The 69,374-nt window shown below is 39.9% G+C and overlaps 2 protein-coding genes across 2 annotated transcripts; both read right to left on the bottom strand.

The window, feature by feature from the left end:
- Positions 1-39,231: 39,231 nt before the first annotated feature.
- Positions 39,232-52,955, bottom strand: LOC137586127 (uncharacterized). Its single transcript, XM_068302132.1, has 4 exons — positions 50,322-52,955; positions 50,126-50,230; positions 49,854-50,067; positions 39,232-39,434 (listed from the first exon to the last, which is right to left on the bottom strand). Exons 1-4 carry the CDS (start codon positions 52,953-52,955, stop codon positions 39,232-39,234), a joined length of 3,156 nt encoding a protein of 1,051 aa, XP_068158233.1.
- A 659-nt stretch (positions 52,956-53,614) lies between these two features.
- Positions 53,615-55,054, bottom strand: LOC137586125 (uncharacterized). The gene has a single exon (XM_068302131.1). It carries the CDS (start codon positions 55,052-55,054, stop codon positions 53,615-53,617), a length of 1,440 nt encoding a protein of 479 aa, XP_068158232.1.
- Positions 55,055-69,374: the final 14,320 nt, after the last annotated feature.

The following is a 69,374-nucleotide window of genomic DNA, read 5'->3' as shown; positions in this document are numbered from 1 at the left end:
ATGTCGGGTTAGTTAACTGGATGCATAAAAAACAAAATAAAATGCCATTTGGTGTACCAATGATGTGGTACAATCCAGGAGAACATGACCCAAAAAATTGTTATGCTTGTGCCAATAATGTGGCTGGACTTAACAAAAGAAAGGCGAAAAACAAAGTCTACGTGTCCGTTCCGAGTGTGCAACTGCCCCTGGATCATTCCGAAAATATTCCAGTACCAAAATATTCAGGCACAGACAATGTTAGTCTTTACCCCGATGCGACTGTATTTGATGATTATTCCGAGTATATCCCCGAACCATCAGTATCAAATCACCCAGTTCTTATAACACAAAGCAAGTTGGATGAAATGGTTGCAAAATTAGAGCTAACGCAGAGAAAATCAGAAATGTTAGCATCTTTTTTAAAATCCCATAACTTGTTAGCAACGGGTACAAGAGTCACAGCCTATCGAAATCGCAAGGAACACTTCAAAAAGTTTTTTACGGTGAACCAAGAAAATACTTTGGCTTATTGTCACGATATTTTGCCTCTCATGAATGAAATGGGTGTTCAGTACAGGCCAAACGATTGGAGACTATTCATTGATAGTTCAAAATTTAGTTTGAAAGCCGTATTGCTTGAAAAAAACAATTCAAAGCCATCGATCCCCATTGCATATGGAACTGACACTAAAGAGACGTTTGAAAAAATGAAATGGATTTTAGAATTGGTGGAGTACAAAAAACACAATTGGCGAGTGTGTTGCGACTTGAAAGTCGTTGCCATGCTAACCGGACTCCAAGGCGGCTACACTAAACACATGTGTTTTTTATGCGATTGGGACACTCGGTTCAAGGGCGATCAGTACAAAAATAAAAATTGGAAACTAAGAGCTGAAAGTGAGAAAAAGGATGCCAACAGAATTCATAAAGAACTTGTATCTCCAGAAAAAATAATTTTCCCTCCACTTCACATCAAACTCGGAATTGTCAAAAATTTCTTGATGGTTGTCGGTAGAAGAGACGCTGTATTTTGCTGTTTACGACAAATCTTTCCAAAGATTAGTGATGCAAAATTAAAAAATGGTAAGTCATTTTTTTATATCTACACGAATACTTTTGACTTATATCAAATGTTTTAGGCGTTTTGAATGGACCTGATATTCGGAGATTGGTAAAGTCTGAAGATTTCAACAAAGTTTTAGCTGGCGACGAGTTCATTGCGTGGACATCGATAAAGGAGACCATCGTTGGGCTTTTAGGCAAAAATCGTTCGCCTAATTGTGACGAGTCCGTGAAAAGAATGCTTAATTCATTTTCGAAAATTGGAGTCCACATGTCGCTGAAAATTCACTTTCTTCACCACCATTTGGACCAATTTAGTCGACAGCTATCGACTGAATCAGATGAACAGGGAGAGCGGTACCATCAAATTGCCTTGCCATTTGAATTAAGGTATCAGGGAAAACGAGCTCCAGATGCTATACTGGCAGAAATATGTTGGTGGACTAAGCAAATATTTCAATTCGAAGAAGATCAAAGTCAGAATGAAGAAGTGCAGGAAGATGAACGCGACGGAATGAGTTCTCCACTGACGAATCGGATTACTTTGATCTTGATAAAGAAATTGAACCACAACCAAAAAGAACTCGTTTCTAATTTGGCAGATTTCAAAGTTTATTTGTTGTTGTAAATTAATCTTGATACTATTCTCACAAAAAAATAGTTATAAATTAAAAATACTTCCAAAATATTATTATTTTCACAAAAAAATAGCAATAAATTAAAAATACGTCCATAATTACTTTAAAAAAGGGCTTAATTGTAATTTTTTCTAGAACTGTAGCTGAAAAAGTCATTTTGTGTTATATAACATTTATAAAATTAATTTATTTAACCATTAACAATATTTCTACAATAAATAAGGATGATTTAGGTCGAATGAATGAAGAAGAAATCGATATATAAGTCATATTTACCTCATATGACAAACTAAAAAATACCCCCAAAATGAAAAATTTCAACTCGCTATAAAAAAAAAAAAACGAGCTAACTTTGAAAAACCCAAATAGGGTTTTGCTATTCAATACATGTACTTTCAGAAAAAAAAGGTCCGGTGCGGTTTGATTTTTGGTGTTGCACAGTGTTATTATTCTAAATTGCAAGTGGTGGGGAAAAAAAATTTCAACTCAGTTTAGGGTATTTCGTGTCTCGACCCTGGCCTAGTATAAACTATTTGAGTAATCACCCGAGTTAGCCGAATATCGTAAGTTGAGTGGCTCATATGGCTCGAACCACGACCGTCAACAGGGAAAAAAACCCAATTGACGCTGACAACTTTACACTACCATGTAGTAAGGAGACGTGCCCAGACTTGCATCTACAGCAGTTTCTAACGCACAACTTATATGACTCAAACGGGCATCCTAATCTTTTTTATCGGGGTTCACATATGACCGAATGGCTGAGATTACCCAACGATTGACACGCTCCGAAGCATTTGCTTGAGGTGAGTGAACCTCAGTTGAAGTTTGTGAAATCTTATAATCAGTTAATAACTCGTTTACTTTGTGTTTTTGAAGCTTTTTATGACGGCGATGTCAGTATGACTCCTTTCCATTCGATTGATATCTATTGATTTTGGTGTCATCTGACCAAGTCACCCATCTTCCAATCATCCACACTCCAATTCCTGTGTTCTTTGCTGAAGTTAAGCCGTGCTGCAACATTCTTCGCTGAGAACTCAGTGTTATGCTGCTTAATAGCAGCTGCTAGGCCAATCCTGCGAAGTGATTGGCGTGCTGTCCACTCACTAACTTCTTTATTCAATGAAACTGATCCTTGTTTTAGAGTTGTCTACGGTTGGTTGATCATTATCGGTTCCATAGCTCGAGGATCTCTATCGGTGATCCGGGTCACATGGCCAAAATTGTAAAGGAATGGCTCGAAAATCAAAGTTTTCTGAAGATGCAGTGGCCGGCTCAAAGCCAAGATCTAAATCCGATCGAAAATCGTGGGTTCTGCTAAAGAAGCAACTGTCGTGCGACGAAAATCCGCCCAGGACAATGAGCGAGCCTTGGAGTCGACTCCAAGCTGAATGGAGCACTCTATCGCACGGATTGATAGAAAAATTGGTGGAGAGTATGCCCAGGAGCAATAATAGCGTGATTAAAGGCAAAGGCTTTTTGACTAGTATTAAAAAAATTCCTTAACCTATAAGTTTTGTTATACGAGCAAAAGTGAATACATGCTCATTTTTAAGTTTTTTCAGGATTATTTGAGCTAAAGAAAGGATAATAAAAAAAAAATTCTTGTTTTTCGTTTTATATATTATTAATGAATTTTTGTTGAATATTTGGGATCGATTAATTCATTTATGTGGGTTTTACAGCCACTCACAGTCACAGTATCAAAACCTTTATCCACATGTGCTCGCCACTGTATCTATATATTAAGACTATTAAATGGTGAACCGAATGGTACGACGAAAGATGAACTACTAACTAAAACACTGATTAGTGTGGCCAGACACATTGTTTCCAAACTAATAGATACGATAATAATCCCAAATTATCAACAATCTTAAATGTTTTAATTGCAAGGAAACTCTGAATGATGCTAACTTTTCCCAATGTGCTCATCTACTGACTAAATTGTATTCGCAAATAAAACTAACCCCAACGGTCATAGGATTTTGGCTCAATATATGTATATAGTATCAGTGTTTAAAAATTGTAGAGCTATTAGAACTAGCACAGGAATGTGAAAACATGGCCTACAAATGTTACAGATGCACTGTTCGTGGAGGGGCGGAAGGATCCAAATAAATACAAGTAGTTGGCGGGTGCCAATTTCTTCTGGATATGGTGAGCGAGTGGTGAATTAAAGACGCGCGAAAACTTCGGTTAAATAAACTTATGCTTTATTAAATATTCACAGGGAGCCCGACACACACGAAAATGGTTCGGGTTGAACAAAATGACAAATCGTAAAAGCAAAAGAACGGGTGTTCGGGTGAAGAGCTCGATTCAGAATCAATATGGCGATTTACAGGAGAACCCTTCGTCACCCTCCTCAGTATGACCGAATTCGGTTTTGGGAAAAACCCTACCCCTCACTCTCTGCTGTTCACCCGGTGGCGTGAACATACCGCCCCCCTTGCAACAAGTTGCAATTGCCTCGCTGGACATGTCTAAGGATGGGGGATGGCAGCGTTCTGGATCGCCAAGACACGGGTGGAGATGGAGGGGGAACTTTGGATGCAGATGGAGTAGGCGGCACGATGGCTGAAGACCTTTGGATAGAAGCCCGAATGAAAGGCGGGTGCTTTTCGGGTCTTTGCTCCTTGGGTTGGATGTACGCGACAGAGCTGTCGATGTGCAAGAGCGTGTGGTGTTGCTTGCCACATCGATGGCATCCTGCTGTGCTCCTGCAGGAAGCATTGGAATGCTCATGAGCCAAACAGTTCGGGCAGTATCCGTTGCTTAAGACTACCCATAGCCTGTCGTCAGCTCGTAGTCCTCGAAACTGTCGGCACTGACAGAGCGCGTGTACCCCTTGACAAACGCGGCACCTGAAGCAATTGGAACTGCGTTCTAAATCGGATGGTGCTGCTGTCCTTAGAGACATTTTCGGGCTGCTGGAGGAGGTGGACCGAGACCGTCTGGATTTTCCAGTAACGGATCCACAGAGAACCCATCCGAACATCGTCTCGATCCCCACGAAAGAATCACCAACATTCTTGATGATTCGTTCCCCAAGGATAGTGGGAAGGAGCTCGGCTCCAAGCACCAAATCCACAGGAGCTCTTTGGTGAAACTGCGGATCAGCGAGCGGAAGGTCAAGCGAATCCTGCTTCACCTTATTCGGGACGGCGCGGGACGGAAGTGCTTCAGCTACACTAGGCAGCACCACGGCGACTGCTTGGAACTGTCGCAGCGGTTCGTCAGGAGGAGAAATCTGTAGGCGGCACACTTTGTCGCCGCTACCAGCATCGCATTGCCCAATGCCGCGAATGCTAGTTGATACCTTGCAGCTTGGAGGATTAATCAATTCAAACATTCTTTGGGAAATAAAGGACGCTTCGGATCCCATATCAATCAAAGCGCGGATTTGAAACTGCTTGCCACGATGATGAATAGTTACCCTTGCAGTACCCAGGAGGCCAGTGTTGCGAGTGGAGGCGAAGTAACTTCCCACGTTTACAGGAGGGCTGCTGGAAGAATCGGAGGACGCAGGATTCGGAATTATACAAGCATCAGGTGCTGAGCTCTCTTGCACTTGAGCGGAAAAGGCCTGAGCTCGTGCCGTAGGTTTTCGGCTTACGGATGGAAAGGTCTGACCGCTAGAGTTTGGTTGAAGGACATCTGTGGCCTCTAGTACACGGTGGCGATCAGTTAGGAATCGATTCAGGTCGTCCCAGGATGAGACGGCGGTCTTATTTGGAACGGACTGTTCCCACAACAGAAGGGTGGATTTGGGCATTTTGCTCGTACAGATTGCTATGAGAAGGATATCCCAATTGTCTGTACAAGCCCCGGAAAGCTCAAGACCGGTTAAGCAACCTTGAATTGACGTCTGCAGTTCTCTCAACGCTTTGCCAGACTCTTGTGTTACAGCTGGGATCTGTAGAAGCTGCTTGGCTTGGCTCATAATCAATAATCGATTATTTTCGTATCGCGCAGTGAGGTTATCCCACGCGGACTGGAACCCTTCATTGGTCAAGGGTGACCTAGAAACAATGGCTCTGGCTTCACCGCGAGTTTTGCAACTTAAGTGGTAAAGTTTCTCCACTTGTGTTAGGCTTGGATTATGGATAAAAATCGCGGTAAACAAATCACGGAATGTAGGCCAAGCCAGGCTGTCTCCGTTGAAGATTTCGACATCGCACGGGGGAACTGTGTGGCTTTGGTGGGTGGAATCGACGGAGAGCGTGACTGGTGGGGAAGCCATTTTCGCGGACAACTGCTCGATTCGCTCTCCAAACAAAGTCCCGCCTCGCACATATACCATATAACAATATTCATGTTTAGCTTTAATTGTAGCTATGTGCTTCGGACTATCTTCGTTCTTTTGAGCCGTCAAGGCTTTATAGCATCGTGAAAACTCTGCCTCGACTTTTGTCCAAAGTGACTTAAGCTGGTCTAAGTGTATTTTAACGGAGACGAGTGGCACGTCGTCAGCTAAAGCCTGGGACTCGCGAGTCTTGAACGCCGTTAATGCCTCGCACACGGCAACAAAGTCGGAAAGAGACATCGTAGAGTGTTCTCTGAGCTATTACGAATCGAATGGAAACAAATAACTTCGTGGAATTAGAGCTCTCAAGCGAGGAGATCGAAACGAAGCCGTAAGTGGACTGTATAATTGAAGTATATAGGAGGAGTGAGAAAAAGAAATGACTCCTCTTTCTAATGAACACAATGAATAAGCATAGATAGCATAAATAAAATTAGAAGGATTTATAATTTTCCTTGCAGTTGTGTGAATAATTACAAGGATATATAATCACTTGGATATTAAAATTTATACAATGTGGAAAAATGTTGAAATTTATAAGAGTATTTAAAAATATGGAAAAATTGAGATCATTAGGATTGGGAGTGCCGATAACTTTTCAATGAAGAAAAAAAACTCGGAATTAGTTTTCATTAAACGGACAAGATCAATTTCTTGGATCTGTGAGGAAAAGATCAAAATGCAAGACAAGCCAAAATATTAATTCCATATAAATAAAGTTGTACTTATTTTTCTTTAGAAAATATTTTGCGAATTAAATTCAATCAGTCGATTGAAATATGTTTGCACAATAAGAAAATCACGAAGGAAAAAATGGATGTCGTGACCGAGTCACGGCTTGGCTCAAGTGTCAGCACTGATGAGACTTGAGTGTCAGCACTGATCGAGAGTCAGCTGTTCTGCCGTTGTTTATGTTTTGTGAGTTTAATTAATTGTAAATTGTTTAACGAGGATCACGATTTCCTACTTTAATTATGTAGGTTTCGAATTATTAAATTGCGGAAAGCCAATCGGAGTGGCTGCAATTAATTTTGTGTGGGTGAATTCAAATTGTATGTGGACATATGTATGTGTGTTAATGTGTGCTTAACGCGGCAAAAGTATTACATGTGTATGTACCTATGTATGTACATACATATGTATGTATGGATGTAAAAATTATTTGACATAAATAATTTATGCCGATGGACTAATGATCAGCCCGTGGAGTGTGCTGTACACTTTAAGTAAAGGTAAGTGGTACTTTATAAATTCTCGATTATTAAGCACCTCTACTTGCAGGTTAGAAAACAGCTGTTTTTACATGTAGGAATGTATATGTGTGTATATACATACATATGTATGTATTGCTATGCAATTGGACTTTTGGACAATCCGAATTTCGAAGAATGGAAAAAAAAAATGCACTTCATAAACACAAAAATGATCGGAAAATACCATGTAACCCTTGGAACAGGTCAGGTATGTACATACAAGTATACAAAAGTGTGTAGGTCGCTATGGAAGAGCGGGAAACCTCACACTTTTATAAGTTTGTAATGGAATATAATGTGAATGAGATTTTTAATAAGAAATGTTGTACTTATCAGGAATTCCGCCGATGCAAGCTGGAATAGCGGAAGGATATCCGGCTCGAAGGACCAATGTTCGTGGAGGGGCGGAAGGATCCAAATAAATACAAGTAGTTGGCGGGTGCCAATTTCTTCTGGATATGGTGAGCGAGTGGTGAATTAAAGACGCGCGAAAACTTCGGTTAAATAAACTTATGCTTTATTAAATATTCACAGGGAGCCCGACACACACGAAAATGGTTCGGGTTGAACAAAATGACAAATCGTAAAAGCAAAAGAACGGGTGTTCGGGTGAAGAGCTCGATTCAGAATCAATATGGCGATTTACAGGAGAACCCTTCGTCACCCTCCTCAGTATGACCGAATTCGGTTTTGGGAAAAACCCTTCCCCTCACTCTCTGCTGTTCACACGGTGGCGTGAACATGCACCAATACAATAAACCAACACAATGAAAAACCTTCAGCCTCTTCGGAATATATTATTGCATGGAGACAATTGCTATCATGAGTGGATTTGGATTGAGAATAACTTATTGCATCGAGACAATTTCTATCATGAAAGGATTTGGAAAACAGCATCTGAGTATACATAGGTCCGAAATGTAGAGTTTATTAGATTTTGATTTAATATTAATATTTATTTTGATGAAAGTCATTCATCAATTTCAGTAAATTTTTTTTTACAAATCTAATTAAAACATTGAAAAACGTTATATGGTCGTTTAAAACAATCAGAAATTTGATGTGGTGTGAAAAAAGAAACGGTTTCCATTTAAATTCTAGAGGAAAAACATGATTGGAAATATTTTCTGACTTTGACCTGTAATATTAGTACCACGACCACAGAGACTCAAAATTAATTTTAAAGCTTGAGGAATTCTTTATCACACGCTTTTTAAAATTGCTCTATCGGCTTAGAAGCTATAATTTTGAAATGTAAAATGCCAAAAGCCCAACTGTGCGGCGTTATAAAACTAATTACGAGTGAGAGAAGCTGAACACAAGCACAAAGTAGAGGGAATAAAAAAAACACAATCACTGATCGGCACGATGTGGTGACCATATTCAGATGCAATAAAGGGAAAATAAAAAAAAAAAGAACAAAAAAATAAAATAAGCCAAACACTGTCAAGGGAAAGCGTAAACGAACTAACAAAATTAATAATTAAGAAAAACAAAATCAGGAGTTATTGTAAACACGACCGTCACGTCAGGGAGCAGAAGCTTTTGGATGGATTCAATCTGAGTTCTGAGTTCTTCGGCGCACCATTCTATATTTTCCTGAAAAATTGCGTTTAAAGTTATAGCTTAGGTGACTTATAGGTAAAACGCCGAGTGGTCTTCAAACAGCACGGCGGTGTAAGGGCTAGAGATCCTGTCTAAAAGTCACCGATTTGGATGAATTTTGGATATGTTGTAGAATACCCCGTCATTTGAAGCTGTGTGAAATATTTCGGCGCACTATTCTATATTTTCCTTTTAAATCGCGTTTAAAGTTATAGCTTAGGTGACTTATAGGTAAAACGCCGAGTGGTCTTCAAACAGCACGGCGGTGTAAGGGCTAGAGATCCTGTCTAAAAGTCGGAACTACTAGTTAGTTTTGTTTTTTCATGCTTTTTTTTTTTGCATTTTTAATAATTATTTAGGCAGGTTAAAAATACAAGAAAGCGGATGAAAAACTCCTCAACGCGTATTAAAGAAAATCGTGGAATTTTAGCAAGAGAAGACTGCATTAAGGTCTAATTCCATGCACATTTCCATTTGTCATGGTTCGCTTCGAAGTTGACCGATAAGAGAGTGTTTTTCCAAAATTGTTATTCGGTTTGTTTCTTTGAAATTAATTTAAAGTTGGTATACTTTTAGCCAAAATAATTTTTTTTAACATGTTCATAGTCTTAAATAAATGTATGATTTATTTTTATGATTTATATCACAACAAAAAATGTAGAGGCAGAAATTAATTCGTCTATTTTACGTATGTAATGGTCTATATTTCTAGATTTATGTTATTGTAAAGGCATGATAAATGAATCCATTGAAAAATCATAAACATTCAATGTCTGTGCTCGAATTAAGAAAGTATACATGCCAAATTTGATATCTGTGGCTAGTGTAGTCTTTAAGAAAAAACTTTTAATTAAATTGCGGCTTATGGTTTGTACAAAATTCCTTAAAATGTTTAAACGTAAATGCTGTACGACGTGAATTTTAAAAAATTGTGACCCATTCAGTCAAGTGTTTAACAACTTCCAAAGCATCTAACGACTTCGTATGATATAGCCATGTATATTTGGAGAACCTATCTACGACTGCGAATATATACTTGTAATTTTTCGAAGTTGGATCCAATGACCCTTAACGTGTAGCGTCTCCAGTAGCACTTCTCCTTTATCGATCCAATGCAAAAATCCTCCTGCTTGCTCAACTTTCTGTGGTGTATTATGCACTGCACGCAGTTTGCGATGAACCGACTAACTTTTTTGTCCAAATGCGGAATATATTAATCTTGTTCAATAGCATGCTTTGTTTTTTTGTACACCCATATGTCCAAAGTTGTAAGTATTCGTTATTTTCTCCTTCTCCATGCTTTTCGGAACTGCCAACAAATCCAGTTCATCGACCTGCTTATATAAAAGTTTATTTTTAATTTTAATATCGGCAACAAGCCGCTGACTTGGCTTTGCAGACCGACGACGTTGAGGCCCAGACCTCAAGCTCGCTCGCTGACCATTGATAACGCTGACTCGGCTTTCCTCACGCATTCCTTACGTTCTGTGGGTACAGGGTGTCCACAGTTAACTACTCCCCCTCCAAAGACTAATCGTCCCTGGTCACGTTGTAGGTTTTCAGCATCTCCTCAATTTGTCGAGAATTCCGCCTCTTCTTTACGCATTGGCATAGGGCAATGGATCCACAAATTGTTGCGCAGGTCAAGATTCCCATTCCGAAGGTTAGCATGGATTTGGTTCCATACGTGACGTTGCTTCTCATCTCGAGGATGTAGTTAAGGTTTTCATCACTCAACCTATGAAGATACGGGAGGCTTAGCATATTGATATGCCCTGTGATATTCAACAGGGGTGAGGCTGCAATTCCGGGGAACCTTTCCTGAACGTTGTTCCGGTTCACATATCTGGTTCCGTTGACTATAGCGTAGTTGTAGAACGTGATTAGCTGAGTTCCAGTTGAGATGGTTTCTGGATTGTCATCGAACACTATGGCGGCGAGCCGATCATTGACGATGATGATGCCATTGTCGACTATTGTAACGGAATCCAAGTGGCTAGGTTGCGTTACGCAGTGCGCCAAACCTCCTTGAGCACAGGTTTCGCTCGGCGCTTGTTCACAAAATTTAGTTGTGGTGGTTATTTCGCAGTTTGTGACTGCCAAGACTTGTCTTCCGCATTCCGCTACTACGTTGTCCAACTGCTGCAGGATGGTGTTGTTGTGTGCGACTGGAAAGATGGTAACCTTCCTGCAAAGCTTACTTATTCTATGATATCTAATAATAATTTTAACAGTATTGGAAAGTTGGATTGAAAAATCTTAATGCTAGATACGTCTAATAAGTCGGTAATTGTAGTCCCTGTGAGTTCATTCATAAGAACGGACTTAAGATCAGCATGGTCTAATATGTTTGGATTGATAATGCCGGATTTCGCAAGTGCAATTGTCAACATAAGGTTACTAATTTCGTTAATGAGAATTCTATTTCTTGTTAATAAAGTTTCGTATAAGTAAGCGATATCCGCCTGCTCATTTTTTGAAATTTTAAGAATTTTGTTGACCGTGTCGGTTAATGAGTTTATTTGTGTCTGAGTTTTTGAATTTATCTCTATCTGTCTATTATTGGAACTAACCAGCTGTGCCTCCGTCATCCTGATGTTTTCGAAGTCTCGTGCGTCCGGAATGCCCGCAACCACTTTCAGCGCCGTTCCCAAAAAGTCGAGGCTTCTTGCATGGCGATGATGCACTTCGAGGGCGGACAACTTGTCTTGTATGTGTCCGGTGTCTACTTCCAACAGTTTCCGCATATGGGATTGTGGGAACATGTCCGATAGTTTCTTGGTCTCGTCGATCATTCGTGCAAACTCTGAAAGGTTGGTAGTGTGCCTTAAAAAGTCATTGTCGTTCCAAACAAGTACTTTTCCGTCCGTGACCGCTATGTAGTTCGTGTGTGAGTAGTCCGTCATTCGTGCCGTCGCTGTCGCCAGTAATGTCAGTATTGTTCTGTAAAACCTAGGATACCGAATAATTCTTAAGTAAGTTTGTAAAAATGTTCTTAAACCTACAAACTAAAACTACAAATCCAACGGAGGTTGTCCTTATGGACCACCCTCCCCTTTATAAGGACCGTTGTCCCCAAGTCCGCCTCTACTTTTTCCTCATTACAAAGCGGAGTGAGTTTATTTCCTAACCTCCGGTTTGTTTTAAAAGTACTTTCTCTCCGACGTCAAATACCCTATTCTGCCTGTTCTGATTAATCCTTGAATTTTGCACTAATTGCGCTTTTTCTATCTTTTTCCTGACCTTCTGCTGGGTTTCTTTCGAAACGTCGTGCAAGGTATCTATGGGCTTTTTCTGGGTAACTGAATGGATGGATCTGTTATACTCAACGGTAGCCTGCAGTACTAGTTCGACTGTACTGTTTATTCCCTTTTGTAGTTTGAGACACCTGGCTATTTCTATGAGCGTGCTATGAAAGCGCTCAACCTGACCGTTTGATGTACTGTGCAAAGGAGGAGCATTAGCTACTTTGATCCCATAGTTGTTTAACAGTAATGACGTAATAGTCTCCGACTTAAGTGCTGGTTCGTTGTCGCAGTAAATCTGCTGGGTTTTTGGAAAAACGTTAACGATCGTTAACAATGGTGGTATTAAATCCTCTATAGTACGGGATACTATGTGCTGAACCATAGCGAACTTGGAATACTTGTCGATGCAAGTGAGAAATAGTTTGCGGTCCGTAGAAAACACGTCGATGTGAAGCATTTCTCCCGCCCGTGAAGGAATCGGCGTCTGTCCGAGTTCTTGTTTCTTAGGGTGTCTATCGTATTTCGCCTTTGCGCAAATCTTGCAGTTCAGGACTACCTCGTTTGCTAGTTTGGTCATTTTTGGGAAATAGTAATCGGTCATGACTTGTTTGCTGTTTTTTTTGGGCGGCCCTATGAACTCGATTGTGCTCAGTAGTAAGGATTTCCCTTCTTTCCCCGCTATTGAAGACGTCTGTGACAAAGTTCTTACAGTGCCAAAACTTGGTGGTGGGAAAGCTACTCACGAGTTCGTGCTGCAAATGAGCTAGAACAGGAAGCTCGCAGTGAATAGCATTCACCACGTTTGGGGGGACAGAGGATTTCACCGCATCAACCAACCCGTTCCCATTGGTAAAATTAATCATATGGCGAGTTTTTTCACCGAAAATAATAAAATTTCTATTTAGCGGAAAACGAGATTCTTCTAACACAATCTGATTTCTGAAGCAGTTCACCGGCTTTTCAGTTGTCTCGATGGTGTAGGTCAGTGACGCTTGGCTATGTACTGTAGCGGCGTCTGATTGTGGCTGCTCGCTTTCGAGCGCATTTATTTTTTGCCGTGAAAGTGCACCAGCTACGTTATTCGCCTTTCCGGGTTTGTAAAACAGGTTGGCACCTGTTTCATCTATGCGCGCTTTCCAACGTTAAATTTTAACGTTGGGGTTCCCTTCAGATACCGCGAAGGTAAGTGGCTGGTGATCTGTGAAAATATTTATGTCTTTTACGCCATAAAGGTAGTGCCGAAGCTTGCCTAGGGCCCACACGATGGCTAGCAATTCTCGCTCTTTAGTAGCGTAGTTTGCTTCCCTATCTTTTAGAATCCGGGAGATCTTTGTTATTGGTCTTCCGTTTTGAGACAGAACTGCCCCAATTCCGTATGCTGACGCATCGGTAGTTACATCAAAGGGCTTGTTGTAGTCTGGGTACATTAACATCACGTCTTCTGACGCCAAGATGTTCCTGAGTTTCTCAAAAGCGTGTCTCTGTTTTTCATCCAGTTTTACTGGCGTTTTTTGTGACCTATATTTGCTCACCGAACCATTTTCTCCTTTGGGCTTCGCTATTGCTGCGAAATCCTTGATGAAGCAGCGGTAGGAGCTGGCTAAACCTAAGAATGACCTAACTGCAAATAGTGACTCAGGCTCGGCGTAATGCTGAATGGCCTTCACCTTTTCAGAATCCGTCTTTGCACCGTTACTTGTCACAATGAACCCCAAATATTCAACACTATTTTTGAAAAACTGGGATTTCTCTTGAGCCACCCTCATGTTTGCATCACGCAGGCTCATTAGGACCCACCCAACGTGTTTTACATGGTCCTTTTCGTTCTCGGAGAAGATGATAACATCATCGGCATAGACAAAACAATTCCTACCGATTTGTTCCCGGAGGACATCGTCAATGGCCCTCTGGAAAATGCTACCAGCATTTTTTAATCCGAAGGGGAGTCGACAGAACTCGTATTTCCCTCCATTCGCTGAGAACGCTGTTTTCTGTTTTCCCTGTCCTCCTCCGACAAAGTTATCTGGTGATATCCGGACTTGAGATCGAGCGTTGTGAAGAACCTAGCTTTACCCAGATTTGCCAGAATCATCGATATGCTTGGCATTGGGTATTTATCTGCGATGGTTTTTTGATTTAGTTTCGATTTTCTTATGACACCATTTTTCAGGAGTTCGTTTATCTCTGAGGTGACAAAATCTTCCACACCCCGTGGGTATGGATACAGCTTCGAGTAAACCTCTTTGTTGTTAGTTGTCCGAATTGTGGCAACGACGGCTGTATTGTATGGCAGCGACTCGTTAGGGTCAACCAAAAGCCTTACAATTATTCTTAAGCATTTGAAGAAATACTGGCTTTATCGCAGAAGGCACATCGATGTCAAGAACAACTGTGATAGTGTATCGTTTCCGATCTACCCTTAATCAACAACTTGCTTTCTTTCAGGCTTATGGCAGCGTCAACCTGTTTTAACAGGTCGAGGCCAATTATCCCATCAAATGTGGATTGTTTAGTATGAAAAATGTCGCTGTTTGTCCAAACATTGGCAGCGTGCATTTTTGTGTTACATTGTTTGAGCCGTGAATTGACTGCACGACAAACTTCGTCTCGACAGGGCTAACGTTCTTAAGATGTTTGAGAGGTTTTAGATAGTTTTTAGACGCGCCCGTGTCAATGAATAATTTAACGCTTGTCCCCGCTATTCTTCGCCGTAAGTACGGCAGCAGGGACTTTGCCCTAAAAAATTTAGGCTGTTAACTAGAAAGTTGACGGAATCGCTTTCGTACTCGCTGTCGGCTTCTATTCCTGCAACCTCATCATCAGCATTCTTGCTGTATGATGCCTCTTGTTCTGTGTTGCCAGCGGACAAATGATTCAGCCTTTGACGCCTCTGGCCCGTCATGCGATCGGACGTATTTGAGCGTTTCTGTCCTTGATAAGCGTTGGTCTTATCGGAGCCCTGGCCCTTTTGGTAATTAGTAGGCTGCCTATATTTAGATGACCCTGGATCTACCTCCATTGGTTCGGGGCTGTTATCACTTGCTAGTTTAGCTTGTGTGTTCTCTGCATTCTGTTGACCTCTTTGTTTTCTAAAGGCAGAGCTTTTGCCTTGCCCAGTTTGGGAAGATTGCTTATGCTCTTGCTGAGCCTGACCTTGGCGGTTATTGTTCCGCGCTTCATTTTTGTTAGCTTTCTCCTCTACGCCCTTGGCAAAATTTGCCGCAAATGCGTACCTGTCGTGGTTTGACTCGATCTCCTGTGCCAAAGCCAAAGCTGTAGGCAAATCAGGTGGGTGAGCCGCAAACAACACGTCTGTCAAATTACGACGTAACCCGGATATGAAAACCCTTAAGGCGTCGCCTCTAAACTTTTCGCACATACCCGTGGCCAAATGTTCTTTAAAAGTCATGTTGGCCTTGTTAGTCAGCAAGGTGAGCTTTTTCTCTACCTCGTCATAATACTCTAAAATGGACATGCTACCTTGTCTAAGTGTGCCCATCTCCTGTTCTATTATAATATAATTATATGGATCGGTTTTTTGTCATTATAGGTGAAATCAAGGCGCGATAAGAAAGCTTCGAAATAAAGGGGTGTATTAAATGAAGCAAGGATGGCATTTGCCGATCCCCTTATCCTGTTCCTTAGGATAACCATAGCCTGATAATGGCGTGAGCTACCGTCGTAATTTTTAAAAATTTTATATGAAGTGTGCGATGCCTGTCGCCATGCGACGTAGGTGTCATGCGCGCACTGGCAAACTCTTCATCGCATCAAGGGGTTCGTCGCAGCGCATGCCCTCTATAATCTGTGCATCCTCGTAAACCTAAATTTCAGGTACCGCTACGTTTGACCTAAATTTCAGGTACCGCTACGTTTGACCTTTTAAGCCTTCCTGCCAATTCATCAACTTGTGTTTTGAATTCGGCCCTAATCTGAGCCTCTCTTTTGTCATATTCTTGCTTTTGGGCTGCTAATGCAGCCCCAATGATCGAGCGTAGCTGTTCCGCGTCCATATTTCCCTTACTTGTCACTGTTTCAGTTACTTTAACTTGTTCGAGTTCTTTAATTAACACATCTAGAATTCTGTCGTTGCTACTGTCACTGTATCTTCTCGTATTACTCATACGTCAAAAATCACTAACCGTCACGGAACACAATATAAATGAAATGACAAACTCACACATGCAACATTTAATTCGATTTAAAAAGATTCTCCTATTCACTGATCTTTATCCGAAATTATGAAGAGCTCACTTACATAATGTTAAAAAAGTAACGTTCAAGAACTTTCCAGAGCAATGGACACATGTATTCTAATTGCGTATGTATTTGAACGCATACATCTATCTATCTCTTTTTTGTATTTGAATACTGCGCTTGCCCGACTGAATTACTGGCACGCGCAATTAGTCTCTAATAAACTTCTGAGTTGTACGGACGTGTTACTATTCTTGTTGCTCTGCCTGCGTTATTCGGGTTGTGCGTCCCTCCCCCCTCAAAAGGTTATGGGCCCAGGGCACGGTTTTGAATAGTAAAGTAATGAAGTGATATATTTACCGATTTATATCAGTGAGCATTAAAGCTACGAATAAGTTACGAACTTTATTCGGGAGAAGAGACTCAAAAGACAACATGAGTAATCTGTACCACATCAAGAAGTTGGACGAAAAGAATTATGATTCTTGGAATATACAAATGCGCAGCGTGTTAGTGCATTCAGACCTGTGGGATGTAACGGCTGTAAATTTGCCCACGGTGGAAGGTGTCGATCTTGGAGGATTGGATCGGAAGGCCCTAGCAAGTATTACGTTGAGCGTAAAACCATCGCAATTGGCATACATAAAAAATTGTTTAACGGCATTTGAGGCGTGGACAAGACTACGAGATGTCCATCAGCCAAAGGGACCGGTGCGGAAGGTATCGCTGTACAATAAGCTGCTAAGCTTACGTATGACAGACGGTCAAGATATGGCCAGTTATATAAATGGTTTCTCTGATGTGTTAGATCAGCTTGCAGGCGCCGGTGTACAAATAAATGAGGAGTTAAGAACTATCATTTTGTTATCGAGTTTACCACCAGTGTATGAGAATTTCGTTGTCGCCATCGAGACGCGCGACGATTTTCCCAGTTTTGAAATTCTCTGCATAAAATTAAAAGAGGAAGCAGAACGAAAACGTCTAACTGTAACGAAAGAGAATGGGCAAGAGGCATTTGTTGCTATGCAGAACAGAAACAGAAATCAAAATGCACGCACACAGAGTAATCGTTCGCAAATTACTTGTTACAAGTGCGGCAGGCAAGGGCATGTCAAAGCACTGTGCGGCAAAGAGAGAGTCGATAAAAAAGAGAAAGAGTTCAAGTACACTGAGAAAATGGAGAACAAGCAATGTAGCTTGATAAATGCCTTGGAAGCAGAGAATATGAAAAGAGAGAAGTGGTGCTTGGATTCTGGTGCGACGAGTCATATGTGTTGCGATAAGAGTATGTTTTCAGATTTCTCTGTACATGATGAGAAGATCAGTCTGGGCTAAGTGTGACCAACTTCGCGCCCAATACTCCATGTAAGACATGCATGGTGAGTAATTTTACTCATATTTTACATGTTCAGCCATTTCCCAAGATGACAGAAAGTCGGTCCAGTGAAATTTTACAATTGGTTCATAGTGATGTCTGCGGACCTTTTGGAACGAAATCACTAGGTGGTTCACGTTATTTCCTAACATTTATTGATGACAAATCTAGGCGAATTTTTGTGTATTTCCTCAAGGGCAAAGATGAGGGTTTTGGCAAGTTTTTGGAGTTCAAGAGTCTAGTGGAGAGGCAGACAGGGAAGAAGCTAAAATGTATCCGCAGTGACAATGGACGAGAATATGTAAACAAAGTTTCTTCTTAAAGTTTTTGGTTCTGTTGCAGTTGCGCTATCCAAGGGTCACCAGGAAAGTAAATTCCGACCAAAAGGAAAGGAATATCGCATGGTGGGATTTTCAGACCACGAGTAATCAGAACGGGTAAACCTGGACGGCCGAGAAAACAGTATAATATACTTGCTTCGATTGTGGCTGGTGAGGTACCAATTCCATCGACCTACGAGGATGCCATAAGTGGACCATATGCATCGCAGTGGCAAGAGGCAATGGACAAAGAGTTTGGAGCTCTGGTAAAAAATCAAACTTGGGAGCTGATAGACCTAACAAACAAACAACGAACAATAGGCTGCAAATGGGTTTTTAGTCTGAAAAAGATTGCGCAGGGAGACATAGAACGTTTTAAGGCGCGATTGGTTGCGAAAGGATGCTCGCAGCAGTTCGGTGTAAACTACACCGATACATATGCACCTGTATGTCGATTAGAAAGCGTACGGTTTGTTTTGGCGGTGGCAGCAGAGTTGGATCTTTATTTACATCAAATGGACGTATGCACAGCATACCTCAATAGCGATCTGGAGGACACGGTGTATATGGGGTACACAGACAAAAATCGTCCAAAGGCCGCATTACATTTAAAGAAGGCAATCTACGGTTTGAAACAATCAGGAAGGGCATGGAACTCTAAGCTGGAAGCTGTATTACGAGATTTGGGTTTTAAACCATGTAGTAGTGAGCCGTGTCTATACCAAAACCATGGTGTAGAAGACTTAACATTAATTCTTGTTTATGTTGATGATCTCCTTATAGCTTGTCGTTCGAAACAGAAGATGGATGCCATCAAAGCAGCGATATCAAACGCGTTCGATTGCACAGACAAGGGTGCAACTGAGCTATTCCTGGGTATGGAGATTCATCGAGACGGTGAGCTTGGGCCTATTACTCTAGGCCATTCCCAATATATCAAAGATATGTTGATTCGATACGGTATCGAAAACTGCAGACCGGCGGTTACTCCTCTTAACGCTGGGCATCAAGTGGCATGCGACAATAAGCAGTGCAAGAGGGTTGACATAGGGAGGGTCGTACCAGACTCAAATTGGCGAACTGATGTGGCTGGCTCTAACCACCAGACCGGATATATTGCATTCAGTTGCAAAGTTGGCTCAGCGAAATCAATATCCGCATTCAGAGCATGATGCAGGTGTGAAGCACATCCTGCGGTATTTGGCGTCAATGATGGATAAAAAGCTACGATATAGGACCGGCCAAGCTTTTTCTGGATATGTAGATGTCGATTGGGGTGGTGACAAAACTGACCGGAAGTCCTATACCGGCTATGTTTTCTTTTTGGCCGGAGGCCCAATATCTTGGAAGTCTGAGAAACAGCGCAGTGTGCCGCTAAGTAGCACTGAAGCTGAGTATATAGCTTTGTCGACCGCATGCAAGAAGCTATCGTTTTGCGACGCTTAATCATTGAGCTTGGATGTGGAAATGCCGAGACCCCAACAGTTGTATATGGAGATAACTTGAGTGCCCAACAGTTGGCGAAGAATCCAGTTCATCATTCTAGGACAAAACATACAGATACAAGATTTCATTTTGTATGACAAACTGTATCTGAAGGTTTTGTTGAGTTGAAGTATGTTTCGACTGATTTAATGATAGCGGATATTTTAACTAAGAATTTGCCAAAGAAAAAGCATAATGACTTTGTGAATATGTTAAATTTGAGTTAACTTTGTAAACATGGTTGCATTGAGGAAGTGTGTTAAAAAAGTAACGTTCAAGAACTTTCCAGAGCAATGCACACATGTATTTTAATTGCGTATGTATTTGAACGCATACATCTATCTATCTCTTTTTTGTATTTGAATACTGCGCTTACCCGACTGAATTACTGGCACGCGCAATTAGTCTCTAATAAACTTCTGAGTTGTACGGACGTGTTACTATTCTTTTTGTTCTGCCTGCGTTATTCGGGTAGTGCGTCCCCTCCCCCCTTAAAACATAATTCTGTTTGTTTTGTATGTTCTGCTCCAGCTCCCTCCTGCTGCTGTTGTAGTTCCGCCTGTATTTGTTTATTCGTTACCGCTGCCCAGAGAGCTCCTGCGGATCTGGTGTACCTGGATTTGCTGGATAGTTGTTCTGGCAGTCGACTGCTGGCACTGCTATCACTTTCACTTTTTGTTAAGCTCGTAAGAACTGCTGTTTTGTTTTTGTCTTTAGTTATACTAGAATAGTTCCCGAGATATTTTGAACAACACACGAGCACTAAGCGAGATTTATTTGAGCAATATTTATTAGGGCGAACTGCCTCTTATTATATGCAATTACAATCTAAATCTACAAAGAGTGAATATTTAATATATGAGCTACGATTGCCGGCAGCGGCGACGCTGCCGTCGCTGGCTTATGGTGGCAGCGCCAAGAAACTGCAGCTTTAGCGCCTCGTGCAGGGTATTGAATTACCCAGCGGATGTTTGCACAACAATGTTGCGAGACGCTGACTTGGCTTTGCAGACCGACGACGTTGAGGCCCAGACCTCAAGCTCGCTCGCTGACCATTGATAACGCTGACTCGGCTTTCCTCGCGCTTTCTTTACGTTCTGTGGGTACAGGGTGTCCACAGTTAACTTGTATGCGTGTGATGTTTTGCTTAGGGAATGAGGGAAGAAGAAGAATAAATTGTAGTAAAAAGAGTAAAATTGTTTTATTTGTATATTGATGAATTGAGTTGCAGAAAACAAATTTTGAACTTGTAAAATTATTTTTGCCAAGGACTGCAAAAAAAAAAAATTTCGGCATAGCCGATGTTAGCTTCTTTGATATTTTTCCCCATTATGCCAATAGCGGATAATGTCATTTTGACAATTGACTTCGGCTCTAAACGACGATCAAAGCGAGCCCTAGAGCATTGACGAACTATCTTCATAAATTTTTTTGTAAATCGGAACAGTTCTTTTCAGTAAGGTAATAATAAACTTTTCATTTTTGCTCAAAAAAGAACAATTTAAGCAACATAATTAACTTTAAGTCCGCATAAAAGTAAGCTATCTGTGAAGGATTTGTATTAGTAATATGATTAAACAAAAGAAATTAGTGTTCTCAATTTCGAGAAATTCATAGCTCTGGAGTAAGTGCCATTTTTTTTGGCTGATTAAATTTTAGTAATTTTGCAAATAAACAGATTTGTTAAGCCTCGGTACGTTCTACCATAATGCTCTAACTGAAATAAATTGTATTGCTTTGAATCAGTACAAGGTAATAATACATTTCCTCACAAAAAAAATAAAGCATTAACAACTTTCATATTTATCCCATACATATAAATGATTTTTTTTTTTGTCAGACATATGTTAAGCCCAAATTTTGGTACCAACAATTTCGCAAAGCCAGAAAACCAATATATTGATGTTGGACAGTGCACTATGGGCGGGATAAAGTCATAAAATTTATGGTGAAATATTAAGAAAATGTTATTTTTTATTAATAGTGAACACTTCAGTTAGCTGAAAAACAATATTTTTTTTTATGGGGTGGCAACTCTCTTTTTGTGGCAGCCCTTCAAACCACCTGATCTGTTAAAGCTCGCAATTATATAAATTGGCGCGAAAAATTTCATGCTGTTGAAAGTGCTTAAATTATTATTGGTTTCGTTTATATAAATAAGTAAATCCCAAAAAACGTATCGAATTCACAGATTTTAATTCTGAAACATTTCAACCACAGCCTAGCTCTTTAAAATACGGCGTAAGTCCATTACATGCATAGATTCGATTTATGGAATTCGTCTTGAATATATCGTACCGTATGGATATAAAGACCTGGCATATCAAAGGCGATGATAAAAATAAAATGATGATAAGAAAGAAGGAAATTCAGCAAACAGTATGGAAGGTAATGGGTTTGCATATTAGCATACCAAAACAGAACGGAACAGCAATGATGGTAACACGGCGAGACGAATCTTTGGAAATACAAAATTGTTTGCATCCATAACATTGTTTGATGAGGTCATTTTGAATAATTTTTACTATATATTAATAGCAATATCGTGTGAATTCTCGATCAGCCCAAAAAAGTACCGACCATTTTGTAAAGACACTTTTAATCTATATATGAAAACATATCCGTGGTACCCAATGTCTCCAACTGTACATAAAATATTAGTTCACGGAGCAGACCGTATAAATTTGTGTATAGTTCCAGTTGGATGTTTGGGTGAAAATGCATCAGAAGCTCGTAACAAACATTATAAAATGGACCGACGTTCTCATGCCAGAAAAAATTCTAGATTAAGTAATATGGCTGACGTTTTTAATAGAGCCATGGACTCATCTGATCCATTAATATCAAGCTACTATATAAATAAGAGGCTGCAAAATTTGAAAAAGAAACCGCTTCCAATAGAAGTTATAAACCTTTTAGAGTGTCCAACATCAGAGCTGAGTTCATACAATTTTGGAAATGATGAAGACACCGAATCAGACAACGAAAGCGATGACAAACATGAGAATTCTTTTGTTTTGGATGAAGAAGATTATTAACTTTTTGATTTTTTGAGTTTGGAATATTGTTAAAACATGGTAAAATATTATTTTTTCTATTTTTATGCTTTGCTTTATAATAAAAATTGAAATTTTTGTACAGATGCCGGGGTTATAAAGGGGCGGAAAATAAAGGCGTGGTCAAATTGACTAAAAAAAAATCCGAAATCAAACTAAAATATTAGTAACACTTAAAAAAAAAATTAAGCGCCTAGCTCTATGTGTGGACTTTATGCCGCCAAAATCAACTAATCGCCCATAGTGCAGTGCAAGAAATTAAGAAATTATTCACCAAAACGGACCAAGAAATTTTGTTAGCAGCCCACTCATCACTTACGATTCGCTACGACATCAGCAAGTGTTTGCAAAAGAATGGCCTACAATCATAGGAAATAACGAAGATATTGATAATAGTCACTGTTTTCGACCGATCGTTCCTATTATTTAATTTGAGTATCGTTTATTATAATGATTATTATTTTAGTTTAGTCAAATCGGATTATGTTTCAGACTTATTGAAGTATTTTAGTATTCCGTAACCCTCGTGAATAAATATCCATTATAATGTTTGAGTAAAGAGTGTGTGATCTTCCTTGTGGCGAAATGTGTGCGTTGGGCTAATTATGTTCCCGAATCTTGCGATAGGAAAATCATTGGTTGGGTGGGTTAAGACGCGAAGCTACAATAACATCTTAGTAGCTTCCCTATTCGTGCGATACTAATATCCCTTTTTTTTTTGCTATCCTTCTAGTTCGTTTCTTTTAATTATGTAGTGCAACAGGGACTTTGTTTTATTTTATGTAGTACGGGTGTGTTGACAGCATGTTGGTCCAAAGAACCCCCCAAAGATTGTTTGCTAGCCGACAGCCAGAAGTCTACCCGGATCCAAATTTCTCAATACATTAAGCCCGTTTGTGTTGGCTTCTGCCTGATTCATGGTGCTCTTGCCAATCGTGACATCGGATGTATAGGGACTGCAAGAGGCCTCTATAGATCAAAAAAGATTCTTTGACTAAGAGGAGATGTACATGATCTGGAATCATTTCCGGTTGTGTACATTACAACTACCGAACTGATATTGAAAGGAAAATTTAGATTGGATGCACAAATACCTAATCTTTATAATTATTAGTATAATTTTAAATAAAAGAGTATACTCGTGGCTTACAAACCCTACATGACATTATTTGACGGAAAGGTTTTAAATGTTTTAACTGGTACTAATTCATGCCAAAGGAAAGGTTTTAAATGTTTTAACTGGTACTAATTCATGCCAAGTATACCCGTTATATGGAGCAAACCCCAATCAACTGCTGAAAACCACTGACTTCAACTCAGGAATATTAACGGTTAATTCCAAAAGCCTTCAATATGGAGTAAGCCCTTTACATGCGTGGATCAGATTTCTGGAGTTTGTATTAAAAATATCATAAAAAATTGACTTAAAACCAGAGGGCCGGGGCTAACTTCGACCGCGTAAAAGTTTGTATACCCTTGCAACTTTTATGGTAACTCTTTCCTTACCTATAGCTATCAAAGTGGAAAAAGGTTTTATTTTTTAAAAGGCTAAAGTTTGCCAAAGAACGGCCAACAATCTTAGCATAGGAAATAACTAAGATATTGATCAAAGTCAATGTTTTCCACCGATCGTTCCTATGGAAGCTAAAAGATCTGACAAGCAAAACATATCCTAAACGAAAGCAGTACAAGGGTCTTATATTGACAGTCCCAAGCAATATAAAAGTGGTAATACCAATGACGGCAAGACCGTAAGAAGACCTTTTGAAAATGTCGAGCTGTTTTCATTCATTTTAAGTTTCTAAGAAACTTTCATATCATATCAATTACTATTTCTTGCGAATATAAGGTGTATGAAATGAAATGAAATTTAAAGATCTGTGTGAAAAAAAACTTTAATATTCTTACCATTTCCTTCCTTAGGAACAAGGATTGGACTTGGGAGTTCTGGGTTTTTATAGTGACACACAACACAACACTTGATTTAGAACGTTATAAGATTTTATTTAGTTGTAGTTGATTTAGTTAGTTCTACGTCTAAACTAAGACTGCCCGCTCTGTCGAGCGTGGTCCCTTAAATATACCCCGAGATGCCCTATAGGCGCTGGCCGCTGCGTCATGCAGTCGGCAGCGGCGTTGGTATCGTGTCCAAAGTGGGTCGCCTCTTGCGGCGAATGCTGCTTATCGGCAATATTCAAAGAATGGCTAGGCTAATAATACAAAAGTGCTTATGCTAGAAAAGGGAAGTGAAGTGTCTAGTGTGACCCAACTTGTGTCGTCTTGGTCACATATCTGCTTGAGTCGCATAAACACTAGGAAATATAAGTTGCTTACTTGGCTAAGTGTGTTAAGTGTTTACAGAAAATGAAAGATGTGGGTTTCTTAGTTGACTAAAAGTGACAAGTGATATAGGTCGCGATGCACTTAGGTCATACGCGTGTGTGTGTGGTCTGTTAGTGTCCCTAGAATGTATGGGGGTGTGTGTGTGGTAAGGGGCTAGTATTACTTAGATCGAGGGAGGGTATTTTAACCGATGTGAGTGTGCCGATCGAGTCCCTATGTAATGTGAGAGGCCGGGGTGCGGGGCATGGTCTGACTTGTAAATGGAAAGGCGTCCCAGGGGTGCTTGTTGAATGAGAGGAGAAGAAAGAGGCCTCGTGGGTGTGCTAACTTGTATATGTGAAAATATATTTGGTATCCAATGTCTCCATCCATAAAATTTTCGTGCATGGACATCAAATAATGGATAGCTGTATAGTTCCAGTGGGGGTTTTGAAAAAAAACGCGTCTAAAGCACGAAATAAAATTTATAAAAGCGATCGAAATTACATGCTAGAAAGAGCAGTCGGTTGCAAAATAGTTAGTTTAAAGAACGAGTTAGGCGAAACAGGAAAAAGAATTTGCCAACAAAAGTTTTTAAACTTTTAGAGGAATACAATTCTTCTGAAACATGTGGAAGGTATGCTGGTTTAACCGAAAGCCAAGAAGACGAAGACAATTCTGAAGACACTGATGAAGACTTTTATGATACATTTTGTATTGAATTGGAAGAAGAAGCATTTCTGTGCATTTCGTTTCCAAAAAAATTCACACAGTTTTAAAATTTTTAGTTTAAAATGCTAATATCATATACAATTTAACTGCGGCCGTGTACAGACGTGTTTTTTAATGCACTCCGCAAAAATTGAGTGCAAAAAAAAGACCGCGTTTGCAAAAATTTGTGTAGGGCTCTCAGTCGCATCAGAGACGCCTATTTACAATCATATTGCTATTAGATTGCTCTAATAGCAATAAATACTAAGTTGCAACAACAAAGTGCGTAATTTTTACAAAAGCCATGTCCACCAATTCGGGCCCAAGCTCTCTCGATCCCCAACAGCAACAGCTACAAGAACTAATTGTACAACAACAACGTGAGCGTCGACTCTCGGTCCAACGCAACAACGCGTACTTTTCGGTGGTGTCGCCGACCCCACTGAATGCTAACGTAAGCAATAACACCGAAAGTGCCAGCCACTCAGCAATCAAAAGCAACTTACCGTGGAGAGAGCAGTGTGCTTCTCCATCAATAACGATAACTGGGTCACCGATTGCACCGACCAGCACCGTCAGCTCGTTGACAGCAACTACTGCAACGTCTGCCGAAGTATTGACCTGCCTCAAGCCGTCAACGACAAGTCGCCCTGAGTCAGCCACAATAGTAAACCCAACGACTTCTGTCCAAACTGGAATGGATAGATATATTAAAATAACTAAGCGGAAGCTAAGCCCGCAAAAGAATAAAAGTGGCAACACGCCGAAAATAACCAAACCAAATGAACGAGTAGCACCCCTTAGCGGGAATCGTTTTAAAATTCTTGCCGATCAGCAAGATGACCAAGCCGGCGCTGTAGATAATGTTAAATCGGCTAGACCACCCCCCTTATACATCCGTGGAGCCAACTACAGCGCCCTGATTTCGAAGCTAGTAGAAACAGTTGGGGCAAATAAGTTTGTTGTATCCCCTCTCAATGGGGTAACATTAAAGAAATTAAATGTCAAACCCAAACTGAGGACAATTTCCGCATCATCGAAAAGTACCTCCGTAATGCTAACATCAACTTCTATACCTACCAACTAAAAAGCAGTAAAGGGCTCCAGGTTGTGTTGAAGGGGATTGAGCCATCGGTCCCTACTCAAGAAATAGCAGACGCGTTGGTCGAAAAAGGGTTTGCGGTCAAATCCGTTGTCAACATCATCAACAGGAACAAAGTCGCACAGCCGCTCTTTAAAATCGAGCTCCAACCAGATGCAAAGCGGTCGAAGCCAAATGAAGTGCACCCAATCTACAACCTACAGCTCCTATTGCACAGAAGAATCACCGTAGAGGAGCCCCATAAGAGACACCAACCACCGCAGTGTAAAAACTGCCAGGAATACAATCACACCTCTAACAACTGCAATCTCAGGTCAGTGTGTGTTGGCTGTGGCGAACATCATAAAGATGGCATTTGCACCAAGGACAGAAACAATGTCGCACTAAGATTATGCAGTAACTGTGGAGGGAACCACACGGCCAACTACAGAGGATGTCCTGTCTTCAAGGATCTTAAATCTCACCTAAACGGGCGCAAGCCCCCAGCTGGACCAAAAGTCACCGTCAACGCCTCTAAAACTACACCGGAGGTATTCTTCGCCAAGGCTGTTAGATCATCTAACATGCCTGCTACAACCAGTCCTAGTGTATCCTTCGCTAGTGTGCTCCGAACTGGACAGACGGAGCCCGCAAAAAGAGACCCCGTCACTCCACTATCTACAGAATCCGCAACCTAGCGTACCAGAGCTTGGCCAGCAAACTCCAAGTGGCTTAGAAGCCCTATTGATCTCACTCAATCAAAACATGACCACTTTTATGACGTTCATGCAAAACTGTATGCAAGAACTGATGCGGAATCAAAACCTGCTTATCCAGAAGCTTATCGAGAATAAATAATGGCTTCCCTACGTCTATGTCTTTGGAATGCTAACGGCATCTCCAAGCACAAAAATGAACTGCAACTATTCCTAGACTCAAGTGAAATCGAAGTTTTGCTGATTTCGGAAACACATATAACATCAAAAAATAATTTTCAAATACCAAAATATACCTTCTATGCAACAAACCATCCAGACGGAAAAGCTCATGGCGGGACTGGTATCCTAATCAAAAACCGTATAAAACACTCGTTCTTCAACAGATTTGAAACACAGCACCTACAAGAAACTGCTATAACCGTCCAAACCTGCTGCGGCAACACTACATTGGTTGCCTTGTACTGCCCATCACGCTTCTCAATCTCTGAAAAGGAATTTACCGATTTCTTTAACACACTCGGAGATCGCTTCATTGCAGCAGGGGGCTATAGCGCCAAACATACGCACTGGGGATCTCGCCTGGTAAATCCTAAAGGCAAGCAGTTGTACAACACAATAGTCAACCCTCTCAATAAGATGGATGCGTCTCACCGGGTAGGCCTACTTATTGGCCCACAGATCTACAGAAAGTGCCTGACTTGATTGATTTCGCAGTAACCAAGAGGATTCCACGTAATCGGATCACTGCGGATACACTGCTAGATTTAACTTCCGATCACTCTCCAGTGCTATTCACACTATTAACAAGACCTCAAGTACTTGATCGCCCATATAGGCTTACAAACAACAAAACAAATTAGCTTAAATTTAAAATGTACATGAGTGCCCACATTGACTGTTCGCCGAAACTGAATGCTGCAGAGGACATTGATATGTGCGTCTCTGCACTTGAGTCTATGATGGGAGCTGCAGCAAGAGTATCTACTCCACCTGCCTCTTCTTACACTAAACCTGTTGACAGGCCTACGAACCGGTGGATAGACAATTAGTAACGGAAAAACGACGTCTAAGAAGAGAATGGCAGATTACTCGCTCACCAGCAGCAAAACGTCGCCTAAGGCATGCTAATTGCAACCTCTTCAAGGCGTTAAGACAAGAGGAAAGCTGGGCTCAAAGAAAATACATAGAAAAGCTCAGCCCAACCAGCACTAAACATCCTCTGTGGAAAGCCCACCCAACTTTAAGCGCTCCTGCAGAGACAATTTCACCGATAAGGAGTCCAACCGGTGGATGGGCCCGCAGTGACGAAGGTGGGGCATCCGTATTTGCCACACATCTTAAAATGGTTTTCCAGCCAAATCCAACATCAAACTCATCTGTACTTTTCCCTTCGAGCACACTAACGGATAGTGAGTACTCGGAACTCCAATCGGATGAAATCACTGCAGTTATTAAAAACCACATAAAGCCAAAAAAAAGCCCCTGGCCATGACCTAATCACACCGACAATGATCCTGGAACTCCCTATCATTGCCATACAATACATCTGCAAACTGTTCAACGCTATAATAAGAATTGGCTACTTCCCAAGAACATGGAAAAGGTCCACTATCATCATGATTCCTAAAGTGGGAAAGGACAAAACCCAGCCATCATCCTATAGGCCAATTAGTTTGCTGCCATGTCTTTCGAAGCTTTTTGAAAAGGTCCTGCAGATCCGACATCTGGCATCGGAGAACACAATCCCTTCACACCAGTTCGACTTCCGCGAAAAACATGGTACAATTGAACAAGTCAATCGCATAACATCCGAAATACGAACAGCATTCGAACTAAAAAAATACTGGCGGCTGTCTTTCTCGACGTTGCCCAGGCTTTCGATAGAGTTTGGCTGGAGAGTCTGATGTTCAAAATCCGGCAAAAACTGCCACAGTACACCCACAAACTCATGGAATCTTATCTTTACAATAGGCAATTCGCTGTAAAATGTAATGGCTCCGTCTCGGCTGATTTTGAAATCAAAGCTGGTGTACCGCAAGGCAGTGTACTCGGCCCATTGCTCTACCTACTGTACACTGCAGACTTACCAACGAGTTTAGGACTTACAACGTCCACTTTTGCCGATGACACGGCAATCCTCAGCAGATCCAAATGCCCAATACAAGCCTCTGCAAAATTAGAGGAACATCTCAAGGTGGTAGAGGAATGGCTAGCAACCTGGCGTATCCGGGTCAACGAGCAGAAATGCAAACATGTTACATTTACGCTTAACAGAAGAAACTGTCCAGCACTAATGTTAAACAACGTACCAGTTCTTCAAGCTGTGGATGTTACTTACCTTGGCATCCACCTAGACAGAAGACTAACTTGGCGCAAGCACATCGCAGCAAAAAAGTCACAGCTTAAACTGAAAACGAGTAGCCTACATTGGATCATCAATGCTCGGTCCCCTCTACGTCTGGAGTATAAAGTCCTCCTATACAACTCCGTACTGAAACCCATCTGGACTTACGGAGCCGTACTATGGGGAAATGCAAGTACCAGCAATGTCGATATTATACAAAGAGCGCAGTCGAAGATTTTAAGATCAATCACGGGGGCCCCGTGGTATATACGGAACGACAACATTCAAAATGATCTAAATATACCTAGCGTAAAATCTGAAATAGGTAGTCAACAACTAAAGTATTCTGCGAAACTGGATGCACACCCAAATGTTCTTGCCAATTCCCTTAAGCGAACTAATAGTAGAACTCGTCTTAAAAGAAATGACAGACCAACCCAATAACAAGTGATTCGGGCCGCCTGCAATATCCCCAGGATTTATCTTAAGTACTAGATTAAGAAAAATATCTCCAACTTGTTCTTAGGCTCTAATTTAAGAGATTCAACAAATATATATTAAACGTTAAAAAAAAAAAAAAATGCTAAAAGTAAGGGTGGGGCAAAATGGCGCACAAGTAGAAATTTAAATATGGCTTTTTAAAATCATAACTATGTATATTTGAATAAAATTCAGATATATAAACTAGTTATTGATAAAAACAGTACAGATGTTAAAATCAGACGACCCAAAATACTATATCACATACATAGCTACCATATAAACAATGAATTTAACAATCATAAATGAAAATCCGAACCAATCAACATTGTTGGAGGTAGAAAAAGTTTTTTATACCATACACCCATAGCGTAAAATGGTATATTAAAGTCGCCAAAACTTTTCCGACCCCATTAAGTATATATATTCTTGATCAGCATCAACAGCCGAATCGATCTAGCCATGTCCGTCTGTCCATCCGTCCGTCCGTCTGTATGAACACGCAGATCTCGGAGGCTATAAGAGCTAGTGCCACCAAATTTGGAATGTATACTCGTGTAGTATGTAAATGTATATAGTTACAGGAATCACATAAAACTGTTTTTCTTAAAAAGTACAACAACTAGAGACATCAAATTTGATTTATGAACTCGTTTAGTTAGCGCGCAGAAACTAATTGTTCAAACTTTTTGCCACGCCCCCTTTCGCCCCCGGAATTTACATAAAACTGATTTTCTTAAAAACTATGATAGCTACCGACATTAAATTTGGTATGTAGACCAGCTTAATAGACGCGCAGATATTGGCTATATAAAAATTTTTCCACACCCACTTCCGCCCCCGAAAATTAAACGAAACTGATTTGATTAAAGACTAACAAAGCTAAAGTCACCAAATTTGGTATGTACACTGGCTCAGCATGCGCGCAAAGTATATATATTTTCATATTTTGCCATGCCCACTTTCGCCTCCATAATTTAGAAAAAACCGATTTCCTCCTGTAGTTTTTTGACTATCGCAATTAAATTAAATCAAAATGCGTATGAACGTATTTTACTAAGCGGTCGATAAAGGCAGAATTGGCCGTTGGCTAGTGGCGGCGCTAGAGTGCTCGTGTGTTTGTAGAGTGAGCGAGATAGCACATAGTATGAAGCATGTTTGGTTTTCGAAATTTGAAATATTTGTTTCACCTGGTGTATGGTATACCCAAGTCGGCGGTTCGACTTATTTAATTCATTTTATAAAACAAATGTTTTAATGTTAAACTATCTTTGATCAATAGTTGGCCAATGAATAACCCTTTCATTTAAGTGCTCATATGAAAGGATACGAGTTCCCGATCAGGATATATGATGGATTAAAAAATAATGGGCCGATTAACCCCACTCTCCCCAATATATAATATTTTTATACTGTAACTACATTTTTAAGACCAAACAATTCTTCGACGTGATTTTGCATCTGACGATCCAGAAAAAGTTCCTCGTATTTGTACTTACTTATGCTTTCTTTTAGGACACTCCTTTAATATATGGCCTACGCCGTTACACTTCAAGCATTTAGAACCCACATTAAAATCAGCTTTTTTATGATCTATGGCTCCACAGTTGAAGCAATGAAACTGTTTACCTTTATAGTTTGACTCAGCTTGAACGCCTGGCTTCAGTTGGACATTCTGGCGACGTTTATAAAAATAACTTTACATTGCTTATCATTTTATTTCGTTCATTGACATACTTTTATTTCTCCTTCATCTGATATGACTCCGCATTTTCTTCAAAATTCCTAAGCCACTGTCCAATTTTAATTGATGTCCCATCGAAGTCTGCTACCACCTTTGCAAAACTATCGACTGTAACGTTTGAAAAATTATCGTTGCATTGTGAACCACTGTCTTCAAATTTAACTGCCAACATTCTGATCAGCATCTCCAACTCGCTGCTGCGCACATTCGTGTGCATGTATTACACGTTTCCGTTATCTCTCTTTGATTCTTCGGCGCCAGTCTGCCACGATTCGTCTGCATTGCTTCTGGACGTACTTGGGTAATACTATATCTGTCTCTCTTGCGCTTAAAATCTTTTAAATCGTTTTTAATATCGTATACAATAGTTGTTGTTTATTAACGTTAAAAATAGTTAGATAGCAAAATAGTCAGTTGAACAAATTAGGATAAAAAGAACTCTGACACAATTAAATTTGTTGTTGATATAACTTTGACCGCGTCAATATATGTGTAATAACCCGGTACTTTCCAATAAAACGCGTTACTTCCAAATTCATAAACACAGGTATATTCTCCCGCTTCGATGCGGCGGCTTTGATTGTCACAAATATACTAAATACATATATACTAATTAGAACCAAGAGAGAGAGAGGTAATAATGGATCATAGAGAGAGAGAGAGAGAGAGTTAGAGTTGTAGGCGTCGATTGCCGCTTAGCATCTCGGTGCTGGTTCCCACATCCCTAAGCTTTAATCCCTCGGTGGAGTTTTCGTAATCATCTTCTGGTGCTTGCTCCTCGAGTTGTGCGGCTGGCTGTGGAGTTTGGTTTGTAGAAGATATTGGAAACGATTTTGTGTTGGTAGCATCGGACAATTCCGTATCACCAGGGACCCTTTTAAGGTGATTTGCATTTCTTATGAGTGTTTTGCTTCCCCCACATACTTGTACTATATTCCCTTGTTTATTCAAGACTTCGTATTCAGTAGTGTCAAAATTTGGTGTTAGTTTGTGGGGAAAAACTACATTCTTAAGAACCACCTTATCTCCTACATTGATATTTACTTCCTTTGCTCCTCTCCTTTTGTCTGCAGTTTCCTTTCCATTTTGTTTATTGATGCAGTCATTATCCCTTTCCGCTGAGTCTGTAAACACTCCCATTCCCGGGATTTTATCCCTAACCCTTTCGACCCCAGCGTTGCCTGTGAGCAACATCAGCTGATTAAGAGCTAAACAGCTCTTATTTTGTTTTTGTCTGCTCTTCCGCAGTGATAACGGTGCTTTCAAGAATGTACCCAAAATATGCGAAAAAAAATACGTTTGAAGATCAGTTGGCAAAGTTATTTTCAATAAGCTGCAGGTGCATCGAATAAAAATTTCAAGTTCAAGTACCAGCCAAATTCTTCAATCTCCCAGCGAAATGATAATATGGAACATTGGGTTGTATTTGGTGAAAGAGGACGTTGCAAATTGTGCAAGACTGCGACACCAATGTCCAAATGCCGTAAATGTAAAGTCAACATTTGTTGTAATAACAACAAAAACAGTTTTTTGACTTTTCATACCTAATTATTTGAAATCAATAAAAATCATTTAAACTTGTTAAAAAAAAAATTTCTTTGTTTTGTATACCAATGTATATGGCCCAATGTTGCTCACAAGCAACTTTCCGTAGCCCCCAAACCGGTGGGCGTTGCGACTTAAAATTTTGTCCTAAATTCTTCTAAAATTGATATAAAAAGATTGAGAGTAAAAAAAAATTTTCATTCCACAGGAAAAAAGTTGGGGTCGAAAGGGCTAATGACTCGATTGAACATCAGCTCTGTAGGAGCGGAGCCTGTGGTCCCATGAGGGGTTACATTATACATCAGTGTGAAAGCTTGAATTTCATCCTTTAGATTTTTCTTGTTTTGATGAGTTTCAACCGCTTGACTAATGCCTTGTTCATATTCTCGACCTCGCCGTTAGACTGTGGCCAATATGGGGGTGTTGTTATTTGCTCGATTTACATGATTTACAATAGTTTCTGAATTCAAGGCTTACATATTGTCGGCCATTATCGGTTCGTAACTCTTTCGGGTAACCAAGCCTACTGAAAATTTCCCCACACTCCCCAATTAGTGATTCCGATGTAATGGAGCGAAGTAATTTAACTTCAATGTATCTAGAGGAATAGTCTATTAAGACAAAAATATATTCATTGTTTGGTAGTGGCCCTAAAAGATCTGTAGCGACCGAAATCCATGGCCCATTCGGAAATTCTGTCCCTCATGTGCCAGCACCAACACTTTCTGTCTCAATGGTGCCGGAATAACAATCCGAACTCCTCTTAGCATGATTGTTCCAATAGTTGACAGTTCATGTCGAAATGGGTATAATTTATTTGACATTGCCGAGTCCCAAGAACCTTGCTGAAGGCACACCATTGCGTCTAATATTTCCTCATCCTGTGTGCTGTTTTCAGCTATTTCAGATATCGATATTGATATTGGTGTAGCGTTTTCAATAATTCGCAATATGCTATGCTCACCCTTGATGTCGTAAGAACTGGTTGGCGTTTGCTCACACAAACGGGACAAACTATCAGCTATGTTTTCCTTTCCTGATTTGTAAATGACTTTAAACTTATACGCTTGAAGACGCAGAAGCCATCTTTCGATACGCGCTGGAGGCTTTGATGTTGGCTTGAAAATGGTTTCTAGTGGTTTGTGGTCAGTCACTAATTCGAACTCTAGACCTATCAGATAAAAATAGTATTTCTCTACCGCCCAGACCAAAGCTAAACTCTTCTTTTCCGTTTGGAAGTATCGCTTTTCTATATTCGTTAAGCTCCTACTAGCAAATGCAATTATATTGGGCTCGCCCTCATCGTTAAATTGCAACAGTACTGCACCTAGAGCAACCGGACTAGCATCAGCGATTAGTCGCGTTTTATTTTTAGGGTTAAAATATGAGAGACTCGGGATTTTAGTTAAAGCTAACTTTAGCTTTTGAAACCCATTTTCTTCAGCTGGTCCCCAAATAAACTTCCGATCTTTCTTTAAAAGCTCACGTAAAGGCTCTGTTTGGTCCGCTAGGTCTGCAATGAACTTGCCCACATAGGTAACTAGTCCTAGGAAACTACGAGTCTCTTCCTTATTTTTGGGTGCCCGAAATAATCTAATAGATTCAATTTTATCAGGATCTACTTCAATTCCTTTGTCTGTTAAAATGTATCCCAAAAATTTAATTCTATTTGTCTACCAAATGCATTTCTCATTGTTTAGAAGACCATTATTATTATTGAAAACGCTTCGAACCTTTTCCAGTGCCTTATCGTGCTCTTCTTTGCTACTTCCAAAAATTATTACATCGTCGATGTAATTCATCACGTTGTTGCATGGTGCGAAGAGTTCTTCCATTCGTCGTTGGAAGATTTCCGGCGCCGCATTTAAACCAAACATTAGTCCCTTATACCTAAATAACCCCTTCGGTGTAATAAAAGTTGTTATCTGCCTACTTGTTTCATCTAACTCCAATTGATGGTACGCGTCCTTTAGATCGAGTCGTGAAAAGATTCTGGCATTTCTTAATTTAGTCATAAAAGATTCAAATGTCGGCAAAGGGTAGTTCTCACGAAGAATCGCACGGTTGGCTTGCCTCATATCCAAACATATTCGAATATTACCACTTTCTTTGAACGCGATCACCATTGGAGAGATCCACGGGCTGTGACCCTTGACCGGTTCAATAATGTCCAGATTGTAGGCTTCCTCCAACTTAGCATTGACTTTCTTGGTTGTTTCACAGGATCAACGTAGGGGTCTATTGTTAGTTTCACACTAATACCTTTCCACTTGGGAAATAGTGGCACAATCTCAATGTTGTTAACCGGTAGTCCAACTCGCAGAACATTAAACTTCGTTGCTGTTTCCCGTCCCAGCAGTGACTGCCGTCCTTTTTCAATTACAAAGAAGGATGCAATCAGCTCGGGGTTCTACTTGATTGATATCGATGCCTCAAAAATACAAATAACTTTAAGGATTTTATGTGAGGCGTATCCCCTAAATTGACTTTGCGAATTTCCGCGGACGTTAAAAACTGTTGCTTTCTTTAATTGAAGAGTTAACCAATCGTCTTGCGAGATAAGGTTAAACCGGGATCCAGAATCAATTACTAGGGAAACATCTGCACCTCCAATTCGGCATCTCTTCAAACTCCTCGTCACTGTCTATCTTAAAACAATTCCGTTGGATTGTCTTCTTTTCCACTGGATTATCTTCTTCAATTCGGTGCACATATTTGCGTTTGGAATTTCCCATTGCTTCCTTGTCATTTGACTGTGGGTATGGGCGTTTAAGGTTTGTTCTGCATCTGCGGGCAAAAGGACCCACACGAGAGCATCGGTTTCATTTAATCTTGCGTGCTGGGCACATCTGACTATCTTCTTTGTGTCCTGACCGTCCGCACCTTCCACAATCACTCCTATTAATTTTCCTTGATTTGATATTAGTGATTTTATTTATGATTTCCTCGTCCACCTGGCAGGCTTCGATGATTTCGCTTAAAGTTTGTTCTTTTTCCAATAATTTCTTTTTTAGTTCCGTACTAGCCTAGATGTCTTTTAAACAAATTTCTTCTATTTCGGGTTTCGTAGGCCCGAAATTACACTTTTTGATTTGTTGGCGCAAACGCAAAATAAACTTTCCAAATGTTTCACCTTCTTCAGGAGAGATTTTCCTAAAAAGGTGTCTTTCAAAAGTCGAGTTTTGCTTGGCTGAGAAGTAAGCTGACAGTTTATCGACTAGCATAAAAAAACCACATTTTGATCGGCCTCGTTAAATTCTACTATGGCACAATTGGTCTGCAATTGGATACCACCCAAATGTTATAATTTTGTTCTTTTCTGAATTACAGATTTGACTTCTTCCACTTCCAGATAAATCTTAAAAGCGCGCAGCCACTTTTCCCATTCATTTTGGAGCAATGCGTTCCCCAAACTTTCACACAGAAAAGGTTTTAAGACGCTTTCGGACATTGCGAATAAGTATAGATGTTTGTCTGAAAACAAAAATCAACCATTCATTAAATGCTTCTGTCGAGCAAGTTGCGTTTTATCGAATATTCCCAACACATTTGTTCTATTAATTTTCCATCGGCAGACTGCCACTGACCACTGTCAGATAATATCTTTGTATCATTTGTTTAATCTCTTATCGGCTTTTAGCCTCTGACTTTTGCCAGATAGTTTTTGTTATTAAACATCTGTTTAACACCTTATCGGCTTATCGTATCTGACCTTTGTCAGATAGTTCTTCTTATTAAACATTTGTTTAATATCTTATCGGTTTCCACCTCTGACCTTTGACAGATACTTCTTTATTAAACATTTGTTTAATAATTAATCGGCATTTCGCCTCTGACATTTGTCAGATTTCTTTTCGCTTTCTTCTCTTTTTTCTTTTATTATGAGTGAAAAGTGCATTTGACTTTTTTTTAATATGATTACACCGTTTTAGGGTTTCTCTTAAAAAAAAAATATTTCTACTTCTGTTTTTCTCTTTGAACTCGTAAGCACAGAGAACGCAAAACGAAAGGAAGAAAAGAAATAAAAAAAACTAACGGATCGTAGGCATTGGACTTGCACTGGTACAGCCACGCTGCATTTATATATTGCTAATGTTTCTCTTTTCCTTTTTTTTTCCTTTTCACTATTTAACTATATTGTTTTTAATTAATTGTTTTTTTTTTTACCTCGTCGCCAATGTAATAACCCGGTACTTTCCAATAAAACACGTTACTTCCAAATTCATAAACACAGGTATATTCTCCCGCTTCGATGAAGCCGCTTTGATTGTCACAAATATACTAAATACATATACTAATTAACCAAGAGAGAGAGGTAATAATAATCATAGAGAGAGAGAGAGAGAGAGAGTTAGAGTTGTAGGCGTCGATTGCCGCTTAGCATCTCGGTGCTGGTTCCCACAATATGAATATACTTTATATGGTTGGAGATGCTTTCTTCATTGCGTTGCACACTTCTGACCTAAATTAATATTTTTGAACGAGTATAGATTTCAAATGAAGAAAAAATTAAATTTCTTTTAAAAATTTTTTTTTAACAAGTAGGAAAAATTTCGAAAAAATTAGTAAATAATAAGAACAAATTTTTTCGTTGGATGCTGTGAGTTATGAGAAGCAATATACATTCACACTCACACACATTCACTCCAGTGCTAGCAAGCACTCACTCAATTCAATTCAGTTCGATTCCATTCATTTCTTTATATGTTTTGAGTGAAGCCGAGCAGCTCTCTATTAAAAAATAAGAACAAATTAAGAAAAATTGAGCAAAAATTAACAAAAATTAGAAAAATTAACCAAAAATTTGAAAAAATTGCGGAAAATGAACAAAAAAATATCAAGGAAGTTAAATTCGGCTATGTAGAAGTTTATCTACCCTTGCAGTCCTTGACAATAATAATTTTACACGTTCAAAATTTGTTTTCTGCAATTCAATTCATCAATATTCAAACAAAAGAATTTTACTCTTCATACTACAATTTTTTCTTCTCCTTCCCTCATTCATTAAGCAAAGCAACGCACGCATACATGTACAGTTTATGTAGCGTTGCGTCTGTGTGTATGCATGTGCTCTGTTGATTTGATGATGCCGGTAAATTTCATGGGGATAAAAATTGTTTTATAAAAATGTTTCTTCTAGAGCTATATGATATTGTGGTCCGATCGTGACAATTTTCATACTTGATCTCACCCGGGTAATAAAAAGCCCCCGAAAAAAAATTTCATCGCGATAGCTGTTAAGATGGCTGAGTAAAGCGCGTACGCACCGGCGGACGGACGGACAGACGGAAATGGCTATATCGACTCAGCTTCTCATGCTGATCAAGAATATATATACTTTATGGGGGGAAACGTCTTCTTTTGTGCGTTACAAACATCTGACCAATTTTATAATACCTTTTGCAAAAAAAAATTTTCTTCATCTTTTAATCCCCAAACGAAATGTTACAAAAAAAGAAAGCCATCAGTTGGCGAAACGAAGTTCGCCCGGTTTGCTAGTATACAAATAAACAAATAAATATTACCTTAAATCAAAAAATATAATTAAATATAACGTCTTTAAGTCTGTAGGCACAAACCCAAATTGAAATTGATCCTGCATCTGTTTGGGCGTGCGGCCTACTCACCCATTCCCGCTTATTAAGTATAAGGCGGCTTGTTCAGCGTCCATTGGGAGAATGGCGCCAGCGGTCCTGCCATGTTCGAGAAGACACCATTCCTTTTTGAGCTGCTGTACTGTTGCTTCTGTTCTCTAAAGCAACGATATCGAGTGGCGCCATTCCCGATAGAACCTAGGCAGCATCTTCGGATACGAATACTGCAGGCGCGGCTGTATGATGCATTTGGGAACACGGATCGTACCAGCGTGGTGATGAGCAATCTGCTTTTCTGTGGGTGGCCACCGCGGTTGGACATTAACTTTACTATGGCTGAGGTTGCCCTTGCTGCTACATGCTGGAGATGGTGCTTATATCTTAGCCTATGGTCAACCATCACCCCAAGATATCTGATTGCCGACTTGGAGTGGATGACGCAACCTGCAACATTAATGGTTGCAGCCTCAACACGTTTTCCGCCGCTGAATAGTACGGCTACTGTTCTGTGTGCGGCCAGAGTCGGAGAATTCCTTTGCAGCCAAGAAACAATTGACAGCACGGCGTCGTTGATCCTGGCCTTCGCTTCTCCCAGTTCCTTTGCCACTATGTCCACTGCTATGTCGTCTGGGAATCAGATGATTTGCGTCTTTGGCGGAATGTCCAGACGAAGCACTGCTACATAAATGACGTTCCACAGTGTTGGACCAAGAACAGAACTTTGTGGGCCTTCGCCTGTTATTTTATGTTTATGTTGCCCTTTGTCCGTTTTGTACATCAGTATCCGGTCTTCGAAATAATTACAAATCATTGCAACCAGGTATTCTGGTACAGCCAAGCGCTGCAAAGACTCGATTATGCAAATCCATCTCGCTGAGTTGAATACGTTTTGGAATTAAGAGTGGCGATAAGGCAGTATTCTTCCTCCTCCTTTCCATCGTATGGCCTCTATGGCGTTTTTGGCTATTTCGGTGACAGTGTATTGCGTCGACCGTACAACGCTTCTTTCGGAAGCCAAACTGGTGCTGTTGCGAGTGATCGATTCGAAAACCTTTCCCAGCACATCTATAATGCAAAGCCTGTACGCTGAAAGGTCGTCCTTTTGGGAGTAGTACCAGCCTCTGTCTTGGCAGAACATAGGCATTTCACCTGGGTTTCTGCATCGCCTGCTTTCTTCCTCTTCATCATAAACAAGAACAAGCATCTTAAGCGAGGATAGGGTATCTTGCGACCAGATCGAGAACTTAGGCCGGGCCAAACGCGTTGTTTGGCCACCACACTCGAATATTATTGCACTGTGGTCACTGTGCGTATATATGTCGTATATATGACTCTCGTTCAAGCAGGATTCTTCCTCTTGCCGTGATTTAACGCTGCAACTCCACATTGCAGCGCCCATGTTGTTTTTATCCTGCATTCTGCAAGGCCAATGCGCACCGTTTTGGCAGCAACGATTTTTGATGCCTATTGGCATTCAGCAGCAATGTTGCAGTTTGTGTACCGCCATATGCCTTCCGCATCTTTGGAAACGATTGCTCTTGCAGAGTTTCCTCCGGTAATATTTTGGCTGCATTTTAAACGTCCTCGAGTTTAGAATAGAACTGTATACCCCTTATATCGAGTGTGAACCTTTCAGTGATGATCTTGACCCGTCCTTCGTCTTCAAGCGCTTGCTGTAACGCCTTGTGTAGGGCTAGCGTACCGCCGTCATCATTTTTCTTCATCTCCAGGAGAAGTTCTCCTGCTGCTGTTCGACGCACTCCACTTACTCCTTCCTTGTGTGTGAGCATGGCAGGGTCAGTCAGGACTGCCTCCAGTACTTTTGCGTAGTTTGCAGGGTCACTGCATTGCACTATCAAAGCATCAGACCGTCTTCTACTCTTGCCTTTAGCTCTTTTGACCGTTTCCCACTTATGGGTGACTTTTTGTTAGGGGCGGTACCCTTTACCGATTCAGCAGCAGTCGTAGTATGGGTAGTTGGCTGACTTAGTGCTGCGCTGGAAAGTGTTTTAGCTTTTCGATCCTTTGCCTTCCGCTTTTGTACCTGCTACTTGTGGTGTAGCACTTTTTGCCACAATAGCCGCAAACGTCAATGGCCGCATCTCTTGGTTTGGCTTATTGGCCCGCGGTCTGATTTGGAGTTGGGTTTTTATACCATCCAACACCTTCTTCATTCTTGCCAATTTATCCTTCATTCCACAATTTACATTCGAATGCTGGCTTGGAGCAGAAATAGTGACCATTGCCGTTATTTGGTCGACTATTGCGCCGAGCTCTGTAATCTGTTCTTTTAGACCTGTCTGGACCCTTCTTGGCCTTTTTGGCGCCGCTTCTGATTCGTCGGCGGGTGGGCTTAACTCACGGCCTCTTGGACAATAATTATGTGTTACTGATGTTGTTGTGTTAAAACAATACACGAAATACACATAAATAGAGGACAGTTAAACACCAAAGAAAACAATCAATCAATTGAAAAAAAAAAATTTATATTAACCAGCACACTTTCAGTCGTTGCAGAAGACGGACGTGTTTTTTTTTTGCGCTTATAATATTTAATTTTTTTCTCGCGATTAAATACCTTTCTATAACTTTTAATCTTATTATCGGTTTAATAATAATCTCAGCATCCGAATTTTATTTTCATTTCGCGAATTCTTTTAATCGCTTTTGTGGTTTTGTTTAAATATACATAAATCAAAACTTACAACAATACTTGCATTTTGTCTTTACCGTTGTAACTAACTCTCGCGCTCTTGCGTACAAATTGTTGTTGCATGTGTTCAATTTTACGCGCTCTCCCGCTCTTTCCTATTCTTGTTTGATTTCCGCTCTCGTCTTTTGCCTACCCGCGACTCTGTGATACTTGTTCTTTGTTTTTGTATATTCTTGCTCATTAATTTTGGTCAGAAGTGTGCAACGCATAGATCGAAGCATCTCCGACCATACAAAGTATATGTATATATTCTTGATCAGCACGACGACACGAGTTCAAATAGCCATGTCCGTTCGTCCGTCCGTCTGTATCAAGGCAAACTCCTCCCAGACCGTAAGAGCTACAGAGCTGAAATTTTGCACATAGGCTTGTATGACACAATACATATTGTCACTCATCGAAGTCGGTCGTGTTTTTTTTTTTTGCGCTCTCGTTTAATTTTTGTTTTTCATTCTTTCGTGAAGCTAATTTATAATATTCAATTTAAATTCATTGCCTTACTAATTCTTAATAAATCGCTATACTCATCGCGAAGTTTGCGTTAAATTTACAAACATTTATATAAATTTATAATCAAAACTTTAACAAACGCAAATATAATTTTGTTGTTGCGCTGCTTAGTTTTTGATTTCGTTCTATCTTTTGCTCCCACCCGCGCTCTCAATTAACAGTTCATAGTTTGCTTTTGTTTGTGTGGTGTTGGTGCTCTCTATTCTTTTGTTTTCTCTTTTGATCGCGCTCGCGGCCGTTAACTTCGCGCTTGTGACAAGTTTTTGTTGTTGTGTGTTTTAATACAGATAAGTACAAATATTCTCTCTTTTTGTTTTCTCTTTCTAATTTGCATATTGCAGTTAGCTTTTGCCTTGGTTTGTATACGTCTCTCTTTACATACATACATATACAGTTTTCTTTTTATTTACATATTGATTTATAATTTGTTTTTGTATAAATCAATTATTTAATAATGTCTGTCTGTTGCAAATATAATTGCAATAATCCCAGCAAGACCAGTGAAGACTTTCTTTACTGTTGGCTGTGTGACAATGCAATGCACTTTAAATGTGTTGGTTACACAGTCAAGGTGCGGGACAGTATTGCACAGGGTGACGGCCTTAAATGGGGCTGTGATTCGTGTCGTGGTTTGGAGCTCGAGATGCGAAGTTTTATGAAACGGACTGGGGAAGCGTTTAAAACCCTGTCAGCTGGCGTTCATAAGCTCCAAGAGGAGCTTTTGGCGATGGAGGTTCAATTCAGAAGTTCTAAACTTTTGATTGAATCTCCGACGCGCAAGAGGGCCAGGTTTCAGGGCGCGTCCCTCAGTCCGTCGGCACTTTCGTCTCTACCAGTTTCGGCTTTCGACATTGACCCTATGTCACCAAATGTACAGCAGCTGATGTCGTTTAGGAGTCCGGCTTTGGCAGGTGTGGAGTCTCTTCCCATTTCCCCTGGAGACAGTATCCCACCTACTAACACGATATCGGTTGTAGTTTCCGAACCGTCCGCGCAAACATCCGTTTCCAGGAATATTGCCAATAAAGTAGTTACAAGAGGAGCTAGTAAAGTGCTGGCTGCTTCAGCTGCTGCCGCGTCTGCTGTAGCCGCTACAGCTGTGCCTAGTATTCCTAGTTCCCTTGTTGTAGTTCCACTCAAAAAGCAAATTCTTATTTCGAGGCTTGATCCCAATACTACTTCTGAAGAAGTCATAGCCTACATCCAGGGAAAAGTTCAAGCACCAAACATTGCGGTGGAAAAGTTCCGTTTCTCATATACTCGGGACATTTCGTCCTTTAAAATAGGTGTCTCCCCAGATCTTTTTGGCCAAATATGTCATAAAGATTTTTGGCCGGAACACCTTGTTGTAAAAGATTATACAATAAAAAAGAAGAATCGGCCTCCGATTAGTTTGCTACCTGCCTCTGTGAATAACGTTCCTTCCGGCTCGTCTGCACCTGTTGGCGAGTCAAAAAACTAATTTCGTCCCTAACTCTGGCCTATCAGAACGTACGGGGACTAAACTGTCTAGACTCTATGTAGATAGTACAGCCTTTGACTTTCATATTCTTGCCTTTACTGAGACTTGGCTGAAGCCTGATATTGCTGATGCTTCAATTTTCCCCTCAAAATATTTAATATATAGACATGATCGGACTATCCGTAATGGTGGTGGCGTTTTGATCGCTGTTGACTCGGCGTTCTCCTCTCAAATTGTCCAGTCCTCCAATCAGGAGATTGAATTTGTTTGTGTTAAAATTTTGTTTAATTCTTTTTCTGCCTATATTACTTGTTCGTATATTCCACCACAGTGCGACTTGGCAGTATACACTCACCATTTGGAAGCTAGGTTTTCTCAGGTTTTCTCGCGATCCTAAGCAATTTTATAAATTTGTAAATGTTAAACGTAAGACATCGGTGCACCCGTCTTACTTGTCTTTCGAAAACAATAAAGCTGACAATGATCAGGCAATTGCCGACATGTTTGCTGATTTTTTCAAAACAACTTATTGCTCTTCGATTTATCAAGCAAATCCTCCTTATCCTCATCACTTGCAATCGTCTAATTGCATTTTAGACCCTGTGTTTGATGAAAGTTCGGTTCTTAGCGTGCTCAGTTCCGTCAAACCAATATATGCACATGGCCCTGATGGAATACCAGGCTGCGTATTAAGGCTTTGCGCGGAGGCCCTATGTAAGCCAATACTTAAGTTGTTTACACTGTCCGTCACATCTTCCGCCTTCCCGCCTATCTGGAAGGAATCATATATTATTCCTCTTCATAAAAAGGGGAAGAAGTCCGAAGCCTCCAATTATAGGGGTATTTCAAAATTGTCTGCCATACCCAAAGCATTTGAGAAAATAATAACATCTCAATTGCAGCATTTTTGTAGTTCAATCATTTCGTCATCCCAACATGGGTTTAAAAAACGTAGATCGACAACTACTAACCTATTAGAATTTACATCTCACTCAATCAAAGGGTTCAAGACTGCCGTGCAAACTGACGTCATTTATACTGACATCCCCAGCCTTTTGCTAGATTGGATTCTTCAATATCTTTCTAAGCGTACACAAAAGGTCCTCTTTAAGTCTTCATTTTCTAAGACCATCCAAGTGACCTCTGGAGTACCTCAGGGTAGTCATTTGGGTCCATTGCTATTCACTCTTTTTATAAATGATCTTCCATTGGTAGTGTCACATTCTCGGGTGCTTATGTACGCGGATGATGTCAAGCTTTACCTCAGTTTTAAAGACATATCATCTTCTAGCCTACTTCAATCGGATCTTAATGATCTTCAGAGTTGGTGTGAAACAAACCTATTAAACCTTAACGGCTCTAAATGTAAAGTTATGTCTCTTTATAGATGCACTCCATACTTAGCAACTTATTATCTTAACGACACTGCCTTAGAGCGGTTAGATATTATCAATGACTTAGGTGTTCTTATGGACCATAAATTAACTTTTAATCCTCATATTTCTGCTACAGTTAGTAAAGCTATGAATGTTCTTGGGTTTGTGAAACGATGGTCAAAAGAGTTTGACGATCCGTAAACAACCAAAATTCTGTATACTTCTTTAATCCGTCCTATCTTAGAGTACGGATCTTGCATATGGTCACCTCAATATGAGATGCACCAAAGTAAAATTGAATCTGTTCAAAAGCAATTTCTGCTTTTTGCTCTTCGCGGTCTAAATTGGGATTGCAATGTCAATTTGCCATCATACTCCAGTAGGCTTCTTTTAATCAATCTTCCTTCTTTAATTAATCGTAGTGTAATGCTTGGTGCTATCTTTATTCATAAACTTTTAATAGGTGAAATAGACTCTCCTGAGCTATTGAACCAGTTAAACCTATCTGTACCCCGTAGACCTACTAGAAATTTTATTCCTCTATCCTTAAAACACTGTTCTAACTATTCTTTGCATGAACCTTTTCGAGTCCTATGTTCTGATTACAATCTTCTGTATCCCGTAATTAGATCAGAAGCCTCTCTTTCCCTTGTGAAAACTTCTATTTTAGCACATTTAGCTCGTAATTAGCTGTAGTTAATCATATTTTTAATTGTTTGTCCGTTTTATTTGTATTTGTCCATGCGATCGTGCCGTCCGATATGCGGCTGCGCCCCACGGTCGGTGGGCGGGAGGTGGACAGCGCTCTGCTTGGGCTCGCGCGAAACAGGCTATGTGCTGGTGTCGTATGGGCCACTTGAACGTACTTCGCATTGTACGCGTCAACGTCCAGACAATACTGCAGGGGTTGTATATTTCGGATTCAGCCGAATCGGACCACTATATCATGTAGTCCCATACATTTGTTAGTTTAATATATCTGTTAATAACTGTGCCAAATTTAATCAAGATCGGATGACTATATCATATAGCTCCTATAGGAACGATCGGTCGAAAACAGGGACTTTTGTAAATAACTTCGTTACTTTTAACGCGATTGCTTTCAAATTAAACATTTGTTAGTTTGATACATCTGTTAATGACTGTGCCGAATTTGATAAAAATCATGTGACTATATCATATAGCTCCCTTAGGAACGATCGGTGGAAAACAGTGACTATGATCAATATCTTCGTTATTTCCTATGAATCTAGGCCATTCTTTCGCAAACATAAGCCTTTTTTAGATAAAACGTTCTTCCAAATTGATGGCTAATAGGTAAGGAAAGAGTTACCAAAAAAGTTGCAAGGGTATACAAACTTTGACGCGGTCGAAGTTAGCCCCGGCCCTCTGGTTTTTAGTTGTCTGTGAAGGCTTACTCTGCACATTAACCCTTGTGTCAGTACTGGTCAGTATATACTTATACACAGATTTTTTACCTTTGCAATTTCTATTTTTTATTTTTTTATTCCTTTTGAAAATAAATTAACTTTTTGATAAAATGGTTGTCTGCTCAAAAAATAATTGCATAGTTGCCACTAATGCGGTTGACTTCCACGATTATATTCTTTGTTGGTTGTGTGACAATGCGGTTCACGTTAAGTGTGCTGGTTACACAGGCAGAATCGAGGAGTCTATTGCTAAAAGTGGTGGCTTAAAATATGGAAGTGATGCTTGCCGTGAGGTCGAGAACGAGATGCGATCATTCATGAGGCGGATTAGAGATAGTTTTGACACTTTAAGGGCAGGATTTTAACAAACTCCAAGCGGAGTTTACTGCGGTGGAGACTCAGTTCAGAAGCTTGTCGCTTATGAATAAGTCTCCGAAAAGTAAAAGAACAAGTCCTTTTTTGTCTTTTCAAAATAAAAAAGCGAGCACTGATCAGGCAATTGCCGATATATTTGCGAGTTTTTTCAAAACAACCTATTCCTCAACGGAATATCGAGCAAGTCCGTATCCTTATCATTTAGAAATGCTAATTGCGTTGTCAATCCAGTGATTGATGAAAATTCTCTTCTTAGCGAACTAAAACTAGTTAAACCTAGTTATTCTCCGGGGCCAGATGGTCTACCTAAATATGTACTCAGGTTCTGTGCACAACGCATTATGTAAATCCATTTTAAAATTTTTTTCTATTGTCTGTCAAATCTTCCTCTTTTCCATCTATTTGGAAAGAGTCGTATATCATTCCTCTGTATAAAAATGTCAAAAAGTTCGAAGCCTCTAACTATAGGGGTATCTCAAAATTGTCCGCTATTCCGAAAGCTTTTGAGAAAATTATAACTTCTCAATTGCAACATTTTTGCAGCTCTATTATTTCGCCATCCCAACATAGGTTTGTGGAACGTAGGTCTACAACCACTAACCTTTTAGAATTTACCTCTATAATTATCAAGGGGTTCAAAAATGCTAAACAAACTGATGTCATATACACGGACTTCAGCAAAGCCTTTGATTCTGTTAATCATACTCTATTACTTTCTAAACTGAGCGACATTGGATTTCCACCTCTTTTCCTTTCTTGGGTTCGAGAATATTTAACAAATAGGAAACAGAAGGTACTTTTTAAGTCTTCTTTTTCCAATTCCATTCCTGTGACTTCTGGTGTACCTAAAGGTAGTCATCTTGGCCCTCTGCTTTTCACATTATTCATTAACGATCTTCCATCAGTCATTGTTCATTCGCGCGTGCTTATGTATGCTGACGATGTCAAGCTTTGTCTAACTTATAATGATACAGATTCATTTAGTCGGCTACAAGCTGATCTTAAAAACTTTCAATCCTGGTGCCAGTTTAATCTACTAAATCTTAACACTACCAAATGTAAGGTAATGACTTTTTTTCCGTAACTCTCCTCAACTGGTCACTTATTTTCTAAACAATAGTATTTTAGAACGTCGTAATTATATGAATGATTTGGGCGTACTTATGGACCACATGTTAAATTTTAACACCCAAATTTCCACCACGGTCGCACAGGCCATGAGTGTTCTGGGTTTTATTAAAAGATGGTCAAAAGAATTCGACGACCCCTATACAACTAAAGTTCTTTTTACGTCGCTTGTCCGTCCTATTTTAGAGTATGGATCTTGCATTTGGTCACCTCAATATGAGTCGCATTAGATTGGACTTGAATCCGTTCAAAAGCAGTTCTTGCTGTTTGCTCTTCGTGGCTTAAGCTGGAATCGCAAGGTCAATTTGCCTTCATATTCTAGTAGACTTCTCTTGATTACCCTTCCTTCCTTAACTAACCGTAGAATTATGCTTCGTGTTATTTTTATGCACAAGCTCCTAATTGGTGATATCGACTTGCCTGAGTTATTAGCTCTGGTAAATCTGTTGGAGTAGACATCCTTTGATACGTTTATCCCTTAGTCGTTGTTCTTCTAACTATGCCATGCATGAACCTTTTAGGGTCCTCTGCTCTGATTACAATCTTCTATTCCCGGTAATCGGCTCAGAGTTTTCTATTAATATACTTAAAACATCTATCCTATCACATTTAGTTGTTTGTTTGTCTGTTTTTTTTATTGTGTATCTGTCCACGCGATTCGTGCCGTGCGATATACGTCTGCACCCTTCGGTGGGTCGGGTGGGAGGTGGTCTGCTCGGGCTCGCGCGCATCGAGAGTAGTATCGTCAACGTCCGCTAAAAAAATAACTGTAACCATATGTCCCAATCAGTTTTATCTACTGAAATGTATGAACGAATGTACACATTGAACGTCCTATGACTTCTTTCAACGGTACCTAATGTCTGGTGGTGGAGTGCTATAGACGTTATGTTGTATATTTTTAAATATTTGCACAAGTCATTTATAATGTAATTTTTATATTCTGTTCCCATGTCCGTAATGAACGTCCTTATTGGACCGTACTTCAGAATAAAAGATTAGAATATGGCTTTGTTGCAATCTTATTTGCAACGGAAATTGCTACTTAATACTTTGTCAAATTCGGTTATTATTTTCGACGTCAGGCATTTTGGACATTTAATAATTTACTTTTTTACATATTTAGTCATGTTTTTCCAATACTATTGTCTCTTTATTTTTGCAATTGTTTTATTTAAGACTGTATAGCCCCCTTGAATTGGATCATCATGAAATGTAGACAATATAGCTTCTTTTTCTTCATCGTTTTGGATGAGGGTCACCGGCTTCAGTAGCGCTACTCTTAATGATTTCGTATATGTTGGGCCTAGAAACTTTTTCAAGACTTTGTGTAGAAAATGTTCAGGTCGTGACGTGGGACAGCTCCAAAAAAGTTCGCGAGTCGAACATATACCCCGAGCCCTCTAACCAAACAATTAAACGCCGGTTTTGTGTTGTATTGCGCTATATTCAGTTGAAAAATTTGTGGGCATATCGATCGGTTAGATCGGTTGGCTGAAATCTTTATTTCAATGTTAATTCAAATTTCTCACATGTTCTATTTTATCTTACATTTGTGTTTTTCTCTCCTTTTCACGTCTTTCCTGCTTGCCTAATTTTCTGTGACTGGCGCGCCGTCATAGCGGGCCGCCTCTCTGTCATAAGTGCAAGCAAAGACAAAGTAAATTCTAACTGTTCTTCTTCGAATGAGAGAGAATAAAAACCAGGGGCGCGTTGGGTAAGCCTTTCTACTGGCGCGGGGCGGAAATTAAGCCTGCACCGCAACATTCCCCACCCCGTAATTCACCAGCGTCTTCGTGCGGTGGATTACTCTCCAAATTCAGTACGGCCAGCTTCACTGTTGGTCGCGTCACAAGTCCATCTACTGTGCGAACGACTGCGCTTCGCACCTGTCCGTCTTTCCCACGATGAACGTCGATCACGCTTCCCTTTGGCCACGTATTACGTTTAGCGGCATCGTCTACAATTATCACCACGTAACCTACTGCTACCGGCTTGAGCTGTGGTTGGAACCATTTCGTGCGCCTTGTGATTGTAGGTAGATATTCTCTTAGCCACCTCTTCCAGAACGGTCGGCAATTTGGCTGGCAACACGATACCCTTTTGCGAGTTGCGGCCCAGACTGTTGCAGTGAACCGCTCTCACGTAGGCCACTAGAACTGCCTTTTAGAAAATTGTTCGGCGTTAATGCTTCCGATTCGGCGCTTTCTAAAGGCACATACGTCAGAGGCCTTGAATTCAAAATTTGCTCTACGTCAGCAAAGGCTCCTCTTAACACCTCTTCCTTCAGGCCGGCCCTTGGCAGTATTTCTGAAAGTATAGATTTAGTAGAACGTACCAGTCGCTCCCAAACGCCGCCCATGTGCGGTGAACTGGGAGGGTTAAACTTGAACTCCAACGTTGGATACTGCTGTTCCACAGCTGAAGCTGATATCCGTTCTATGTGCTCCTTCAATACGCGGCTGGCTCTTCTAAAATTTGTACCATTGTCCGATAGTATGGTACGCGGCACCCCTCTTCTGGCTACAAACGCCTTCAATACGCAAAGAAATGAGTCGGTTGACAGTGATGTAGCAATTTCTAGGTGTACCGCTCGGGTCGTAAGGCATGTGAATAACACGCCCCATCTCTTCTCGTGCCTGCGGCCCACTGCGACTTCAAATGGGCCGAAGCAGTCCACTCCAGTAAAAGTGAATGGTTGTGTGTGCGGCGATAACCTCTCCTTTGGTAAATCGCCCATCTTTGGTGGCACTGGTCGGGCCACTCGTATACGGCACGCTACACAGGCGTTCGCGACTTTTCTCACTAAAGCGCGTAAGCCGGTTATCCAGTACCGCTGTCGTACCTCGTTAACGACAATTTCATTGTGCAAATGGTAATTCTTCCTGTGATAGTACTCCACAATCAGAAACGTTACTCTATGCTTTTGCGGTAGTATAATGAGTCGCTTAGTGTCCATATCTACTCCTTCAATTCTGTCGATTCGTCCTTTGATACGTAGCACTCCTAACTCGTCCAGGTAAGGAGTGCACTTAAATAGCTTACTTTTCCTATTTGTTATGCCATGTCCTTGGTTTAGGCATCTGATCTCTTCTGGAAACTCCTCTTCTTGGCATGCACGAATAAAAACTGCATCGGTTTCCACATCGCGGTTTATAGCCAAAATGTTTATCAGTTGTTCTCCGCAAGGCCTCTTACATATGCCTTGCAAAAAGTTTAGAACTCGCTTTTGTACCGCCCGTAGCTTTTCCAACGTTCCGAATCGTTCCGGATCAGGTGTGATGCAAGCCAAACTAGAGTTCCCTTTGACTTTCTCCTGATGGTGCAAAATACTTTCACTCGTCTTGCTCGGGCTCTGCTCTATGCTAGGCCATTGTGTCTCTTGTTCATACAAGAATCTCGGGCCAACAAACCACCTTGAATTCCCGGTCATGTCTGGCATCTTTGTCCATTTCGTGCCATCGTCTGCAACGTTATGCTGGGTGGGCACCCATCGCCAAGATAGCACGTCAGAGTCTTCCAGAATTTCTCCAACTCGCAATGCTACAAATTGATTGTATTTGCGGGCATCTGATCTAATCCAGCATAAAACGTCCTTAGAATCCGTCCAGAAAATACGCTGACATACTGTTACTGAGAGTTCAGGTTCGATGAATTTCGTCAGCCGTAAACCTAAAACAGCAGCCATCAGTTCCATCCGTGGTATTGAGACTGGCTTCAAGGGGGCCACTCGTACCTTATACGCTACCAGGGAACAGTGGACTATTCCATCCACTTCTGCTCGCAGGTACACAAGCGCTGCATAAGCGTTGATGCTGGCGTCCACAAACGTGTGAAGTTGTACTCGTCTTGCACAACAAACCTTCGGCATGCACCTTGAAATCCACACTTCGTTGATTTTGGGTAACAGCTTCACCCAAATTTTCCAGTCTGCTTGGTCCTCTTCCTGAAGAGACTCATCCAAATCCGTTCCTGCTCGCCAGATATTCTGCAAAATAATTTTAGCACGAACAGTGAAAAAGCCAAGCAATCCAAGTGGGTCAAAAATTGACATAACCACACTTAACACAGTTCTTTTGGTCGCATAGTCTTTCGATGCTCTTTCAAGCAAATCCGGCTTGACTACATACGTAAGTTGATCTGTCACGGGCAGCCACCACATGCCTAAAACCTTATCTTGCGATTTTTCAAGGAATCCCACCTCCCTAGGCACGTCTCCTTCTTGGTTCTTAAGCGCTCTCACTACGCTCGCAGAATTCGAGGTCCAGCGCCTCATGTTCAAGTGAATTCTCTGCACCTTCATGGCCAACTCCGTCATCTCGTCTTCGGTGTTTGTCGACTCGAGCCAGTCGTCGACAAACGTGTTTCTACAAATGGCCGCAACAGCTCTTGGAGATTCTTTTCTGAACCGCTCTGCGTTGCGATTCTTTATGTAATTAGCTAAGGCCGGCGAGCAGGAAGCCCCGAATGTCATAACCTGCATCACGTACGTTTCTGCCGCCTTAGCCGAATTTCCATTGCGCCATAGAAACTTCTGAGCCGTCTGGTCCTCTGGGCGCACTCTTACTTGGTGAAACATCTCACTTATGTCACCAGCCACTGCTACTGGTCGCTCCCGAAAACGTATTAACACGCCAACTAGAGATGCCAGTATATCCGGGCCCTTTAGCAAGACGTCGTTTAATGACGTGCCGTTGACTTTCGCAGCTGCATCCCAGACCAGCCTCGTCTTGTTCTTGTTTGGGTTAGTGACTGTAAATATAGGAAGAAACCATGAACTTTTACCCTTATTTAGCTCACTTTCTGTTAATCTCCGGATGTATCCCTTTTCTTCATAGCTTTGCATAATATCCAACATAAAGCTTCTAAGATCGATGTCCTTTGCCATTTTCGCATCTAAACACTGAAGACGCCTCATGGCCATCGAGTATGAATCCGGTAGATCTACTCTGTCGAACCTCCATAACAGTCCAGTTTGCCAACGTTTGTCAATCGGGCAATAACTTGTGGTCGCCTCCATAATCTTTCTTTCGATCTTAATGGCTTACTTGGCACACGTGTTCCCGAGGACTCCATAGCAAAGTATTCTTTCATTGACGCATCCAAAGCGCGCATGCTGCTCGCTTCATTGCACTCACATATGTGCAATATGTGTGAGGACGCTGGAGCGGCGTCGCTGTACCGGCCATACACAGACCAGCCCAATCTACAGCGCGCCGCGACCACGTCGTCTCCTTCGGGCTCCCGTATCTCCAAAGGCACACAAACTTTCAAATTATCCAGACCAATAATTAAACTTGCTTTTACGTTACAGTAACTTAAATTTGGTAAATACTGTAGATGCTTTCTCGATGTTACCAGTTCGTCGGTAACTGTTTGCGTAGGCAAGTCTAACTTACGTACCGTGCGCAAACTCTTGAGTTCAAATTGCGTCGCACCTTGACACATCGACGACACTCCGACACTCACATACTTGGACGCGCTTTCCGTTTGAGTGACTTGACTGGTCCACTTTAAGCACAGTTCTTCGGCCGGGCCATCTAGTCCTTACTCGTCTGCCAGAGTTTCTTCAATCAAAGAGCAAGCAGCTCCCTCGTCCAGTAAGGCATATGTCGCTAAATTTCGCTTCCTTCCGTATAACATGATTGGCATATATCTGAATAAAGCCTTGCTTGTTATATCTCCATGGAATAAGATTGGTGGATGAACTGGTTTATCATCCTCATTCGTCTGCCCCTGCGATTTGCTTTCCTTGTAGTCCGCTGTCTCGTGGATCAACGAATGGTGTATCTGCCTGCACCCATCGACACCACAACTTCTTTTACTTTTGCAATTCCGTATCACGTGCTGATCAAAACAACAATAGCAGAGCCTCTTTTGCCGCACGAACTCCTTTCTCTGCTTTATGCTCATTTCTCGAAAGAGGCGACAGTCTGCTACGTTATGACTCCCTGCACATTTGGGGCACAACCGGATGCGTACTTCTTGTGTTTTCGATTCCTGACTAGATCCACTTTGCAATTCGTTGTGCAGAAAAATTCGCTCTTTGGTTCTCTTTGCTCCATCCTTAGCTGGAACTGTATACGGCGTAACCATTGAGGCACACATTGCAATGCCAAACAGCCAATTGTCAAAGATAGACAAGTTAGCCACACATCCAATTAGAGTCATTCGGTGTCTTCCCCAATCGAGTTTCAAGTCTCCCGGCAACTTCTCGACGAGCTCGCCTAGTAAAGCTGGATCGTGCAGATACTCTTTAAGCCCAATTGCGACCAGTGTCGCGCAATAGTTCTGCACTGCCAAGGCTAGCTGAATAACCGAATCCAAATTATTTGAGCGTGCCGCTGGTTCTTCTCTTAGTTTCCTTTGAAGGCTCGAGTGAATAATCTCCGGTCTTCCATAAAGCATCCGTAACGTACCGATTGCATACGGCACCGTCTCTGGACACATTAGCTTTCCTCGAACAGCATCACAAGCCGCTCCTTTTAAGCACTTTTGGAGCCGAATAAGATTCTCTTCATTACTAATTCCACATCTTTCAGTAGATTGTTCGTAATGGCTTATAAACAACAACCACTCTTCTGGCTTACCGGAAAACACGGGTAAGTCTTTGTTCAGTACTTGGCGGGCCGCTATCTGTTCCGATGACAATAAAGTTTTCTTGTGTCCTAAATCCGTAGAGTGCATTCCAGGGCTTAACGTCAAGTGTCCGGTAGCCGGCAGTTGGCTTCCAGGTCCATGCTGCATTCCACCCGCGTTACTTTGTCCTTGGGTCCACAATCCGTTATGAAGATTAGCTGTATTGGCCAGAAAAGGTAGACTTACTCCTTGAATAGTCGATTGCGCCAACGCAGGTACGGACCACGGAGCTAGATCAATTTTACTGGGCAGTTTAATTGCCGTACCGTTTCCTGCGTGACTCTCGAACATTCCATTAAGAATCGTTTGTTGCACTGACAAACCGTCGCCTCTGGATGGCGTTGACATCGTTGGTGTATCAGTTTCTCTGTCGCTTGAGACCGCTCCATTCTCAGTCGCCTCAGCGCCGTCTTCCTGACTCTCTCAGGTTGAACTGGTACTCTATCACTGTTGCTCATTGCATATGTTGCGTAACAATGAGGTTATGTTTGCCTGTTTGCACGTGGTTCACTATCTCCCTCTCTCTTCCTCTCTCAGCGAGCCGGCATGTAATCGTCTGCCGCGGTCGCTCTCACGAAGGAAGCTTCTGGAAGATTCCACTCCAATCCACGTGGTTCAGAGATATTCAGACTCTGCTAATATCTCTGGAGCCAAAGAAATAAATATTTCAGGATGTAGAAAATGTTCAGGTCGTGACGTGGGACAGCTCCAAAAAAGTTCGCGAGTCGAACATATACCCCGAGCCCTCTAACCAAACAATTAAACGCCGGTTTTGTGTTGTATTGCGCTATATTCAGTTCCACAATTTGTGGGCATATCGATCGGTTAGATCGGTTGGCTGAAATCTTTATTTCAATGTGAATTCAAATTTCTCACATGTTCTATTTTATCTTACATTTGTGTTTTTCTCTCCTTTTCACGTCTTTCCTGCTTTCCTAATTTTCTGTGACTGGCGCGCCGTCATAGCGGGCCGCCTCTCTGTCATAAGTGCAAGCAAAGACAAAGTAAATTCTAACTGTTCTTCTTCGAATGAGAGAGAATAAAAACCAGGGGCGCGTTGGGTAAGCCTTTCTACTGGCGCGGGGCAGCAATTAAGCCGGCACCGCAACATTGACAAAAGTTCTTGTTTATTTTCTGTTTATTCTGTCTACTTTGGTGCCTGGTAGTGACTTTCAGGACTTTTTTGTTCATGTCAACTAGATCGGATATTGTCATCCTTGACAGGGCGTCTGCCACAAAAATATCTTTACCTCTCAGATACTCTGCCCTAAAATCATACTCTTCTAATTCGAGTCGCATGCGTGTTAATTTAGCACGTGGATTAACCATAGAAAAAAACCAGAGGGCCGGGGCTAACTTCGACCGCGTCAAAGTTTGTATACCCTTGCAACTTTTTTGGTAACTCTTTCCTTACCTATTAGCCATCAATGTGTTAGAACGTTTTATCTAAAAAGGCTTATGTTTGCGAATGAATGGCCTACAATCATAGGAAATAACGAAGATATTGATCAAAGTTACTATTTTCCACCGATCGTTCCTATGGAAGCTATTTGATATAGTCGCCCGATCTTGATTAAATTTGGCACAGTCATTAACAGGTATATTAAACTAACAAATGTTTAATTTGAAAGCAATCGCGGTAAAAGGAACGAAGTTATTTACAAGTCACTGTTTTCCACCGATCATTCCTATGGGAGCTATGTGATATAGTCACCCGATCTTTATCAAATTCGGCACAGTCATGAACAGATATATTAAATTAAGAAATGTTTAAATTGAAAGCAATCGCGTTAAAAGTAACGAAGTTATTTACAAGTCACTGTTTTCAACCGATCGTTCCTATGGGAGCTATATGATATAGTCACCCGATCTTTATCAAATTTGGCACAGTAGTTTATAGGCGTAAGAAACTCTCTAATAACACGATAATAGACAGAAATTAACGAAGTTATTGAGAAAAGTCACTGTTCGTGACTTTGGGGTTTGTATGGGAGCTATATGATATAGTCGTCCGATCCGGCTGAATCCGAGATATACAACCCCTGCAGTATATACAAGCCTACGTGCAAAATTTCAGCTCTGTAGCTCTTACGGTCTAGGAGGAGTTTGCGTTGATCCAGACGGGCGGACGGACGGACGGACGGACATGGCTAGTTGAACTCGTCCCGTCGTGCTGATCAGGAATATGTATTCTTTATATGGTCGGAAATGCTTCCTTCTATGCGTCGCACACTTCTGACCAAAATTAATATACCCTTTTTGCAAGGGTATAAAAATATGTTAAAGGTCTGTGATCAGTTTAAACTGTAAAGTGTTTGCCAAAAATATATTGTCAATTATGTGTTACTGCTGAATGTTTTGCTGCTAATTCTTGTTATGTAGTACTCTTATTGCTTTCATCTTTAATGAATTATCGTGATGCATTTGCAACTGATAGCAATAACGATTAAATCATCCATATAAAGGAATGCTACGAAGGCTCAATGCCTAAGAATGCGATTGTCGTAATTCTTTGAATTGAAGTAGGCGCTATTTTTAAACCATATGGTAATCTGGTGAAGCGATATGAACCATTGCATAATAATATTTCTTGAGTTTTCCTCAAGTTCAATTTGGTGGAAACCTGAAATTAAATCAAGGCATGAAAAATATTTAGCTCGAGCCAATTGATCAAGATATTTATCAATTATGGGGAGTGGAAATTTATCTGACAGCAATTTCTTTTTTATTTGGCGATAGTCAACTACTAATCGCCATTTTTTCCCTTTAGAACCCAGAAGAGCTTTCTTCGCGACTTATAAGAGTGGGCTGTTATATGATGATACAGACGGTTCAACAATATTTTGTTCAACTAAATTTCCAACTAGATGCCTGATTTCTTCTATTTGGCTATGCGGACATCGATAATTTTTTTCATATACTGACTCATCATCATTAAGTCACAATTTTTGCTTGTAAAAATTGTTGTGATTGGTTCGGTTTCAAGTCCGAACACATCACCATACTCGGTGCATTTTTTTTTTTCAAGTTGTTTTTTCAACAGAATTGGAAAATTTTTCTTTGATTTACTAATTAAAGACTCTTTTCTATTGTCTTTTAGGTTTTGCACTACATCGTAGTTCGAAAGTGATTCACATTTTATGTTATTAATGCCTACTATTTGGCATGTATCTGTGGTATTTAAGAATAGGACAAAAGAGTTTTGTGCTGTTGCAATAACGTTATTGGAACATACATATATAGGATGCGTTAAGTATTGTGGTCTAATAATAAACCAATCCTCTGAACTATTGTAATCTAATTGGCAATGAAATTTTTTTATGAAATCTAATCCTATTATTCCATTGCAGGGGATTGCAAAATTTGAATGAAGTAAATTGAATTTGTATGGAATAATGTAGTTGTCTGTTTGTAATTCGATTGAGACTACTACTTTGGAGTTTATTACTGTAGCGTGCGCTAGTTTAAACTTTCAAATTTTTAAACTTAACGACTTTACGCGCCACTTTGCCAATAGCGATCAATCAATAAATAAAAATATTGGTATCGATCGATCGATAAACGCATAATATGGGGATAGCGATAAATGAACTATCGTTTTTCTTGAGGTGGCAACGCGTTTAATTTTTTTGCTAGGCTTCATTTTCATTTTTAATTCTGAGGAGAAAAGTGTAGAATAAAAAAAAGCTGTAGCCCAAATCTTTGGTTATAAATCATAGCAGGTATGTAGGTTAATTCGAATTTTTACCCCGCTTTCATCTACATCTTGACCTCAGTAACCGCTAGCTTGTGAACAAAAGGATACACCTTCATTTCTTTCGTTTTTTTTATAAACATGAATTCCTTACTGTTTTCGTAAGTATTTTCTGCCAGTCATTCTATTTTCATTTAAAGTTAGTTTCAGTAGAGATCCTAATAAAATTAAATATTATAATTAAAGGTAGAGATTCAGCAAACAACCCCCCCCACCCCGCAAGAGCTACGGAACCAGAGGATCTCGAGTCTGCTACAATTCACCTACCGCCTTCTTTTGGTTATCGATAGCTTTATCGTCGCTGTGATAGGAGAACCGATTATATAAAAATTATTGCGCGCAACGAGAAACCGAATAGGAAGGTTACATAAAATTTTTGGCGCCCAACGTGGGGCAGGATAAAAGCATACTCAACTTCTTGACAATATTAGATATAGACAAGAAGTTTATTTAAGTTACGGCATGTGGTTATTTTGACAGCAGACCACCTTAGAAGTATGTAAGAAAATTCAAAAGGCCAAAGCCTGACCAAGAGAAACAATTTTGTAGATGCAATAGCCCAAAAACAAAAATAACAAAGTTACCAATATTCTTTAGGTTCATTTAGCTAATTAAGATTTCAAATCATTTTAATTTTAGGAAAATTATTTAAAAAAAAGAATGGCTCTAGTTCAACATAGTCTCGCAAATACGGACACTCCAGCAGAAGACATACGCAAAATTTGTTCCTTGGTTTTGGACAACACGCAAACATGTTTCTGTACTCCCTGTAAACACATTTTTCATAAATCCTGTTTGGAAGCTCTACTAGAAAAGGAAAAGCATTGCCCAATTTGTGAGAATGAGATAAATGTGTCTAGTATAAAGCTCGTAGTAGGCAACTGTTCACCAAAAGCGAAGGAAAAACATTTGTCATTAGCACCCAGCAATGACTCGTAATTTTACAAAACAGCTAAGTCAAGTCCCAAGAGACAGAGCAGAACAGCTTAACGAACCAGCTATATCAGTTAGCGAAGCACCAGCATCATGCTTAGATGCCAGTCACAGTAGTAATCAACCAGAACCGCAACTACCTAGAACCATGCCTAATCAGCGAAGAGCAAGACCAAATCGTGGTAATAATACTCGTCCTAATCGAGAGATCGATTATACGGTTATACAAAATATGATAGAACAAACAGTTTCTCGTGTAGTATCGTCGTTACCTATGAATTTAGGCCAGCGAGAAGTTCCATTAGACACGGTCCAAACCCGATCTCTGATAAGTTCGCCCTGCCCTACAACTGTTCAAAATGCAAAAATTGCAAATGTAATGCAGAAATGGAATCTACGTTTTGACGGATCTACGGAAGGTCTAGGAGTAGATGAATTTATTTAAACATATTCAAATATTATTTGGAGGAAAAGCCCGCGAGTGGTATTGGAGATATCATAAGCAAGTCCCTCGAATAGTATGGAGCGAGTTTTGTTCAGCTATTCGTCAGCAATATAAAGACTATCGATCAGATTTTATGAGCAAAGAAATGATTCGTGCTAGAAAGCAAAAAGCTGGAGAATCTTTTGTTTGTTTTTACGATGAGGTAGCTTCTTTGATTGACAAGTTCGGTATAAAGTTTGAGGAAGAGGAGCTGATGGAAATTTTACAAAATAACCTGTTGCCAGAGATACGACAAAAGTTGCTATATCAATCCATCGCATCAATAGGTCACCTTCGTAGATTAGTACAGATGCAAGAAAATCTAACACAAGAGCTCAGCCCTCAAGTAAAAGTAATTTCTAACACCAAAGCGAATGGACGCAGACAAATTTTTGAAATTCAAGAAGGGGAAACCGAAGATAATAAAATAGTTCCAGACCCAGACGAGGAATATGAAGTTGCCGCTGTGCAAAGGAAGTTCGTTTGCTGGAATTGTCGCGAAGCCGGTCACACCTGGCAAAATTGTCTAGAGGAACGCACAATTTTTTGTTACGGTTGCGGCACGGCCAATGTTTACAAGCCTCAATGTCAAGATTGTATAAAAAGGCTAGCGGAAAACCGACCGAAGGGTGCATCCAGACAACGTCAGATGCTCCCGCAATAGTTACATCAAACTCGGAAAACGTTCAACAAAGTATCAACATTGTGAACCACAAAGTAAACGTACGAAAGTCTCAAAAACTCCCACTAAGATTTTTGCCATATCCTGAGCGTTTACAACATTACCTTACTGTTAAAGACAGAATTTTCAGATCTGACCAACCCTTGTCTAAACGCACGTTAAGACTAAGGAAATATTATGATCACGCAAGACAAACCAAGAAACTTTTTGTTGCAACAATTTTTAGAAACGACAACGATAATAGGAGCTATGCAGAAGTCCCATTTCTTACGTTCACAGAATTAGGTTTATTGGATACCGGTGCCAGCATTAGTTGTATAGGCTCGGATTTAGCACAAACAGATTTTTCACATTTTTCCCAATTTGTAAAAACTAAAGGTCAAGTGCGCACAGCGGACGGAAACGGCCAAAATGTGATTGGTATGTTAGAAGTAATAGTACGGTACGGTAGATTGGAAAGAATGTTGAAATTATTTGTAATTCCTACGTTGAAGAAAAGATTAATATTAGGTCATGATTTTTGGAGAATTTTCGAACTTGCCCCGTCTATAATTAGTTCGATCGAGATTGGTTCTGAAAAAAAGTTAGAGACTGACCCTAGTTCTTATTCTCTCACGTATTCCCAAATTAGACAGCTTGAAGCCGTCAAGCAAATGTTTCCCAATGCAAGTTATCATCTCGGACGTACGTCCTTAATAAAACATCATATCGAGATTGGCAAAGCCAAACCAGTAAAACAACGTTTTTACGCTATTAGTCCCGCTGTTGAAAAATTAGTATACACAGAAATTGATCGTATGATTCAACTAGGAGTTATCGAACCAGCTGTTAGCGCCTGGAGCTCTCCTATTCGACCAGTAATAAAGCCCAATAAAGTGCGACTGTGCTTAGACGCTCGCAAATTAAATGCAGTCACAATTAAGGATGCTTATACTTTGCCCAGCATTGACAGTATTTTTTCAAGATTACCCAAGGCAAATATTATTTCCAAAATCGATTTAAAGGATGCCTATTGGCAAATAGAATTAACGGAAGCATCCAAACCTCTTACTGCATTTACAGTACCAGGAAGACCGTTATATCAATTCACAGTTATGCCTTTCGGCCTTTGTAATGCCACATCTACTATGAGTCGTCTAATGGATGAAGTAGTCCCTGCTGACCTTCGCCATTGTGTATTTTGCTATTTAGATGATCTGTGCATAATTTCAGAGAATTTCTCATCTCATCTTTCGGTGTTAGCAAGAATTTCGGAGCAATTTCGGAAAGCTAATCTGTCCATTAACATAGAGAAAAGTCAGTTTTGTGTCGCAAGCATTAGTTATTTAGGATATGAAATAGACAGTAAAGGTATCTGCACCGATCCGTCAAAGATTGAATGTATTAAAAATTGGCCACCACCTAGGAATTTGAAACAAACTAGAGGATTTCTTGGAGTTTGCGGTTGGTATCGCCGTTTTATACCGAATTTTGCCGATCTCACTTATCCTATAACGGAACTGTTGTCAACAAAAAGAAATTTTGTTTGGACTCCGGAAGCTCAAGCTTCTATGAATAAGTTGAAGGATCTATTAACTTCTGCCCCTATTCTACAAAACCCGGACTTTAATAAGAAATTTTTCTTACATTGTGATGCCAGCGATTATGGTATTGGCGCTGTACTTGTCCAATTATCAGACGCAGAGGAAGAGAAGCCTATTGCTTTCATGTCTAAAAAGTTAAGTCGTGCCCAACGCAATTATAGTGTTACGGAACGCGAATGTTTAGCCGTTATACTGGCTATAGAAAAATTTAGGTGTTATTTGGAATTGCAAGAATTTGAAGTAGTTACTGATCACTCTAGTTTATTGTGGCTAACGCGTCAACAAAATGTTTCTGGGAGATTAGCTCGATGGATTTTTCGCTTACAACAATTTAAGTTTAATATGTCGCATAGAAAAGGAAAAGAACACTTGATTCCTGACGCGTTATCAAGATTGCCCAACCTTTCGATAGAGGCGATAGAAATGGGTCCGATTATAGATCTTGACTCTGAAGCATTTTTGGACGATAGTTATATGTATCTGAAGAAGAAAATCACTGAAAATCCAGACAAATTCCCGGATATCAAAATTGTAAATAAACATTTGTATATTCGAACCGAACATGCCAATGGAGATTCTTATCAAGAGAAGCTTTCTTGGAAACTATGGGTGCCGGATAAACTCAGAGTTGATGTTCTAAAACAAGCTCACGATAGCCACACCTCTTCACATTCAGGTATGCAGAAAACTGTTGACAAGATACGTAGAACTCTTTTTTGGCCTGGTATGGTAAAGGATGTGCGGGACTATATTCGTCAATGTGACACTTGTAAAGAGTCCAAAGCACCAAATCATACGCTTAGACCACCTATGGGACAGCATATTCCAACTTGTAGACCTTTTCAACGTCTGTATATCGATTTACTTGGTCCTTACCCTCGTAGCAAAAATGGATTTGTCGGTTTATTAATTGTTCTTGACCATTTCAGTAAATATCATTGGTTACAACCTCTGAAAAAGTTTCGCACGGAGGATATACAAGAATTTTTGTTAAAACAGATATTTCATTGTTTTGGAGTACCGGAAATCATCGTTAGTGATAATGGTGTTCAATTTAAGGCAAATTCGTTCAATTCTTTTCTTACTGAACTAGGCATAAAACATCAGTATACCGCTTTATATTCTCCGCAAAGCAACGCAGCTGAGCGTGTTAATCGTTCTCTGTTAGCTGCGATCCGTTCGTATTTAAAAAATCAGGATCAAACGCTTTGGGATCAACATTTAACGAGTATATCTTGTGCATTGCGATCCTCGTTGCATCAATCTTTAGGTTGCTCACCCTTTAAAGCTTTGTTCGGACTGGACATGGTTACTCATGGATCAGATTATAAACTTTTAAAGGAATTAAAGTTGTTACAAGAGCCCATAACACCGCTCAATCAGACTGACCAGTTAAACCTTTTGCGACAGGATATAAGAGAAAACATTAAGAAAGCATATGATCGAAATGAAGCACAGTATAATCTTCGCAGTAAGTCTGTCTCTTTTAAAGAAGGCCAAGAAGTTTTTCGCAGAAATTTGGCGTTAAGCAAATTCTCTCAAAACTTCAATGCTAAATTAGCCCCTAAATTCATAAAATGTCGAATCAAAAAGAAGCTCGGAAACTGCTTTTATTTGTTAGAAAATATGCAAGGTAGAGAAGTAGGAACATTTCACGCCAAGGATATACGGAACTAATTCCCACTAATATGCTGCCTAACGTTGCATATTATCGGGTGGTGTAGCGTGCGCTAGTTTAAACTTTCAAATTTTTAAACTTAACGACTTTACGCGTTGCCAATAGCGATTAATCAATAAATAAAAATATTGGTATCGATCGATCGATAAACGCATAATATGGAGATAGCGATAAATGAACTATCGTTTTTCTTGAGGTGGCAACGCGTTTCATTTTTTTGCTAGGCTTCATTTTCATTTAATTCTGAGGAGAAAAGTGTAGAATAAAAAAAAGCTGTAGCCCAAATCTTTGGTTATAAATCATAGCAGGTATGTAGGTTAATTAGAATTTTTACCCCGCTGTCATCTACATCTTGACCTCAGTAACCGCTAGCTTGTGAACAAAAGGATACACCTTCATTTCTTTCGTTTTTTTTATAAACATGAATTCCTTACTGTTTTCGTAAGTATTTTCTGCCAGTCATTCTATTTTCATTTAAAGTTAGTTTCAGTAGAGATCCTAATAAAATTAAATTTTATAATTAAAGGTAGAGATTCAGCAAACAACCCCCCCACCCCGCAAGAGCTACGGAACCAGAGGATCTCGAATCTGCTGCAATTCACCTACCGCCTTCTTTTGGTTATCGATAGCTTTATCGTCGCTGTGATAGGAGAACCGATTATATAAAAATTATTGCGCGCAACGAGAAACCGAATAGGAAGGTTACATTACTCCTTCTTCTATTCCTCGAATGTGTAGAATTCTTATGATTTGGACGTCGTGAAAGACATCAGAATTGTCTTTTATAATTTGAATATTTGCACCTGTATCAACCAAAAATGTTATCTCTTTATTTGTTGCAACATTTTTGAATGATACGAAATTTTTGAGACTTAAGTTGACAGTATATATTTTACTATTTGTCCCTGTGTATCTGGAGGAGTTAGGGAGTTTCCCGAAGTATTTTGGGCAATTCGGACCTAATTGTTATTGTAATTATTTCTGTTTTGGTTGTAGCCTCGATTAGAATTATTCCTACCTCGGTTATAACCACTACGTCTATTGTTGTTTCTGTTTTTGTTATTATTATTATAGTTACCTCGGCCATTTCCTCTTGCTCTTTGGGAATAGTAACTACCTCCTCTATTAATGCGACCTCGTTGAAATAATACTGTACTTGCACTTCCAGTCATTTCTTTGATGCAATGGATATACTTACCTATTACATCATTGAAAGTAACGAAGTTACCAGCTGCCAGTATTATTTTGGGCTCACAATTTTTAATCATTGCAGAAATAGACTCGTTTGTGGAGAATTTTTCTGCATTAATTGGTCTAGACTCTAGACCGTTATAAATAAAGGCTGCCTCCGATTACTGGGAAGCAGTTTCAGAATTCAGCGAGCAGATTTGGATCTTCTGGTATTGTTATTACAATATTTCGTCTAACACCAATATTATGTAGTCTTGTTTTTAAACTTTTTGCAATTTTCTGACATATTTTTTTTATGCTCTTGAGTTAATTTATCATTTTCTTTCCTTATTATAGTTATAATGTTTTTATATTGTGCTGTTTGTATTTGCGTATGATGTAGCAATGTATCTGATTTTATTACTTTATCGGAATTGATACATTTATATGATTTTTCGAATTTGTCTTTATAATCGTTTTTTTTTCTCGCTAATGTATTCCATTCCATTGTTTAATGGAAAATATGGAGTTTTTAGCGGTGTAAGCGCAGCATCAATATATTTGTTGTCCCTAGTGTTGCATGTTTTTCCTCGATACTTTTTACCATTACATAATGTACTCAACACAACGCCCTTTTCAGTTTTTAAACAACTGATTAATGGGCTTGCAATACTGTGGAAAGTTTCTATGTATTCGTATTCGAATTCTATTATTTTAATGAATTCTCTGTGTTTTTGCAGTATTTGTAATGCATTAGTGCTAAAATTGGGTTCTTTAATATAAATGTCACTTACTATGCTCATCACGTTAAATCATTTGTAAATTACCTTATGCAATTATTGTGCAATTTCTTCTTCTTTAATATAAATGTCATTTACTGTGCTCATTATTTTAAATCATTTCTAAATTACCTGCTCTACTTGCGTATCTTTTCCTTATGCATTTATTGTGCAACTTATATCATTTGGTTAGCACATTTGTTAATAAAAGCAGAACAATTATTATTAACATAACAGTTATCACTTTTAAATCTACTGATACGGCTTCAACATTGTTAATGACATTCGCGGTTGAGTCCGCTACTTTTGATTCTTGATCTAACATGGTTTTTTGTTCTAATATATTACTGTCTTTAGAAATCGAATTTAAAAGCATGAAATTTTAATTTTGGATTGCAGGTAAAAGATTGAAAATGATTAATATACGTACTTTCTTCTTGCCATCCTTTTGACGGATTTTGCGGCATTCTTTGCAACCCCTTGCTTTGTCCAAGTTGCCTTTAAAATTTTCAAGACTATACTGGAAACCAGATAAAAAAAACTGCCCAACAATCCTTTATAATCTCCAAACATTCCTAATAGTGGTTATCACGTCTAGTTTCCCTAGCTCTTTGAAGCTAATTCTAAATGCATTTTCATTTCAAGATTGTGTTTATTTTAATTTGATTATATCATATCAATGGAGACCTACTAAAACTATAATTCTGTTGTGCTCGAGTTCGAACCCCGACATAGGTGGAGTTTCCCTCCGATGAAGCAATACTGAAAGGAAGTTCCGTCGGGGATAATGGAAACGATTGTGGATAAAGAATAATTTTTTTCATTATAAGAATATATACATATATATGTAGGAGATAGAGATACCAGATAGCTGGCAACGCACCATAGTACACTGTTTGCTGGGTAGTCTGGCTCGGAAGCAAGTGTTCGTTGGGTAATCGGCTCTCAATCTCTCTCGTTGGTACAAAGACTTAAATGCATATTTGATAGCGAAAGGCCGAGTGTTGTTTTGTTAAAAGTTGCTAAGTTGTTTTATGTTCCTAAAAAGTTGTTAAAGTTGTTACAAGTAGCTAAAAACATTAAGTTGTACAATTCAAAACAAAACATTCTTCTTTTTTTTTTTGAAAAGTATGTTCTTTATTAATAGCATGTTTCATAAATTTTAATAATTACTTAAATAGTTATTGAACTAGAAGCGTTTAAAAAATGTACTAAATATTGGCATTTTTTGAACTTTGATGGAATAAAACTAGCAAGACTCAACGAGTATCAATACCGGACTACATACATTAGGTAGGTGAAATATTTACCTATCAGATGTATATAGTCCCAATATGCGGAGACCTGCGACAGCGATGCGTAAGCCATAAAACTAAGGCAACCTCGCCTAAAAAATGCGCTGCAGGTATAAGGAAGAAGAAGAGCGCATGCGTATTGGCCTGTAGCTTCTTTGATAACATTGCGTAATGCTGTTTTGCAAATACTACCTTACGTATATGCCTTTCTACAATGATAAATTGCTAATTACCTGCTTTGGAAAAAATGACAAGACTTTTTATTGACAAGACTTGTTATTGAAAAGTTTGTCCTATTTGTGGGTTGGTCGTTTTTACTTCCGTTTACCTAATTGGATGTAAATATTAAGTTGTTTACCTAATTAATACAAAAAGGGTAATACCGAAACACGAATGATGGAAATACTTCAAGTCGATTTTTTGAAAATGATGAAGTGACATATTTTATAACAGGTGTTAGTCAAGAGATCATTAAAAGGTTGGCTGTTATCTTGAATGTTATAAATTGCAAGGAAATGGTAAATGGTGAAAAATTTGCCGAATATACTTCAAAGACTGCTCATCTTTTGACTGAATTTTATCCGCAAAAAAAAACTTACCCCAACGGCTCACGGAAAGGATTTAATAGAATATCAGCGTTTACCACTTGGAGAGCTATCCGAAGAACCACAGGAATGTAAAAACAAGGACTACAAAACGTTCAGATACACTAATACATTGAAAACTTCTCGTGTTAGACAAAATGAAGACCTTTTTAACATGCTAGCAGCCTCTTCGGACCCACTTATTGCATCACTGAGACACGTGCGATCTCGAAAGGATTTGGAAAATAGCAACTATAGTTCCTAAATGTTGAGTTTATTAGATACTGATGTAAATATTGAAAATTATTTTGATGAAAATCAGCCATCAATAGCAAGTTTTCAAAATTACCCAAAAATTTAAAAAAATTTTTTTTTTTGTTGTAATTATGTTAAAAAATCAAATTAAAACATTAAAAAATGTTACATAGTCGTCTAGAACAACGAAAAGTTCCATTTGTGATTGAAAAAACCCGGGTTTCGATCCATTTTTAAAGGAAAAACATGCTTGGAAATATTTTCTAACTTTGACCTTGAATATTACAGCACCACGAACACCCAGCACTTTTGACAAACATTCATTTTGAAGCTTAAGGTATTGATTGAAAAAACCCGGGTTTCGATCCATTTTTAAAGGAAAAACATGCTTGGAAATATTTTCTAACTTTGACCTTGAATATTACAGCACCACGAACACCCAGCACTTTTGACAAACATTCATTTTGAAGCTTAAGGTATTGATTGAAAAAACCCGGGTTTCGATCCATTTTTAAAGGAAAAACATGCTTGGAAATATTTTCTAACTTTGACCTTGAATATTACAGCACCACGAACACCCAGTACTTTTGACAAACATTCATTTTGAAGCTTAAGGTATTCTTTATCATATGCTTTTTAAATTTTTGAAATCGCTTTATTGGCTTAAACGCTATGATTTTTGCAATGCTAAATGCCAGAAGGCCACACTGTGCGTCGCAAGAAAATTCTCAAAGTTAGGCGAAAAAAAGAGGAAAAGAGACACAACTAAAAAGGCGCGAAATATCATGTCGACGCCTCAGGCTAAGAAAAAAGTTGCGAAGCCGGTGGTAAAACGTGCGAGTCAAAAAGAGATAGCAGATACTAAATCTAAAACAAAAAGTAAGAGCGAGAGAGCTGAACACGCAACGCCGATTCCAATGCAAAGCGAGCTGACAGATGAACTTGAAGTATGCCCAAATGAATTTCATATGGAGGAAGCTGGAAAGTCTGGAGAGGCGAAAATGGAACAAATAATACAGCTGCTGAGCCTAAAAATTGTGTCTGATGAGAAGCGTGATGGTCAAATGAAAATTTCTGCGGACAACTTTGGAAAAGTTGTGGGCGAATATGATGGAAAATCTATTCAAGTAGAAAAGTGGAAATATTTGAAAGAATTGCCGAAGTTTATGATCTTAGTGAGAAGCAGAAATATTGGTCTTCCAGAGCTAAAATGAGTGGTACGCCCAACTGTTTCTAGAATCCAAGAATATTTGCAATTATGAAGAACTTAAAAGCGCCCTAGTGGAGGAATATGCATGCAACTACAATAGTGCTGACATTCATCAGATGTTGCAAGAAAGAAAGAGAAAGAACAGTGGGACACTGCATTAGTACCTACTTCAAATGAAAAAGATAGCTTCACTTGGTTATATTGAAGATGCCGCTGTTATAAGCCACGTTGTCAATGGTCTGGATATAAAAATAGAGTATA

Source organism: Drosophila tropicalis, unplaced genomic scaffold, assembly GCF_018151085.1.
Source record: "Drosophila tropicalis isolate 14030-0801.00 unplaced genomic scaffold, ASM1815108v1 contig_905, whole genome shotgun sequence".
NCBI lineage: Eukaryota > Metazoa > Arthropoda > Insecta > Diptera > Drosophilidae > Drosophila > Drosophila tropicalis.
The sequence above is the reverse complement of the archived record's forward strand: the minus strand, read 5'-3'. Positions and strand labels throughout refer to the sequence as shown.

Excerpts from the sequence above, each read along its gene's own strand:
- LOC137586127 (XM_068302132.1), bottom strand. The coding sequence starts at position 52,955 with ATGGCAAAGGACATCGATCTTAGAAGCTTTATGTTGGATATTATGCAA. Across the intron at positions 50,231-50,321 it reads TAAGAGGAGCCTTTGCTGAC|GCAGTTCTAGTGGCCTACGT; the intron begins GTAGAGCAAATT and ends ATTTTCTAAAAG. Across the intron at positions 39,435-49,853 it reads TCCACCGCACGAAGACGCTG|CATGTAGCAGCAAGGGCAAC; the intron begins GTGAATTACGGG and ends CACCATCTCCAG.
- LOC137586125 (XM_068302131.1), bottom strand. The coding sequence starts at position 55,054 with ATGTCAACGCCATCCAGAGGCGACGGTTTGTCAGTGCAACAAACGATT.